Here is a 72089-nt window from a genome sequence, read left to right on the forward strand (position 1 = left end):
CTTCTAGGGCTCATAGTTAAAACCAAATAGTCTATAGCCCTTAGTATCGGATGTAGAAAAAAATTCATTTTATTGAAATAAAGTCATATCTGAACCTTTTAGCAGTTTACATGTTTGTTACATTACAAAATTGATGCCACTTAGTATTAATAATTAGATAAGGCAGCATGAAGTTCCTCTTGTAACATCCTCCTCCTGCTACTTCCTGTCACCCTGATGGACTTCAAAGGGTCCTCCTCAAGTCTGGCAAAGAGGGACAGAATGGCATTGAGGTGCTGGTCACTCCAAAGAACACTTTAATACCCGGGAATATTAGGAGTTCAAGGGTTCTACAAGGGTGTAGAACCCTATTTTACCTCCACACTCCTGTTAGTCTTAGGGGGTTATTGGTTGTTGTGCAGGACATACATGTGATGGAGGACACCTAGACAAATTTGTAAAAGCACTGGTTGACTCATGAATTCCTTGAAATTCCTTTTTTTTTTAAACATAGCTAGTGTAGCTACCTTGGTTTTAGTTTTGGATAGCACTGGGAAGAGTAAATATTTGTTATTGCTGTCTTGGACCCTATTGGAAAGATTTGAACTCAATTTTCTGTCCTTGTGACAATAGGACAAGAAATGAGGGTAATGGTTGTCAGCAGGACATAAACACACAAGTAATAATAACCTGACATAAGTTCTAACCCAGGATTTCTCAACCAGGGTTCCTCCAGAGGTTGCTAGGTGTTCCTTGAGCAATGAGCAATATCCGCCTCTCAGATAAGTTCCCACTGACACCATTGATATTGTTAGCTATGTATAAGGGGGTAATTCTTCCCAATGAAGTGTATGGAACATTCTTCCCGTGGATCATCACACAAATGTATCATGAGCTGTAGATACAGTAATTTTTAACAGGGATTCCCCGAGACTAAAAAGTCATTTCAAGGGTTCCTCTATGTTGAAAAGGTTGAGAAAGGCCGTTCTAACCTTTTCCGATTTTACAGAGAAGCCGTTGCTCTTAACCCAAGGAGTTGAAAGTTTCTTGTTCTTTGTACTGACTAACTGGAGAGTGTGTTGCAGAACGTTTGTGTTGCTCTGTATATTGCACTGCCCACATGCACCTATCATCTTTTTACTAGTTTTACCTTGACCTGGACCATTGCCATTGTTGCTTTACTAGATTTGGTACTGAAGCACACTGGGCACTTCAGATGCATTAAGTTATGTTGAGTTTCTGGTGTACCTTTTTAGGAAGGAAGCGGCTACCTCCTGGTAGCCTGTTCTCTGGTTATGCACTGCTCTGTGTCTGATATATATGGTAGTTATCCACTCCAGAGAAGGCAAAGTGTATGCCTTCTCTTGGAAAAATTGTAGCAATATTTTTCTGTTATGTCTTGGGTGGTATCAATGTGTTATCTTGTAAGGGGCCAAATCATCACCAACACATGCTTTGCTTTAAACCCAGGGAAATTTCAAGGATTTGCAGGAAAAATTAACCAAAGGGATGTTTAACCAAGAAAGTGCTCAAAACACCTACATCAGCAGTTACAATGACTGATCCAATAATGTGGGTTCGAGGTACTTGAGCACCCGTTCTTCTCTTACCAACATCCCAATGCAAGCAAAGAAGGCAACTGCTGCAAGAGAACAACATTCAAGAAATAATGCAACCTGTTTATAAAAAAAGAAAAAAAAAACTGATCCACTCCAGCTGTCCTTCTAAAATGCTTGAAAGCAAAGAGGGAACAGTGGTTGTCTGGTGTCACCACCCCGCCCCTCCAATCAGAAAATGCTTTGCATTTACTAAAAAAATGAAAAGCATTTTTTGAATGGCACTCGGGCTGAGCAGCCAGTCTCCTGTGTTCACAATGCAGCAGGCCAACCGCTCAGCATGGGACCTGGAAGCAAGTGGAGATCATTGGTGTAGCGGTGTCTACGTTAGTGATTTCCATCTTCCAAGGACATTGGCCATGTATGGTATATGCATAGTTACATCCAAGCTGTAACTATGTAGATAAAACCCATACCTGGAATTTTTCTTTAAAATGTATCTTAATACATGAAAAAAAATTATATTTTACAAGTTCTTAGATGCAGTGACTTCATTTGTTTTCCATTTTCAGGTCCCAGAGTGACCAACACTCCTTCACTGCGCTGTATCTATGGAGAAGCAGCATTGTTGACCCTAGAACAAGACTACAGAAATCCATCCCCTTTTCTCCTCTCTTTCAGTCTACAACACACAATAAACATCTTTATTGAATTTCATTTTTGTACCTTAAAATGAATATTCACTCTGAATACTGTATGTTTTATAGAATAGTTTATTCCATGTAGAGACTTATTGACTGAGAACACTGTTACTGAGTATACAGAGATTGGCTTTTCGTAGTTTATTGGAAATGTTTGTGATGATGTGATGATCTGTTAATACAAATAATAAAACAGACATGTGGAGATCAGTGTGGCCAAGATGGTGGCTGTTACAGGCTCTTGTCGCTCTCCTCTGTTGCCCTTTGATTCTGTAAATGAAAAGGAGACAGAAAGTGAATTGTCAGTCATTCGACATATGCTATGTTCCTTAAGGGCTATGTTCACCTTTTTTTATCTTTTCTAAATTCCAGCTCCCCTATGTACCAGTATTCCAGTAACCTCCCTTGCGGTATTCCCGAGTGTAGCTCGGGGTAAAGTTTCAGCACCACAAGCGGTGACCCCGAGCTACACTCGGGAATACACTGCAGCGTTGCTCCGGGATCTGTTCTTCACTTACCTTGTCCTGCGCTCCCGCGATGTCCCTCCTGCAGTGTCCCCGGCAATGTAATCCGGCCAAAGCCGGCATCTGTCTTCTGGATTCCGTTCCCTGCGACATCGGGACATACAGGGACGGAACGGCGTGAAATTTAAAAAATATCAAAAAGTGACATTCACTAAATACACTAAAATCACATAGTAAAACATTCCTGTATCAAACCATTTCACATACATTTTGTCCGAGTGCGGTTACTCTACCTCGGTTGCAGAAAAATAAAAGCTTTGTCTGATTTTGAGAACTAGGCCTTACCTTCACCCTTGCTGTATTTCTTAGAAAGCTTCATCACTTGCTGGTATGTAGATTTAGGACAGAAAAAACAGTAAAGCCAGCCATACATGGGTTGAATTCCGAAAGAATTTTCTATTGAAAATCGTAACTGTTTTCAATCAAATGTTGCACCATTAGTGAGCTGCAGCATTGGCTGACTTTTGTGCAGCCATTGAATTTGAGTGATCGAGCATGTTGGAAATTTTTTTTAAAAGCAAACGAATTTTTAATCAATGATGGGAGAATCATGTGGGAAATATAATTGAAAAAGATATGAGCATGAGCTGTGACCTGAAAATAAAGATTCCCGTCCACAAAAAATGAGGTGAAATTGAAGGCTTGGTTGGTCGAATTTCAAAATCAATGGTGACACCATGGGATTAAAAAATGCACAAAATATTTCTAAAGAAAATTTGTTCAGAATTCGACCCATGTATGGCCTGCCTTAGGCTGGCCATAAATTATACAATTTTCTTGTATAATTTTCCTATATATATATATATATATATATATATATATATATATATACCAAAAACCATATAATAGGAGGTGAACCCTAAACAACACTTTCAGTTGTATCTAATTAGGCAGGCCCTTGTACTACATAGTTGAAGGTAAATCTAAAGGAAATGATACAAAAATTGTACAGAAAATTTTAAGAAAATGGTATGACGTATGGCCAGCCTTAAGCCAGCCATAGACGGGTTGAATTCTGAAAGAATTTGCTTTCAAAAATCTTTTCTAAGAATTTTCATTCAAATTTCGCACCATTAGTGGGCCACAGCAATGGCCGCAGCAATGGCCTCCAATCAAATTGGAGTGATTGGGCATGTAGTACATTTTTTGACAAACACATTTCTAATCAATGATGGAGGAACCGTGTGAGAAATGTAATAAAAAAAAAATGAGCATGGGCTGTGACCTGGGAAGAAAAGAAAATTCTTGGCCACAAAAATTCTGTAGCAACATGACGTGAAATTAAAGGCTTGGTTGGTCGAATTTCAAAATCAATGGTGGCATCATTGGATTACAAAATGCACACAATTTACGATTTTCTAGTTCGGAATTCAACCCATGTATGGCCTGCATAAGACACAGGAAAGAATTCATCAGCTGACCTCATTAGCACACACCCGTGGCTGCCTTCACCACCCCCCAGCAGATCACTAGCACCCACTTCTGCAGGTGCACGGTTTTCCAATACAATTAATCACTTGATCAATCAAATGATCACTGTTCTCACTAAATATACAGGCATCATTTTTATTTTCTATCCTAATTTCATCTTCTATAGATCGTTCGTTTAGCAGAGTGTGCAGGAGATGAGCGATCACACAACAGCCTATGTTTATAGAGCTGTAATACTGATAACAGGAGAAGTGTGTCCTGGGTTCTGTAAAGCTCATCATACACTATACCATATGATTGTACAATCTCCTTTACCATAGGTTCACACCTAAGCGTTTTCTGCAGCATTTTGCAGAAACGCAGTACAGTCCATTTAACATGATTTCCTATGGGACAGGTTCACATCAATGCGTTTTCACCCGGTACGTTTTTTGCAAAGGCTAAGTGACTTTTTTGAACATAAAATGTTGCATTTTTGGTTCTATATACTTCAATGGGAATGCTTCAAAAAAGCATGTATCGTGTTTTTGCTGCGTTTTTGCTGCATTTCTGAGCCCTGGTTCACACTGATGCGGTGCAGAATTTGTAGCGTTTTCTATGCTGTTACACAGTTAATATTCATGTTAATGTACATGAGAATTCATATAGTTTATTCTTTGTACCATTTCCTATGGACATTTCTATAGTTAGTAATGCTGCCATCCAGTGGTCTTATTTGGTAATGCATTTGTTTTATATTGCCTCCCTGAGATCTATGACACAATTCCTTTGCATATGAAGCTCCTCCCTTCTTCTTGAGTACATCACTTCCTGTGTCATGGATGCAGCTAACAGACCACATGTAACAGGGACACATGTACTCTGCATGGTACGCTACAGAAATTATCATCTTTTGACCGCATAATACTGGAAACCATTCATTCTGCTGTATCCTGTTGTCACATGTACAGAATAAAGCAACTTCTGGATGAACACAGTATTGGTGAGTTCAAGCTATCTGATAAGGATTGTCCACAGTGATTATATCTGCTTATACAGGCTAGGCAGAGAGGTCTCACAAGGGATAAATCGCTATCACAACAATCTGAGTCAGAATATTTTCAGTGCGAATTCAACACCACATCAGAATCGCACCCCGTTCATGTAAATCGCTGCGGGTGTGTAAAGTTAACAAAACCCGAAAGCGGTCCGCAAAACGCGACGTACAGAATCAGATTGCATAGGTGCGAATACCCATGTGATCCAACTCTAGTATGGACCAAAAAAGGGTCCTACACAAAATGTATGGCTCCAATTGCACCGCACACAAATCGCATGTGATTCGCACAGGAATGCGATGTGGTTCCTGTGTGAATCACATGCGATATACCGCACCGCATATATGTGAACCCAGGCTGATGCTTTTTGCATTTTGTGTTTAAAATCTGCCTAGCAACAACAAAAAATGAAAAAAAAATGCTGCAAAAACTCAAGAGCAAAAAACGCAATGCAGAAACGCATCCAACGCAACCTGCATATGTGCGAACCTAGAATTATAGATCTACCATCAACTATGTAGTGCAAGGATCTGCCTAATTGGGTACAGAGTGATTGGATAGATGGTGTGTCCTCCTATGATTATCTATCTATCTATCTATCTATCTATCTATCTATCTATCTATCTATCTATCATCTATCTGTCTATTTCTCTCTCTCTCTCTATCTATCGTCTATCTATCTATCTATCTATCTATCTATCTATCTATCTATCTATCTATCCAGTTGGCGATTGCATGGACCGTCACTCGTAAGCGACTTTTTCCATGAATTCTCTTAGCAATAATTTCTCCTATGATATAGTTTTGGTAAATCTAAAAGAGATTGTACAATCAGATTGTATAGTGTATGGCCACCTTTATAAACCTAACGCTGACTAGTTGCACTTTCAGTGCCATTGTTAGTGGCACACCAAACACAGAAACAAGCAGCAAAACGTGCAGTAAAAAACGTACAACCCACATCACGCCAAAATGTCTCGTGAGCCACGTGGAGCTCAGCTCACTGCAATCAACAGGCTGCTCTATGTGTGTCACTGGAAAAACGCACAGTCCCTCTACTCTAGGTGTGAATGGGGCCTGAAAGTGAAATAGGTTTGTTTACACAAGAACAATGAGGCTCCATTTGCACAAAAAATGCGTGCTTTGCCATGCGTATCAGAAACACGCTGAAAATGTGGCACCCCAAGTGTGGCGAACGCATCAAAAACTGCGGTAACCAACCGTAACCCAAAGTTCTGGAGCTTCTCTTGAATGGCCTTCCCTATGCGAAATGAGTGAACCCAGCCCAAAACAAAAACACATGTGGGAATGTGAGTTTTCTCTACGTGGAGATGTGAGCGGGGTCTGATGACTGAATGTCTCCGTCTCTGTAGAATGAGGAGTTGCCGTAGATGAAGATATAATCAGGGCTTGCACTGTACTCATCAGACTAGTGATCTTCTCACTGATGGCAACAGAACCAATAAACAGAACATTATCTTGCTTGTACTTCTCTTTGCCTCTAGTCAAAACATGGTGGAATCTCCCTCTCCAATGAGGAAGTGACACCATAGATGCACTTCAGTGGTTTCTTTCCTGTCCCATGATCCAGTCTCTGGCGAACTTCCACCAGCAACAGGATCTCCAATGTGATATTGGCCTAAGACAGTGATCTCCAAACTGCAGCCCGGGGGCTGAAAGTGGTCCTTTGCTTGTCTTTATCCGGCACTTGGGGCACTATTCTAGCCACTGACACCAACAATGGGGCATCATTTCTGTCACTGACACCAATAGTGGGTCAGTATTCCTTCAATTGACACCATTGAAAGGACACAATTCCTCCCATTGACACGAACAATGGGGCATAATTCCTTCCAGTGATACCAATGATGGGCCAATATTTCTCTCACTGACACCAACAATGAGGCACTATTCCTCCCACTGACACCAAAGGAAGGGCACAATTCCTCCCACTGACATCAATGATGGGGCACTATTTCTTCCACTGACACCAATGATAGGGCATTATTCCTCCCACTGACACCAATGATGGGGAACTATTGCTCCCACTGACACGAACAATGGTGCATAACTCCTTTCAGTGATACCAATGATGGGCCAATATTTCTCCCACTGACACCAACAATGAGGCACTATTCCTCCTACTGAGGCCAAAAGAAGGGCACAATTCCTCCCACTGACACCAATTATGGGGCACTATTCCTCCCACTGACACCAATGATGGTGCACTATTCCTCCCACTGACACCAACAATGGGGCACTATTCCTCCCACTGACACCAATGATGGGGCACTATTCCTCTCACTGACACCAACAATGGGGCATAATTCCTCTCACTGACACCAACAATGGGCAGAATTCCTTCCAGTGATACCAATGATGGGCCAATATTTCTCCCACTGACACCAACAATGAGGCACTATTCCTCCCACTGACACCAAAGGAAGGGCACAATTCCTCCCACTGACACCAATGATGGGGCACTATTCCTCCCACTGGCACCAATGATGGGGCACTATTCCTCCCACTGACACCAATGATGGGGCACTATTCCTCTCACTGACACCAACAATGGGGCATAATTCCTCTCACTGACACCAACAATGGGCAGAATTCCTTCCATTGACACCAATAATGGGGCACTATTTCTACTACTGACACCAATGATGGGGCACTATTCCCCCCCAGAGGCACCAATGATGGGGCAGAATTCCTCTCACCGACACCAGCAATGGGGCAGAATTCCTTTCATCGACACCAATGATGGGGCACTGTTCCTCCCACTGTGAACAACAATGGGGCACTAGTCCTCCCACTGACAAAGATAGGGCATTGTTTACACCCACTGGATGCCAGGACATTTTCTATTACCATTGTCCCTAGTCCGGCCCCCTTAAATTCTCAAGGACAGTAATCTGTCCCTTTGTATAGAAAGTTTGGAGACCCCTAGTCTAAGCCATTAATGCTCTCTAGAACAAAAATATAGAAAATCCCTCCATCTCTGCTGTCGCTATCTTCATTAGTTGGCAGACTGAAGTCTGGCTGTTCCATTACAATGGTTTTGTTATCAGTGGAGTAAATGTGTCACATATTTCGGCACTTCAGTCTGGGCATATGAGAAAGAATGCATTAGCAGAGGTTATCTCCAGTGAAAGCTGGATATCAGAACACTCCACATGCAGATATAGACCCTGGAACAATGCAGCTGAAGTCATCTGAGTTCATTAAGGCTAAGCTTAGGACTCCCCGCTTCTGCCTGCTGAGCCTCCCTATTGACCAATAAAGCTGCCCATCACATTAATGAACGAATAGGAAGGTCAGGAGGAGAGAAGGGTGGGTCCAAGCAGGGGCAGACTGACCATTTGGAAACTCGGGCACTGCCTGAGGGCCTGGGGTCAGTAGGGGGCCCCATGAGATGCCCCTGGTACCTTTTTCATAGGCTTTTTTGAGTTTGGGCAAGGACACAGGGGCCCCATGATCCCCTATTGCCCAGGGGCCCCATGAGTTGTCAGTCCGCCCCTGGGTCCAAGTGAAACATTTCACAGGATAACTCAAGATTTGCATATGACTTCAGCTGTTAATTTGCCTCTATTGTTCTGTCTTCAGATCTTTTTGACATACAGATTTCACTGAAAGCGAACGTTTCTTAGGCTTTATAAGGTTTTATTTTTCATTAAATGCTCAGTCTAAACTGCCCCAGGTTCACAAAACTGCAGCAGTGGATGAAATCTAACATGGAACTATGGAAGTGTATATGCTACATAGAGTGTTCAAAAGTCAAGAATGAACTATACTTAAAACTGAAAATTCTTAAACTTTACAATTTGATTCTACAACCTGCTTGGCTGTCGACAGCCATGTGGTCCAAGGCCTGGCTGACAGGTTCCAAATCTGCTGGGCAGAGGAGGCAAGTCCTAAAATATGTCATTTTTGTTATATCTAAAGGAGATTGTACAATCAGATTGCAAAATGTGTTGGCAGTTTCAAAGGATCTTTCTCTTTATGGGGATATGGTAAGTAGCTTGATGCTCAGGACGTACACTATGGTGTCCGTTTATAAACCAGCAGTAATAGATCGCTGCTCAGTTCTCCGGCATTCTCGGAGAACACAGTTCTCCTGTGAATGCCGTTTATGAAGCATATGCAGATCAGTTCTCCAAACGAAGGGAGAACGGTCTACAAACGCTGGAAAACGGCTCATTTTACTATAATCTCGCGAGATTACAGTAAGAGATCAGTTTACTAAACAGAGGTAAATTATCGCTGCTTAGTTTTCGGTCCCTCCGATTCTCCAGCTCTGGGCTGGAGAATCTGGAGGGAGAACACAGATCTCCAGAGAAGGGCTGAACATATTCTCCTGGGTGTCATAAACTGTGAATGACCAGAGAATAGCTGTGATCCTCTGAATCTCAGCTATTCTGTGTGTCATAAACGGACACCTATAATGCCAAAACTATTGTCCCCGCCCTCCAAATCATGTGATTCAGGTGTTCCAATCACCTCCATGGCCACAGGTGTATACAATAATCACCTAGGCATGCAGATTGTTTCTACAAACATTTGTGAAAGAATGGGTCGCTCTCAGGAGTTTAGTGACTCCAAACGTGGTCCCGTGATAGGTTGTCACCTGTGCAATAAGTCCATCCATGACATTTCCTTACTACTTAAGGCTACTTTCACACTGATCCGCCGCAAAAACACATAACAATTGAAAAGGCGTTTTAACTGCGTTTTCTGGGTGTTTTTTGAAGGACATTTGATTTAAGTTCTTCACTTCCAGTTGTTTTTAAGGTGTTTTTCGGGCGTTTTCCATTGATTTCAATGGGAAAAGGCATTTTGGGGTGTTTTTTTAAACTCCCCAAACATGCCCCAAAGATGCTGCAAGCAGGAGTTTTTACACCGCACCGCTAGTGCAAAGCCTCAGTGTGAAAACATACATAGATATACATTCACATACACAGAGAAGTTTTCTTGAGCTTTTTGTAACAAAAAAACACTTGAAAAACTCCTCAGTGTGAAAGCAGCCTAAATATTCCACGGTCCACTGTTAGTGGGATGATAACAAAGTGGAAGCAACTGGGAACAACAGCAACTCAGCCACCAAGTGGTAGACCACATAAAATGACAGAGCGGGGTCAGCGCATGCTGAAGCGCTGGCTTTTTACGGAGCGGGAGTTTTAAATTACAAATCGATCTGTTGGTGCTTCTATCATGTGAGTGATACTCTGGAACTATTTTATGTGGAATTAACCTCCCTAGCGGTCTGATTATTTCAGATTTTTGGTGCTGAAAGCGGTACCATTATTTTGCATGGAAATATGTAGTTTTTTTATTGTAGGTCTGTAATTTTTAGGAATAACTCACTGAAATCTGTCCGAACAAGAGTCTATTAACCTCCCTGGCGGTATTCCCGAGTGTAGCTCGGGGTAACATTTCAGTACCAAAAGCGGTAACCCCGAGCTACACTCGGGAATACCATGCGACACTGCTCCGGCATGTGTTCTTCACTTACCTTACCCTGCGCTCCCGCGATGTGTCCCCTGCAGCGTCCCCGGCCATCTCCTCCGGCCGATGCCGGCATCCGGCTTCTGTGTCCTGTCCCTGTGACGTCGGGACGTACGGGCGCCGCCGCCGGTGGCGGGAAATTTAAAAATTTTAAAAAATGTCATTTTTTTTTTTTTACATTTTACATAGTAAAACATTGCTGTCTCAACCAATTTCACATACATTTTGTCCCTAGTGCTTTGTCCTGCGCCCTGCCTGCATTTTGTCTGTTCTTTCTGCCTGGAAACTGAGAAATGTCCATGGCGTCCAAAAAGTGTCCCTTTAGGTCAAAAGCGGTTTAGATCAGCTAGAGAACAGCGATAGTAAATCAGAACCACTTGCAGAATTGAGTGATAATGATTGGGGGAGAAATTCGTCATCAGACACTGAAAACGATTTTGCGACTGAGCTCAGCGATGTGCGAACTTGGCGCTATATTTCAAATTTCAGTGTTTTTGGTTTGATTATATTATTGAATTAATTTTTTTATTATTTTTATATTATTTTTATGATTATTTATTAAATTATAATTTATGATTTTGTGTTTCAAATTTTATCATACCCGGGATGTTTACTAGACTCTTGTTCGGACAGATTTCAGTGAGTTTTTCCTAAAAATTACAGCCTACAATAAAAAAAATACATATTTCCATGCAAAAAAATGGTACCGCTTTCAGCACCAAAAATCTGAAATAATCATACCGCCAGGGAGGTTAAACATCCCGGGTATGATAAAATTTGAAACACGAAATCATAAATTATAATTTAATAAATAATCATAAAAAATAATAATATAATAATAATACATTTAATTCAATAATATAATCAAACCAAAAACACTGAAATGTGAAATATAGCGCCAAGTTCGCACATCGCTGAGCAAAGTCGCAAAATCGTTTTCAGTGTCTGATGACGAATTTCCCCACTAATTATTATCACTCAATTCTGCAAGTGGTTCTGATTTACTATCGCTTTTCTCTAGCCGGTCTAAAACCGATTTTGGCATAAAGGGACGCTTTTTGGACGCCATGGGCGTTTCTCAGTTTCCAGGCAGAAAGAACAGACAAATTGCAGGCAGGGCACAGGACACAGCACTAGGGACAATATGTATGTGAAATGGGTTGAAACAGCAATGTTTTACTATGAAAAATTTGTTTTGAAAAAAATGACATTTTTTAAAATTTTCAAATTTCCCGCCGCCGACGGCGCCCGTACGTCCCGATGTCACAGGGACTGGAACACAGAAGCCGGATGCCGGCATCGGCCGGAGGAGATGGCCGGGGACGCTGCAGGGGACACATCGCGGGAGCGAAGGACAAGGTAAGCTCTGCAGGGACTCCCTATGCAGCGCCGCATGGTAAGCCCGAGTGTAGCTCGGGGTTACCGCTTTTGGTACTGAAACTTTACCCCGAGCTACACTCGGGAATATCTCCAGGGAGGTTAAAACAGTACTACCCTATGGGAGATGTCCTCTTTTCTGTCTATATGTGGAGTTAAGCTGAGAAGAGTCCCGTTTATACTGTCATTGAAGGGGTGCCTGTCATCAGCTCTCTGCTGTCATCTAGAGCATCTTTTGGAATTACCATGCTTGGTTGACCTGTATACATTTATGGGTCCACGGTAGGAGGTGAGCGGCCATCCATATATATTCGTAGGTGGAGGAACACTAAGTCAAGGTGGAGCACTGTGTGTTTAAATAGACTTTATTTATCCGGAGCACATCGTAGTGATTTTTCACCATTCAAGCACTTTATGTATTTATATTTCATATTTCACCGTGATCTTGTGCCCGCTGTGTCTGGAGGAACACCGATCGCTGTACAGGACCTCTGTGTGAGGTCCCGCTTCATGTGATCACTGATTGACCAATCTGTGATCACATGAACAGTAGTAAACAAGATGTCACTTCCTGACATCATTGCTTACTATGTGTGAAATCTGTGAATGATCACAGAGGTCACATGGTACAAAGCTATTCACAATAGCCTTGTACCATGTGACAAGCTGTGATGAATCACAGCTCTCACAGTATTTCTCAATGGCTGCAAGAATGCAGCCAGAGAGAAGGAGAAATGATTGCTTTTACAACCCTTTATGGGTGTAAAAGCAATCAATGTAGAAAAAAATAAAAAATCTTCATCCCCACCCCACAAGTAGTACAGTGTTACTATGGTGACACACACAAGTAGTAAAGTGTCACTATAACTTTGCTGCAGCCATATTAGTAAAAAGAAGATTCTCATTGGCTGTTAAGGTTTACGAAGCCCTCAATGACCTCTGAATTAACAGCCAAGCTTTACTTTAAATTGAGAGCCATTGTATATTTATTAACAATTATAATGAATTTCAATTTACCTGCTAGAGAGAGTTGTCTACTTTGTGTGTCACTGCCATGCTCGTTCTGACACGTACAGGTGTATGATCCCACGTGTCTCTTAGTAAGCCCCCATATTTTGATAGTTCGCTTGTCCTGAGACATCTGCACATCAGATCCTGGTTTGCTCCAACTTAGGACAGGAGGGGGGGATCCACTAGCTTCACAGGTCAATGTTACATTCGTGCCTTCAAGCAGTTCTATGGATGGCTCAATGTCAAAACGTGAAATCTTAGGTTTCACTGGGGAAAAAAAAAAACATTTTATATAAATCATACATTCGGTTTCTCATTCATTTGGGCTCGGTTCACACTATTGCAACCTGAAAGTCACATGACTTACAGTGCGACTATGCCAGGCAACTTGCTGGCGATTTGCTGGCAACCTGAATACTAGTTTGATGCAACTTTGAATTGACTTTCATGCCATACAACTTTGGCTGTGGCCAATGAGAATGTAATGTCCTGTAATGTCGGATCCAAATCACATCAATATAGAGGAGGATCTGACTTGGAGGTGACTTCCACCAAAGTCTATGGGCACATGTTGGGTAGAAGTCCCCTTGAAGTAGTACAGGAAACTTTTCTAAAGTCGGAGCGAGTAGTAGTGCTAATTAAGACGGCTCTCATTGACTGACATGGGATTTCACATGTCATGTGACTTGGGGGTCTCACAAGTTGGATCCCAAGTCGTGGCAGTGTGAACCGAGCCCTAAAAAAAAAAAAAAACAACATATAGAGCAAGACAGTAAAACCAACGTTTGCCAATAATGTAATCTGTTTTGCATCGGTATACCTGCATGGAGTTTAGGTGTATCCTTTGAGAACAGTAATAAGTATTCAAATATTAGTTGTTGCCATTGGGGGAAATTTACTAAAATTGGAGCATGCAAAATCTGGTGTGGTTCTGCATTGTCACCAATCAGTTTCCAGGTTCTATTGTCAAAGCCTAACTGAACAAGCTGAAGATAGAAGCTGATTGGTTACCATACACAGCTACACCAGATTCTAAATGCTTCTATTTTAGTAAATCTCCAACATGATGTCTCCATAAAGAGTACCTGTCACCTGCTCAAAGCCATCACATAGGGGCTTCTTAGCTCCTTTATGATAACCATAAAGTTGCATGAAAAAAAAATACTTTTCTTAAAATAAGCAAAAATATTAATAATAATTGTAAAATAATAAAAAAAAAATTAAAAGCACCCTGTCACACAATTTCTAATGCATACATAGGTCCTGCATTGGTATATAAACAGCGATTGCACCACACATGCTAGGTATCATCAGAGAGCAATCAGTACAGTAACAAATTCATGATCATTCATGATTATCTCTACAAGGAGAACCTGTAAAGTGTCACCTATGAAAAAATTTAGCTACTGAAGTTTGTAGCCACTTCACAGACGCAGGGGCGGATTGAGAACTCATGGGGCCCCCGGGCAATTGGGGATCATGGGGCCCCTGTGTCCTTGTCCACACTCAAAGCACAGCCAAAAAAGCCTATGGGGCATTTCATGGGGCCCCCTACTGACCCCAGGCCCTCGGACATTGCCCTAGTGCTTGAATGGTCAGTCCGCCCCTGCACAGGCACAAGCAATTTTGAGTCTTGACATGTCTGGTATCTTTTTTACTTGACGCAACATCATCTTTATATTTCACAAAAAAAAAATTGAATATTATGTTGTGTTTGTGTGCGCTAAAATTATTCTTAGTGTATCTTTCCCTGAAACTGTGCCTGTGATATAAAACGGCTGCACAAATACTGTGTGACATAAAAAATTGCAACACCCACCATTTTATTCTCCAGGGCCTCTGCTTTCAGAAAATATATAAAGTGATTTTCTAGACAAAAATGCTGATTTTAAATAAAAATTGCTCTGGACAGCAAGGTTTTCATTATCTATTAGGTTAAAGAATCCAGATCCAGAACCGCTCCCTGCACTTTACACAAAGATGTTTACTCGTAACCCTTATAAGTAAGCACCGTTGTGCGAAATTCATCAAGAGTATTTTGAAAAATGTCAACCTTTTTTTTTTGCCAATTTTTGATCTGGCTCTAACAGACCATAAATTGTGTTTCCAAGGTGGCTTGACAGTCAGGCAAGGACTCAGATCTGTAATCGGTGTTGGTGAAAGGAGGTGTCGGACTTCTCCATGCAATGGCAAAGTTTTGTATTATGTAAGGAAAGTTTACCTGCAAGATTCAGTATTTGGTTCCCATTGTTTGTCCCATGCTTGTTTTCTACTATACACTGGTAATTTCCTAGATGATTCTTTTGTAGACTCTTGATGGTAACAGTTTGGTTATCAGCCGAGAACTGTAGGTCAGAGGAAGGAGTATTCCAGCTGTAACTTGGATGAGGAACACCGTCAGCTTTACAAGTTATCTCCACCTTATCTCCTTCTCCATGTAAAGGTGGACTCACTTTTATGCTTGATACTTTAGGTTTATCTGAAATAAATTTGTTGTATAATGTAAGTGTAGAAATGTATGTATGTGGAAAGACAAAAGAGCAGACATTTGGTTGTCAGTACAATAAATCTCCGCAATACACCAGCTAAAACCAACTGCTGATTAACCCAGGATCAAGATTGGTTTAAATGGTTAGTTCACCTTTAGTTTCTTTTGCCAAAAGCATCCCTTTGTATTACAGATTTATATCAGTACTTGGTTTTGTAAAAGAATGTTTACAGATTAAGCAACTTGTCCCACTTGCTGTCCCCACTCCATCCTATAGATCAGGGGTCTCCAAACTTTCAAAAAAAAAGGGCTGGTTTACTGTCCTTCAGACTTTAGAAGGGCTGGAGGGCCCAGTGAGAGTAGAAAATGTCCCACCGTCAGTAGGAGTAAAAAAAAAATTACATAGTGCTTGTAGTCAGTAGAAGAAGGATCAGTGTCCAATCACTGGTATTAGTTTGAGGAACAGTTCCCCATCATTGGTATTAGTGGGAGGAATAGTGCCCCATCATTAGCATCAGTGGGATGAATAGTGCCCCATCATTGGTGTCAGTGGGAGGAATAGTGCCCCATCATTAGTATCAGTGGGAGGAATAGTGCCCCATCATTGGTGTCAGTGGGAGGAATAGCGCCTCATCATTGGTATCAGTGGGAGGAATAGTGCCCCATCATTGGTATCAGTGGGAGAAATAGTGCCCCATCATTGGTATCAGTGGGAGGAATAGTGCCTCATCATTGGTATCAGTGGGAGGAATAGTGCCCCATCATTGGTATTAGCTGGAGGAACAGTGCCCCATCATTGGTATTACTAGTAGGAATAGTGCCCCATCATTGGTATTAGTGGGAGGAATAGTGCCCCATCATTGGTGTCAGTGGGATGAATATTACCCCATCATTAGTATCAGTGGGATGAATAGTGCCCCATCATTGGTGTCAGTGGGATGAATATTACCCCATCATTAGTATCAGTGGGATGAATAGTGCCCTATCATTGGTGTCATTGGGATGAATATTACCCCATCATTAGTATCAGTGGGAGGAATAGTGCCCCATCGTTGGTATCAGTGGGAGGAATAGTGCCCCATCATTAGTATTGCCAGGAGGAATAGTGCCCCATCATTGGTATCAGTGGGAGGAATAGTGCCCCATCATAGGTGACAATGGAAGGAATTGTGCCGCATCATTGGTGTCAGTGGGAGGAATAGTACCCCATCATTGGTGTTAGTAGGAGAAATAGTGCCCCATCATTGGTATCAGTGGGAGGAATAGTGCCCCATCATTGGTGTTAGTGGAAGGAGTACTTCCCAATCATTGGTATCAGAGGAAGGAATAGTGCCCCATCATTGGTATCAGAGGAAGGAATAGTGCCCCATCACTGGTATCAGAGGAAGGAATAGTGCCCCATCATTGGTATCAGAGGAAGGAATAGTGCCCCATCCTTGGTATTAGTTGAAGGAATAGTACGTAATTGTTTAGATCAGTGGGAGGAATTGTGCCCCATCATTGATGTCAGTGGAAGGAAAAATGCCCTATAGTTTGTACCAGTGGAAGAAATGGTGCCTCCTTGTTTGTGTCAGTGGGAGGAATAGTACCCCGTGGACTGGATAGAGGCAAGCAAAGGGCCGGAGTTTGGAGACCACTGCTATAGATGGCAGAACAACAAGTGTAGGATATGCTGCCCCAGAAACCTGAGAATGAGCACTCATCTGCATTCAAGAGTGTTAGAGATCAGTATGTTGTACCATATGCAGGACAGAGAAGGAAGGGCAATAAAATAAGCTGAATAAAATGTAAGCATTCTTTTGCAAAAATGGAGCATTGCATATTAATGTACCAAGGAAGCTGTAATGCAAGGGACCCAAACTTTCTAAACAAAGGGCTGTTTTTCTGTCCTTCAGACTTTATAGTTGCCATACTGTGGCCAGTGACTATAAGAAATGCTCCAACGTCAGTGAAAGTAAACAACGTTTTAGGCTTGTGGTCAGTGAGAGTTATTAAAAATTGCATAAGGGCTGTGGTCTGTGGGAAGAGGAATAGTGTTCCATCATTGGTGTCATTCAGAGGAATAGTGCCCCATCGTTGCTGACAGTGGGTGGAATAGCGATCAATCATTGGTGTCAATGGTAGGGATTTTGCCCCATCATTGATGTCATGGGAAGGAATAGTGCCCCATCATTGGTGTCAGTGGGAAGAATAGAAAACCATCATTGGTGTTTTTGGGAGGAATAGTGCCCCATCATTGGTGTCTATAAGAGGAATAGTGCCCCATGATTGGTGTCTATAAGAGCAATAGTGCCCCATGATTGGTGTCTATAAGAGGAATTGTGCCCCATGATTGGTGTCTATAAGAGGAATTGTGCCCCATAATTGGTGTCTATAAGAGGAATAGTGCCCCATTGTGCCTTCATATTGAAGAATCTATACTCCTTAATAGATACTTACGCTCTACAGACACATTTACCGTCTTTTTTACCATGTCAAAGTTTTTAGCAATACAGGTGTACACCCCCATCATATCTCTCATTGCTGTGAATTTCTCTTCAACTTTATAGCTGTTGTTTTTTCTGTCACAGGTCACGGTGGGTGGGGGGTATCCTTTGGCACTGCAGTGGAAGCTGTTCTCCTGTCCCTCAATCCATACCACATTGTCAGGGCAATATGTGAACACAGGCTCAGCTAGAAGACCATGTCAAGAGATGAGAATAGTCATTGATAATGGCAAAACACAGGAAAATGCAGAGCAATTTTTAGGTATAACATAGTCCTAGGCCATCCTGAACAGTAATGTCACTTCATTAAAGTATAACTAAACCCACAAACAAAAATTATTATTATTATTACTATTATTCAGGATTCATATTGCTTCAACAGTTCATGCAGCTATAATATATGCATTTTTTGTTATATAGCGCTGCACAACTTTAACTGACAATTGTGCGGTCATGCAACACTGTACACAAATTAAATTCATATCATTTTTTTTACACCAGTAGAGCTTTATTTTGGTGGTGTTTGATCATTACTGGGTTTTTTATTTTTTGGGCTATAAATTAATAAAAATGAAAAAAAAACAATATTTTTTACTGTTTGCTATAAAACATAAAAAAAATCATAAATTTAGGCGAAAATGTATTCTGCTACATGTTTTTGGTAAAAAAAAATCCCAATAAGTGTATATTAATTGGTTTGCGTGAAAGTTATAGCATATACAAATGGCAGTATATATACTGGAATTTTTTTATATACTAGTAATGGCCTCGATCAGTGACTTATAGCGGGACTGTGATAGTATGGCGGGCATTCTGACACTAATGCAGGCCATAGACGGGGAGAAAAACGGCCGATTTTTCTTTTAAAAAATGAAAAATCGGTCGTTCAAGCGGCCGACGTTACCACCAATGGTAAAAAAAATCGGCCGATTTTCATCCCGTCTACAGCCAGCAAAAAGTGTCCCTGCAGAGAGCTCCGCTATTTCTTTGACAGTTCCTTGACATTTACAGCGGTTGCAACAATGTATCTATTTGTATCCATTTAGGATACAGATGGTTTTTATTCGGAAACAAATAGATACAATGTTGCAACCGCTATAAATGTCAAGGAACTGTCAAAGAAATAGCGGAGCTCTCTGCAGGGACACTTTTTGCCGGACTGGAATTCCTCTTATTTTTCATCCTTCTTCTTCTTCTCCTTCTTCATCATCATCCTCTTCTTCTTCTTCTTCTTCATCATCATCCTCTTCTTCTTCTTTTTCTTCATCATCATCCTCTACTTCATCATCATCATCATCTTCTTCATCATCATCCTCCTCTTCATCTTCTTCTTTTTCTTCATCATCATCCTCTTCTTCTTCATCCTCTTCTTCTTCTTCTACTTCTTCATCATCATCCTCTTCTTCTACTTCTTCATCGTCATCCTCTTCTTCTTCTACTTCTTCATCATCATCATCCTCTTCTTCTACTTCTTCTTCATCATCCTCCTCTTCTTCATCATCATCATCCTCTTCTTCTTTTTCTTCATCATCATCCTCATCTTCTTCTTCTTCATCATCCTCCTCCTCTTTTTCTTCTTCATCATCATCATCCTCTTCTTCTTCTTCTTCTTCTACTTCTTCATCATCATCCTCTTCTTCTTCTTCTTCTACTTCTTCTTCTTCATCATCCTCTTCTTCTTCTTCTACTTCTTCATCATCATCATCCTCTTCTTCTTCTTCATCCTCCTCCTCTTATTCTTCATCATCATCATCCTCTTCTTCATCATCATCATCATCATCCTCTTCTTTTTCTTTTTCATCATCATCATCCTCTTCTTCTTCTTCATCATCATCCTCTTCTTCTTCATCATCATCCTCTTCTTCTTCATCCTCTTCTTCTTCTTCTTTTTCTTCATCATCATCATCATCATCATCATCATCCTCTTCTTCTTCCTCTTCTTCTTTTTCTTCTTTTTGTCTTCCTCTTGCAGGTCATTGCTCATGCGCAGATTTTTTTATCGGTAAAAAATCGGCCGATTTGCCCATTATTGCCGCAAAAATCGGCCGATCGGCAAAATCGGCCGATTTTTTTTCCAACTTTAAAAAAAAACGGCCAAAATACCGAAAAACGGCCGAACAAATAGCCCACTAACGATCCGAAAATCGGCCGATTTTATTTTCGGCCAAAAAATCAGCCGATTTTCGACCCATCTATGGCCTGCATAAGGGGTTTATTTACTAAACCTGGTTGACTCAGAATCTTGTCCACTTCTGCATAAAAACCAATCAGCTTCCAGGTTTTATTGCTGAAGCTTAACTGAACATGCTGAGGTTAGAAGCTGATTGACTACCATGCACAGGTGCCCAAGATTCTGAGTCATCCAGTTTTAGTAAATCTCCTATTAACTGACCCTGGGTGGGAACTGGCCCTCTTTAACCATTAGCCGCCCGGCCAATGGCCGTTTGGCGGCTTCAGATGTGCCTCTTCATTCCGGGTGCACGCCATTTGGCGCGCTCCCGCACATGCGCCGTTTGCGGTAATGCAGAGCGGCGCAGCAGCGGGATCTGTCACGGGCCGTGCACCTCGGACACGGCCGATGACAGATCCGAGTACCGGCTCCCGTTGCTGGTACCATGTGACCTGCTGTGACCAATCACAGCAGGTCACATGACAATTGTATACAATGGATGGCTTCATTCATGATGCCATCCATTGTATACTAGTGCCTAGCTGTGAATGGTCACAGCTAATCACATGCACATGTCATGTGATTAGCTGTGACCAAATCACAGCTAAGCACAAAAAAAAAAAAAAAAAAAAAAGCTGAATGAATCGATTTCATTCAGGTAAATGCTTGCTTATAGCAAAGTAATTCTTTGCTATAAGCAAATTGTGTAAAGAAAAAAAAAAAAAATACTGATCACTTCCCCAAAGTAGTACAGTGTTACTATGGTAACATTGTACTACTTTGGTCATAGTAAAATATGAAAAAAAATCTTAAAAAAAATAAAAAAAAAATGTAATAAAAAATTAAATATAATAAAAAAATTAAAAAAATATATATATTTTTTTTTTTCATACTGTCACCAGTCAGTGTCCCTGTTAACCGCCATGCCAGTTATATGATGACGCTGTACTGCACTGGTGACAGTATGTAAAAAAAAAAATAGTGAAAATAATTTTTAATTTTCCGAAAAATTATGACATAAAAATACAACTTCAAAAAACTCGCCATGCCTCTTATGAAGTACGTCGGACTGTCTACTCTGCAAAAAGGGGTCATTTGGGGGATATCTGTACTGTTCTGACATTCTTGGACCTCAAGAAATTAGATTGGCTGTCAGTACTTCAGGACTGATCAATAATCAGATCTATACCATAGTTTGTGAACTCTATAACTTTCCTACAAACTAAAAAATACATCCTAATTTGGGTTATTTTCACCAAAGACATGTAGCAGAATACATCTCGGCCTAAATTTATGAAGAACAATTATTTATTTGTAAACTTTTATAACAGAAACAAAGAAAAATGTGTTTTTTTTTCAAAATTTTTGGTCTTTTTTTGTTAATTTAGCAAAAAATAAAAACCCCAGCGGTGATTAAATACCACCAAAAGAAAGCTCTAGTTGTGTGAAGAAAATGATAAAATGTTAGTTTGGGTACAGTGTTGTATGACCGCGCAATTGTCATTCAAAGTGTGAGAGCGCTGAAACCTGAAAAATGGCCTGGGCAGGAAGGTGTAAAATTGCACGGTATTGAAACGGTTAATATTGATTGGACCCTGGGCAAACATTTTCTTGGGCCCCCCCATGCAATTTCTCTCTCCACTCCATCATCCCAAAAAACAAACAAACACACACATAGACTTATGTAAAAAAAACTTTAATAATGTAAACATAAAGAACTGGTCCACAAACAAGTCCTTAGCTTGATATGAACAACAATTAACGACAAATGATTTGGTTTGCGCAATGGTTTTGCACAGAGCAGTCCCAATCCTCCTTTTCTGGGGTCCTTGCCTGGCACTCCTGCCCCCCCCCCCACTGAGTGCCCATTGTAGCAAGCAGCTTGCTATGGGGGCACTCATGCATGCTTGCTCCCAAGCTGGCTGTGTGTTCCTAAAACACACAGAGTGTCTCAGCCCCACCCCCACTCATACAAGGTACAAGCAGACAGCTGACACTGACAGTCTGAAAGTACAACTGTACACAATGGATGGCTCAAATTAATAGTAATTAATTATAACTTAAAAAAACTCGCCATGCCTCTTACTAAATAACTTGAACTGTCTACTTTTTAAAACGGGTCATTTGGGGGATATTTGTACTGTCCTGGCATTTTTGGGCCTCAAGAAATGAGATCAGCCATCAATACATCAGGATTGATCGATTTTCAGATATGTATACCGTAGTTTGTAGACTCTATAACTTCCCTACAGACTAAATAATATACACTGATTTGGGTTATTTTCACCAAACAAATGTAGCAGAAATCAGTTTGGCCTAAATTTATGAAGAAAGATTATTTACTTGCAAAGTTTTATAACAGAAACAAAAAAAAATTGTTTTCAACATTTTTTTGTTTATTTAGCATTGAATCAAAAACCCAGTGGTGATTAAGTACCACCAAAACAAAGCTCAATTTCTGTGAAAAAACATGATTGTTATTGGGTACAGTGTTGCATGACCGCACAATTGTCTCTCAAAGTGTGACAGCTGAAAATTGGCCTAGGCAGGAAGGGGGTGAAAGTGGCCTTTACTGAAGTGGCTATAACAGAAGAGACCCTAGTAGTCTCTTCTATTTTAAATGTCCCCCCTGCCTGTCAGCGATAATGTGAATCGAGTCGCGCATGTGCAGCTCACATTTACGGCCCCCTCTGTGTGCCGCGTAGATGTGACTCCTGTGTGCATGCACAGGAGTGACGTCACCACAGTCTGGTCATCCCAATGGCCAAAAATGGAGAACCCGGAAAGAAGACCGGGAGAAGAGGGATACACTGAGGGCCAACAGGAGCCGTGACAGTGCAGTGCTGGAGGGCTTGGTTTGCAGGTATATCTGTCATATTGTGCTCGTGTGCTTTACATACTACTACACTATGAGATAAACCTGCAGGAGGACCTGATTTTTTATTTTAAAAAAATCACTTTACTACCGCTTTAGGCCTGGATCACATCTATCCAGGTTTGCGACCCGCATTTGCACAATCATGGCAGCCCATTCATTTGAATGGGCTGCCATGTCTGCGTTTCCTACAGAAATATGCAGTGACTTTTGCACAAAGCGATTTCCCTGCAAACATGTTGCATTTTTAGATGTGTGGGGGTGCCATTAAGAATGAATGCTACAGGGCGGCAGGGCTACGCAAAATCATGTATATATACGTGATTTACATTTCTGTGTAGGGGGTGTGCACTGTCCTACCCGTGCCGCCATTGGCGGCTACAGATGTCAATCTGTAGCTGAAGATTCTCCACCCGGCAATCACCGAGAAACACTGACAGAGGAGAGACCTGTGTGTCTCTCCTGCCAGTAATTACATGCTGCTGTGTATTTCTCTGCACAGCATGCCTCCCTAGTAAAACACACACAACACACACAGTAAAACAGCACACAGTTAACCCTTTGATCGCCCCGCATGTTAACCTCTTCCAGCCCAGTGTCATCAGTACAGTGTCAGTACTTTTTATTAGCACTGATCACTGTATTAGTGTCACTGGGGATGTCAGTGACAGTTAATCAGTTCCAACCCCCCAGTGTCAGAATACCCGCCGCAGTCCTGCAGTCCTGCAATAAGTTGCTGATCGTCGCCATTACCAGTATAAAAAAAAATAAAAAATTCCAGTATATGTACCGCCATTTGTAGACGCTATAACTTTCATGTAAACCAATTAATTTACACGTATTGGGATTTTTTTTAGCAAAGACATGGAGCAGAATACATTTTGGCCTAAATTTATGATTTTTTTAATGTTTTATAGCAAACAGTAAAAAATATTGGTTTTTTTTTTCATTTTTATTAATTTATAGCCCAAAAATTTTTTTTACTGGACATGTTTTATAGCAAAAAGTCAAAAATATTTTTTTCAAAATTGTTGGTCTTTTTTTGTTTATAGCACAAAAAATAAAAAACGCAGAGGTGATCAAATACCACCGAAAAAAGCTCTATTTGTGTGTAAAAGGACATAAACAGCGTTGCATGACCACACAATTGTCAGTTAAATTAATGCTGCAGCGTATCACAAAAAACGGCCTGGTTAGGAAGGGGGTAAATCTGGAGAGCAAGTACTGTCATTAAACCCACATCATAAAAAACTATCAATAAATGCTGAGTTAAAGTGATACTAAAGTCTTGGGTTTTTTTTAAATAACATTTTATACTTAGGGCTCTTTCACAAGGGAGGGACCCGTTCAGTGGATCCAGTTGCTCAGGGAATCTCTCCGTTGATCCCCGCTGAGTAAGCGGATGACAGCTCTGTGTCCACTCTGCTGCTGCAGAGCAGACACATAGCTGCTCACTCTCCTCAATGGGCGGTTGGATGAAAACAGACCGCCTGTCCATTTTCATCTGATCCGATCTGACGGACGGAAGGGGAATTGGATCCCCATCTGTCCCTTTTTGGCGGACCGGATTGGTTGTCAGCATGTGTTTAAAAGGACACATGTCCATTTACGCTGCTCCATAGAGGAGAGTGGAGGTTCCGATTGGGTCCGGCTGAAAAACGGGCAGGCGGACCCGATTGGAATGTTTGTGTGAAAGAGCCCTATCTCTTAGATTGTAAGCTCGAAAGAGCAGTGCCCTTGAACCCTTCGTGTTTTGTTTTGTTACTGTATTGTCTCATATTCTGTCCCCCACTACAATGTACAGCGCTGAGCAAACCTTTTAGCGCTATATAAATACTGTATAATAATAATAATAATCTTGCTCTCTGCAGTGGTTTTGTACAGAGCAGCCCAGAGCCTCCTTTTTTTGGGTCCCTCATTGGCACTCCTGGCCCCTCCCTCTTGTCTGGTGTGTCAGGTGCCCCCACAGCAAGCGTTTTGCTATGGGGGCACCCAATCAAGTGTGCTCCCAAGCCACAGCTCTGCTTTTCCATTCACAGACAGAGCTGTGGCTCAGCCCCACCCCGCCACCATTCTTCCCTGAACGGCTAACTGTGATTGACAGGCTCTTGTGGACATTGCTGGATCGAGAGGGGGCTCAGGGGGGTGATAGGAGGGGGCTAGGGGGCTGCTACACACAGAAGGTTTTTTTATCTTCACGCATAGAATGCATGAAGGTAAAAAAGCTGTGAGGCTTTAGAACCATTTTAAATGTAGTTCATAGTCACTCAGTCACTATGGGATTTGTTTTCTCTATTCTGCAAAAAACCTGGTTGATCCTGCTGTTCTCTATCTCCCCGTTCTGTCCCCAATGCAGTTGAGGATTTTGCAAAGCAGTGTTGGCAGCTCTGCTCATTCTCAGTTTTCAATGTATTTCTATGCTGAGCATTTCCTCCCTATCACATCTGAGCAGCCCATGTGACTATAGAGTCTTACATGTGGGTGTATACACAGTGGTAAGTGACTCCCTCCCTCCTACTATATGACCACTAACCAACTAAACACAATAGGAACAGGGTACTACATCTTGATTGATGGAGGCTTCACCTCCATGCTATTCTGACTAAGCCTGTGACTTACAGAAATCCGCCAACACCATGTTATTAAAAAAAAAAAATAAAAGATTTGATTTCAAATATATATTTGTATGATGATTTAAAACCGTTTATTGATATTAATTATTTTTATATTTTTACTCTGTATCCTGAAGGCTTCTTTTTTTCATTTTGAACATGTGACCAGAAGCATTGGACTAGAAGGTCCTCCTGCATATGTTTCCCTGCAGACTGGCTGGGTAGGCTGGGTCATGCAAAAGCTGTATGTTGATTAGGAAAAGGTACTTAGATGTTTTTTTCTATTAAAATAATTAGAGTGCCATCTTTTTTATACAGAAAGGGAAGGGATCATGTCAATCACTTTAAGTACACCCATATGAACAAGGCCTTACAGGTGAATGCTCCCACATTACTACCTACAGCTCTCCTAATACTTGGAGCCACTTTTGACATTTCCCTCAACAGGCTTCAATAAAAAGGCAAAATTAATACAAAATAGGGAATGGACAGTACAAAGAAAGTAAACAAGTCTGAAATAAATAAGACAAACCATTTACCAAGAAGAATCCAATCTAATGAATATTTTTCCTATCCTGGCCCTGAATGGCCCCTTAGGTAAGGAAAATGCTGGCTCTTGCCTGCTGAGACCCTCGAAGCTTGGACAGTCAGTACCAAAGGGCTGCATGTGGGCTGTAGATTGGACATCAAGGATGCATAAAGTATAAAGCTGCAACTGCATGGGAATGAAGCCCTTACTTACTTTGGATGTTCATCTTTTTAGGCAGGCTTAGGGTTTTAAACTCAGCCTCACAGGTGAACTCCATCTCATGCAACTCTCGGGTGACCTCCACAGTACAGGTGACATTCGGGTAGTTTCCTCTTTTAGGGATGCAATCTTTGATTGTCGTGTTACCCTTGATGACAAGTTTAACATCTGGGTAGTCATTGTAGGGTAAAGTGCATGTAATTGACGTGTCTTCATCTTCAATGATATTCTTTTCAAAATGCAAAACAGGAATTGGCAGATTACCTGCAGGGAGAAAATGTTCCATTATAAGAATGTATCAATGGTTCCATTCATTCAACATGGTGTAAAGACTAGTTGTTCAAGGCTTGCATCATTTCTGGGATACAAATAACATATTTGCAGTGGACCTCTGACATGGTGCTTTAATAGTTCCTTAATTCATGCTAAACAAATCACTAAAATCTTATAGAAGCTTAAAACAGTATTAAAGCTGTTCTCCATGCTTAATGTCCCTTTAAATCGTTTGTTTGGGCCAAGCTGGCCAAAAATGAACTATTTACTGTACTAACAGGTGTGCTTACTGGGCTCACTGTATTAACTCCAGGTAGCCTCAGCTACATACAGCGCTGTGTAGCTGAGACTACATAGAGTATCTATGGATCATATGTGTATCATATGTATCTATATGTATTTATGTGTCATATGTATCTATATACAAACACGTGTAACAAAATTAAAAAATGCACTTTTTTCTACAATGACCGGTGTTCATTTTAAAACCAGCAATCCTGTAGATTTAAAGGGCACATTTTATTCTGTAATTTCTCCTGTGTAATTGACACTAAAATGAATAAAGATTTTTTTTTCGTATTTGTGGTTTTTTGGATTATGTACCAAAAAAATTAAGAAACAAACAAAGCAAAAAAAAATAAAATTAACAATAATAAAAAATGTAAATAATAATGACAAATCAGCAGCAAAACAACAGCTAAGGAGAGAAGGAGAGGAAGGAATTAATAAGGGATAACTATCATTAACTAGGGATTGTGGAGAGATTACAAAGGAACATTTTAAATTATTTCTTTTTTTTTTTTTTTTTTTTTGCTTACTTAGAAAAAAAGAAAAAATACATAAAATCAGCACACCACCATAATTTTTCATTGTGGCGGGGATTAATAGAAATGAGGGACCTGTCATATGAATACATCAAGTGCCTACCCTCATTTCAAAACTGTGCTAAAGCCTCCTTCAATTATAGTACGCTTTTCATTCATAGAAGCTATAGTACAACTTCTAAGAATGGAGGAGGGGGCAGAAAGGGCAGGCATAGTTTGCACTCTTGATGATTGCATATGGCAGCTCCCTTGGGTCTACTAACCCTCCCATTGCGCTGGAGGATTGCAGTGCCGGGGGTAGGAGGAGGATTTCAAGCAGCAACCAGCAGCACAAGGGATACATTGCATTGATAGTAAGTAAAGCCCCTTGTACTGATTTTCTATTTTTCACTAAACGTAGGCTTTAACTGACAACATATGCAGATCAAAGGACAATTTGATCTGCTAAAAATGAACCAGAAAAGTTACATTGAAGTAATAATTAGAGATGTGCATGACGGAAAAATTTGTTTTAGTTTGTTTTGGATTCGTTAGTTAAGTTAATGTTTGGAAGGCGACTAAATTTGTTCTATTCTATTCCATTTTTTACTATTCTATTCTACCCTATTATTTTCTTTTCTATTCTATTTTATTTTTTTCAATTCCTATCTATTCTTTTGTACTCTATTCTATTCCGTTTTATTCTATTAATTTATTTTCTATTCTATTTTTATTCTATGCTAATCTATTCCTTTATATTCTGTTCTATTTTGTTTCATTCTATTCTGCTCGTTTCTATTCCTTTATTTTCTATTCTATTTTGTTTTATTCTATTCAGCAGCTTTAATAGGGATCATATTTCAATTTATACCTTACTGTATTTATTGCAATATGTTTACATTTTGAATTAATTTTCAAACTCAAATTCATTTTCAAATTTGAATTTGGATCATTTGCTTTGATATATTTTTTTGGATCTGTTGAAATTTGTTACCATTGTAATTTGGAAATTCGGATAAATCCAAATCTCCAAATAATGAAAATTTTGTCCAAAGTTTGATCAGTAACGAAACGGATCACACATGTCTAGCAATAATACCATTGCTTCATTGTAACACCTGTTGACAGTGTAGTTGATGTTCTTTGAATGGCATAAAGATCTACTTTTGTGGAAATAAAGTAGGTCAATTGCTGGCAAATGCTGCAGGAGAGGAGGAGGGGCTGGGTATATAACATACATTTTTGGGGGGCATGAGTAGGATGCCCAACTGTCCATGACTGGTATATACTGGAACTACCAAAGAGGTAAGTATACATTGTGTCAGGGCAGCTGATAAGGCAGTACACCTCTAACAGCAGCCCTGCACTTCTTTTCCAGGGTGGTCTTAGTTTAATTTGGAACACTTGCTGACAATCATTTACATTTTTTCAGTTCAGTTACCTTTCCAACCATATCCTCCATTTTCTTTATCCTTATAGCTCTCTTAGGCTGCAATCACACCTGGGAGTTACAGGTAGAATCGTGACGATTCTGCCTGCAATTGCTCTGCTAAAATGACAAATCACATGATGCGAATTTCAGATGCCATTCATTTTAATGGCACCTAAAAACATCTGTGCGGTTCTGCCGTGATTGTTGCACGATGAATCACACTGCGATCGCAAGTAAACCGCATCACGTGAAGCTTGTTGCCCAAAAAGGAGCAGGAGCTTTTTTTGGTGACAATGTTTGCAGCGAGTGCACCGCGATTTATTATTATACAGTATTTATAAAGCGCCAATAGTTCGCTCAGCGCTGTACATTACAAAGGGGGACAGAACATGTGACAGAACAATACCAATACAATGCAAAACATGAGGGGATCGAGGGCCCTGCTCTTTCGAGCTTACAATCTAGGATTTATAGTGCAACATTTGCGGCAGATCAGCTCCATGTTTTTTGGTGCCATTAAAATTAATGGCATCTGAAATTTGCACTGTGTAATTGCCATCTTAGCAGAGCTCTTTAAAATCGTGGCCAGAATCACGGCGATTCTGCCTGTGATTCCAAATGCTCAGGTGTGAATGCAGCCATACTATTTTAAATTTGGATCTGACTCCATGACTATAGAAAGAAACAATGCATGCTTGTCAATTTGAAAGCCATCCCAATCATACAAAATCCTTTCTGTAGTAAAATAAAGGACAAATCGGTTTCATAAGTCTAAGAAAACTTGGAAGATCTATCCATCCATCCATCCATCCATCCATCCAATGATCAATTTATCTATCTATCTATCTATCTATCTATCTATCTATCTATCTATCTATCTATCTAGCTATCGTCTATCTATCTATCTGTCTATCTATCTATCTATTGATCTATCGTCTATCTATCTATCTATCTATCTATCTATCTATCTATCTATCTATCGTCTATCTATCTATCTGTCTATCTATCTATCTGTCTATCTATCTATCTATCGATCTATCTATCTTATAACACGTGATGGGAGATGTCATGATTTATGAGTTTCACTTTAACAAACCAAGCTTTCAATGGTGGAGGGAAAGTTTTCTTCAGTGAAAGGCGGTGTAAGTGTGGAATGTGTTTGCCAGGAAGTCTGTGCTGATAGATATAATATAAATTGCTTACAATATTTAGCTAAGACAACCATGCAGCAATACATAATCAAGTGTGGATGTTTTTCCAGGTTCACAATTAAATACCATTGTCATTTTTATTTTCAGCAAAGAGCTTATTTATGCATCTGGTTTAGAGATTTGGCATGTTCCCCATGTGCGGTTTAATTTGCCTTCCTTGGAATGATCATAAATTAGTTATGGCATTTTGTTATTGCTATAAATAAACAGAACCACTGTGCATTTTCCCATGCAAAATCTGGACATGTGTAAAGCTCTACAAACAACTATGTAGTGTGAGGGCCTGCCTGATTGGACAGAGATTGCTTGGATAGTTTGGGTAGGTCCTCATATAACATTATTTTGGTAAATCTAAAGTTGATTGTACAAAGATTGTAACTTCTATGTTGACCTTAAAAAAGGGAACAGAACTTGGAATGCTGAGCCCAAAAAAATGCAGGCAGAGAGCAAAGGACTGGTCACCAGTATTGCCTGTGGTCTCCCTGCAACTGATCTTTGCCCGTAACTGACGTGCCATGCTATGTTTTGTGTTGTGTCTCCTTATGGAGGCAGCCATCTTGGTAGAGTCAAGATCCCACCATGAAGGTCCTTGTTCAGGCACTTCCTATAGCAGCCATAGTGATTAGCTTGAAAATTCTGTATGGTGACACTAACTCCCTGACGGAACTCCGCAAGAGTTTCTTTTACATGAGACCAGCAAGAGGGGCAGAATATTCTTCAATATGCAAAAGCTATGCAAGAGTTATGGAATCACCTGAAAGATAAAGATGGGCCTGGCTACATCATGCTCAATCTCGATGAGGAGATCCATGATCATTTTAATTCTGAGGTCCACTCCAGCTGGCGGAAATACACCTTGAAAGACTGAGGTGATTGAGGACCAAAAATGTAGTGCAATTCCCCACCTTGCTCAACTTTGCAATAGAATGTGTAGTACTACCCCCTTAGGAGCCGCTGGAGATTTGGGTCCCCATATAGTCCTGCAAAGTCAGACAACAAGAATCTTCCACAGATCTGCACTCCAGAGACAGTAAACAGTTCTTGAACTTGATTTTTTGGATTTAATTAAAGGGTTTTGAACTTGGGTGGGGTTGAGGGATATATGGGATGCTCAAGGAACTGTAAACAAAGGGTTTAGAAGGGTTTTCTCTTCTCAGAGAGCTCTTCAGCCTCTACTGGTGTACCACCCCAAACCCCCACAGATAGTCCTCTTCTATCCAGCTGTCTGGAGGAATCCTTGAACAAGGGGGCCTAGAATCTGCCACCTTAACAGCACAGTCCAGCTAGGGACTAGTCAAGCTTCCCACCCAAATGACCTCTCCCTTACTCCGTTCCAGGGGGTGTAGAAGTACTCATTGTTCCTCTCCTGCAAGCTGTAGTTTGACAGCTGCCTTCAGGCCTTTTGCTGGGCTAGCTTGTTCCTTAGCTTCACAGGTGGTCCTCTCTCAGGAGCCTGGTGAGGTTCAGCTTTCCCTCTGTCCTGTTCCCACCTGGAGGGCCCCTTCTCCCAGGCTCCACACTTTCCTCCTGCTCTCACATCTTCCACCCAAACTCTCCTCGCTACTGAGCAGGCTCACCTATGCTTAAAGGTTGTCCCAACCCCTTGCCAAGCCACCTGCTCAAGGATTGGTTGGGGTCCCTTAAGCATAAAAATCAGTCACTCCTCAGCCCCATCCACTACTTCTCCTCCAAGTATCTAGATCAGGGGGAGATATCAGAGAGCTGATCTGCAGAGTCTCTCAGTCTTGATCCAAATTTGACCCCCTCTGACTATTTCCTTGGGTGCTACTCAGCCTCCTATCTAAAAAAATAATTAACCTGGCTCCCCCTAGCTACCTAGGAGGGAGCTATAAATGGGATCAAAAGGATGAAGAAGCTTAGCTAAGGGCTCCCTAAAGAAATATCTATGAAATCTGTTATGAGACAGCTCCCTCTCCCTTGTCTGTGATAGAGGAGACTATTAAAAAGCTGAAAGAGTCCACAACTGCCATTAGGCAGGAGGTGATGGCTGTTAAACAGGAAGTTATCCAGTTGCTACATGGGAATATTTATTTTTGGAGAAGCCATAGCACAGATCAAAGCTGTTGGCATTGTGGTCGCCCTGGTCAATTCACTAGGTATTGTAGACAAGGAAGGCCTGTGCCTCAAAAATGTTCACTCTTCAAAATGAAATAATTTTGGGATAGGGGGACAAGCTCAGGAAGTACTCCATCTCGGAAGAAATGTAGATCTTGTTCAGTAATGACAGCAGTGATGAAAGATAGGCCAGTGTGCAACAGATATTGGATCTGGAGTCACTACTATGGATTATGCTTTTTATCAACAACATTATTAACAGTACCAGGATTTGGACTTTCCCCAGATAGTGTTTGAGGCTGCCGATAAGTTACCCATCCCTGTGATAGGTTTCATCTAGATAAGAACTCAAGTGTTCAATTAAATATTTGATCAAATCAGAGTGGTGGGGACCTGTAGTTCTGTCCCTCCAAGTACAGGTCCCGGGCCTATTCCTTTTGCAGCTAATGCCCATATATGTAATGTAGCCTAGAAGGAGAAAGGTATGCAGAGGCAGCTGGTGTAACCCAATTTAATGGCCATGACATCTAAACAGTGCAAAGCAGTTGCAGCATCACAAAAGAACCATTTTCAATCCCTTACTCTAATTCTTTGTTCAGACTGTGTTTCTAGAGAATCAACAAGGCTCACCCTGCACCACACTGGGAAACAGCAGGGGGTTTCCCCAGGTTCAAAAGACTAGCACCCTGCCAGAACCCTATGGGATCCAAACTGAAAGCCAATTGGTAATTAAGCCCATATCAGAATGGACAGAAGCCTTCCCTAGTGATCCCCCAAAGTCCTTGCAAATATCCAGCTGCCAGTGCAAGACTATTCCATTAGGATGGACACCCTGTAAGGGAAAGCTTACTCTTTCCCACCTCTTCAGTTAGCTCTCCCAAGTGCTGCTTCTTTCTACTTTCACCCTAAACACTGGGGCTTTGTCCCTAACTTACTCCCTCACTGTGGCAGCCCCAAATTATGCAGAATCTCCTATTTAAGGATTTCTGTGTCAAGATAGCCACCCAAATCTCACCACAGTTTGGAATGCAATAAAATATGTCACCGTCCCCAAGATTGCTGCCCAGAGCCCATAGCAGAGGACAAATTAGTCCTCAATGGTCTCCTGCTAGCCTGAATAAATGGCATAGTGCCACCTTCAGTTCAGTTTATATACTGCAGTGCAAAATCTGCCTTAGGTCTTGTTTATACTTGCAGTTGGGGGGCATTTTTACCCCCCCATCTGCTCCTCCTAAAGCTGCAAAAGCAGCAGACAGGAATGTACACATGCTGCAAAAAAAAATTATTCTTTCGTCCCTTTTCCTGGCTGAATGTGACCCATGCGAATGAATAAGATGTGGGCACATACACCGTAGTAAATGGCACTCCCCTCCCTCCCTCCTGCTCCATGTCCTCCTATTGTTAAACACTCTGGTGTTGGGATATACAGCAGGTAAAATAAGTACTGAACATGTCACCATTTTTCTCAGTAAATATATTTCTAAAAGTGGTATTGACATGAAATTTTCATCACATATCGGTAACAACCCATGCAATCCACACAGACAAAGAAACCAAAACAAATATGTTCAGAATTTAAGTTATGTGTAATAAAATGGAATGAAACAGGGAAAAAGTATTGAACACGCTAACTGAAATTTATTTAATACTTAGTACAAAATCCTTTGTTGGTAATGACAGTTTCAAGACACCTCCTGAATGGAGAAACTAGTCACATGCATTGCTCAGGTGTGATTTTGGCCCATTCTTCCACACAAACTGTCTTATAATCTTGAAGGTTCCACAGGCCTCTTCTATGAACTCTGATCTTTAGTACTTTCCAAAGATTTAATTGGATTCAAGTCAAGTAATTTTCTTGGCCATTCTAGCAGCTTTATTTTCTTTCTTTGAATCCAATTGAGTTTCCTTGGCTTTGTGTTTGGGATCATTGTCTTGATGAAATGCCCACCCGCGTTTCATCTTCATCATCCTGGTAGATGGCAGCAGATTTTTATCAAGAATGTCTTGGTCCATTTTTCCATTCATCCTTCCTTCAATGACATGAAGTTTGCCAGTACCATATGCTGAAAAACAGCCCCACGCCATTATGTCCCCACCTCCAGTCTTCACTGTTGGTATTGGGGTGTTTTTGGGGTGAGGTGCAGTGCCATTTGACCTCCAAACATGATGTGTATTATGGCATCCAAAGAGTTCAATTTTGGTCTCATCTGACCTGACAATATTCTCCCAGTATTTTACAAGCTTGTATAAATTGTTGTGCAGCAAACTTTAAAGTTCAACATGCTCTTTCTTCAGCAATGGAGTCTTGACTGATGAGCGTGCATACAGGCCATGGTGGTTGAGTGCATTACTTATTGTTTTCTTTGAAAAAATTGTACCTGCTAATTCCAGGTCTTTCTGAAGCTCTCCACAAGTGGTCCTTACTTCTTGGACAACTCTTCTGATAATTCGTTTCACTCCTCTGTCAAAAATCATGCAAAGAGCACCTGGTCGTGGCCAATTTATGGTGAAATGATGTTCTTTCCACTTCTCACTGCAACATTCAGAAGTTTAGAAATCCTTCTATAACCAATACCATCAGTATGTTTTGCAACAATAAGGTTGTAAAGGTCTTGAGATAGCTCTTTGCTTTTACCCATCATGAGATGACACCTTGGTAACAAGACACCTTTTTATAGCCATCAGTTGAGACTAAACCAGCTGATATTAATTGGCACTGACAAGGGGTGGGATTGCTTTCTAATTACTGGTAGATTTTAGCTGGTGTCTTGGCTTTCCATGCCTTTTTTTACCTCACTTGCACCTCACTTTCGTCATGTGTTCAATACTTTTTCCCTGTGTCATTCCATTTTATTACACCTAACTTAATTTCTGAACTGATTTGTTTTGGTTTCTTTGTATGTATGGATTGCATGGGTTGTTACCGACATGTGGTGAAAATTGCATGTCAATAGCACCTTTAGAAATATATTTACCATGAAAAATGGTGACATGTAAAATACATATTTTACTGTAGTTTGCTGACTGATTATATTCACTAAGAAACTTTCAAAAAAGCTTAGTTTTAATATAAATCAGTATTAAATGTATCAAATGTAATTGCTAATACCTGTAAAGTAAAAAAGAGCTTTGGATGCAGATGCCCTCTTAACAAAATGAAAGCTAGAGTCAATCATCCTTGACTCTGCTTACACTATATTAACCACTTTCCAACCGCACTATAGCCGAATGACGGCTACGGAGAGGTTGTACAGTTCTAGGAGGGCGTCATATGACGTACTCCCAGAACGCATCCTCCCGTGCGCCCCCCGGCGATCTCCATGATCGATGTGTCCTACGGACACAGCTGATCACGTGATATGGTAAAAGGCCAATCACAGCAACCTTTTACCACGTGATCAGCTGTGTCCAATGATACAGCAGATCATCAGTAAATGCAGTTGCTGGTTATCGGCTGCACTTGCCGGCAATTTTCAGAGGATGGATCGGCACCGATCATCAGGGCACTGATGATCAGTGCCCTGATGATTAGTGCCAAGCAGTGCCACCCACCAGTGCTGCCCACCTGTGCCCAGCAGTGCCACCCACCTGTGCCCATCAGTGCACTGATAGGCAGCACTGATGGGCACTGCTGGGTGTCACTGACCGACGGCACTGACTGGCGGCAATGCTGGGCAATGACTGGTGGCACTGCTGGGTAGCATTGATGGGTGGCACTGATGAGGGGCATTGGTGGGTGGCACTGCTGTGCCAACCCACCTGTGCCCATCAGTGCCACCCACCAGTGCCCAGCAGTGCCCACCATCAGTACCACTCATCAGTGCCACCCAGCAGTGCTGCCATTCAGTGCCCAGCAATGCCACCAGTCAGTCCCGTCAGTCAGTGACATCCAGTAGTGCCCATCAGTGCTGCCTATCAGTGCCGCCTAACAGTGCCCATCATTGTTGCATATCAGTGCAGCATCATCAGTGCTACCTCATCAGTGCCAGCTTATCAGTGCTGTCTATCAATGCCCATCAGTGCTGCCATTTTTTGTTCATAGCGCAAAAAATAAAGTACCCAGTGGTGAGTAAACACCACCAAAAGAAAGCTCTATTTTTGTGAAAAAAAATGGTAAAAATGTCATATGGGTATAGTGTTGCATGACTGCGCAATTGTCATTCGAAGTGCAACAGCGCTGACAGCTGAAAATTGGCCTGTGCATGAAGGGGGTATAAGTGCCCTGTAGGCAAGAGGTTAAAGCACAAAAAATACACATCTGATGTTCAATAAACTGGGTACTATAAAACAGGTTTTTGATATTTAGAATTGAATTTGATTTGCTCTTGAGTCTTGGAATCAGGGCTGGCCAGACACAGACTCACTTTCGTAATAGAAGCCCCTCCCAAGGATTTTTTCCTGCAGATGCCAAAGAACAGGGAAAAATCATCTGACCACACAACAGTGATGCAAGAATAATGTACATAGAGCAGTGGCTCGGGGACGAGAATGCAGCGGTGCCCCCAGGGAGAGCGGTTTTCCCTAGGGGCACTGCTCAGGGGGAGGAGCCAGGAGCGCCAGTGGGGACCCGAAAAGAAGAGGATTCGGACTGCTCTGTGTAAAACCAATGCACAGAGCAGGTAGGTATAGACATGTGTTATTTTCTTTTAAAAGAATGCAGCTATAGTGTCACTTTAATGAGCTGTACAATCACATTAATATCACGACTTGGTAGTTTTCCATCTGTCTGCTTCTCAGCTCTAGATATTTCATGTCTCTATTTCCTGTCTGATAACAGAATCAGCCACACTAATAAAGCAGGAAATCAAAAAAAATAACTGATGTAGAGCTCAGGAAACCGCACCTGTCCTAGGCAGTAGGCATTGTGGGTGGAGGAGACTGGTGTGTGGTAAATGCATACACTTCACTTGAAATAGATGGCATTTAGACATTTGTGACTTTGTGCTATGATGCAGTATATATAAGTTTATAATACATTTCGCAGCTAAAAAAAAAAATATAAAAATATTTTTATTGCTTGTTAATTATATTGCATGCTTACACAGATGCACCCTTTAGGAAAAAGTTTATTTTGTAAAATACAGGGTTTTTCTTTTACAAGTCACTTAAAGGACTATTTATAAAAAAAATTGCTGTGTTAATCCCTCAAGCATTCACATAACTGTGACGATTGTGTGCACTAGAGGCATGGACGCTGTACATGACAGCCATCTTGTTAGGTCTCAGCCATGTTCTCTCCTGTCCTCCCTCCTCCCTTTTCAATGGAATGCATAGCTATAAGTTGAATAGAGGTCAAGAGGATCTCTTATCCTAAATAAAACACAGATAGATAAACTCCAGGGCTGTAAACCACTAATTAGTCTGGTTCCAGGGGGTCTGCTTGAAAACCACTTTCCTCTGCCCCATCATAAACCAATAACTCAGTCATGACCTGTTAGGCCATTAGGGCTAGAGCGTGCCATAAAATGTACATTCCACATGAGTCATTTTTCATACAATTCATAAACTTCAGCAGGAACTGGGCACATTAATATGAGGTATATATTCGGAGAGATCATTTTAATATGAGTCACACAAGACCTTATAAGAGAGAAGAAGTAGTCTCTTTTATCCTGGGTGACAAGGATATGCTATGTTTGGTATCTTTGCGTTTGGAATATAAACCTAAATATTAATCTGCCAGTTTCTAGAATGCTACCTGTACCTATTGAAGGTTATTGACCTTAGTATGAAATTGTAAGGGATTTAGTTATAACTTTGGTTACTGCCTAACACCCATCCCCAAACTGGATGATTGGTCATTTGTTCTCAGGAGACACACCTTTAACCTCCCTGGCGGTATTCCCGAGTGTAGCTCGGGGTAAAGTTTCAGTACCACAAGCAGTAACCCCGAGCTACACTCGGGCTTATCATGCGGCGCTGCTCCGCGATCCCTCGATCACTTAACTTGTCCTGCGCTCCCGCGATGTCCCTCCTGCAGTGTCCCCGGCAATGTAATCCGGCAGATGCCGGCATCTGTCATCTGGGTTCCATCCCCTGCGAGCGTCGGGACGTACGGGGGACGGAACGGCGGGAAATTTGAAAATGACAAAAAGTGACATTCACTAAAATCACTAAAATCACATAGTAAAACATTACTGTATCAAAGTATTTCACATACATTTTGTCCCGAGTGCTTTGTCCTGTGCCCTGCCTACATGTTTACTGTTCTTTCTGCCTGGAAACTGAAAAAGGTCCATGGCGTCCAAAAAGCGTCCCTTTAGGTCAAAAGCGGTTTTAGACCAGCTAGAGAACAGCGATAGTAAATCAGAACCACTTGCAGAATTGAGTGATAATGATTCGTGGGGGAAATTCGTCATCAGACACTGAAAATGATTTTGCTCAGTGATGTGTGAACTTGGGGTTATATTTCAAATGTCAGTGTTTTTGGTTTGATTATAATATTTAATTAAATTTATTATTATATTGTTATTTTTTATGATTATTTATTAAATTATAATTTATGATTTCTTGTTTCAAGTTTTATCATACCCGGGATGTTTACTAGACTCTTGGTCGGACAGATTTCAGTGAGTTATTCCTAAAAATTACAGGCCTACAATAAAAAAAATACATATTTCCGTGCAAAAAATGTACCGCTTTAAGCACAGAAATATGGACATAATCAGACCGCTAGGGAGGTTAATATCATAGAAAAAGACTGACAGCCTGGAGAAAGACAGCTCTCATTTAACATCAATCAGGAACCATCTAAGAGACTTGAGAGCAAAGGCAATCTTTTTGTTCGGACAATTGGACTCTGCTCAAACCAAGGACTTTTGCAAGTATTCTACCTTCTGAACTCCTTTCTTTTATTTCTCTATTGTTTTATTGTTCTCTTTATATCTTTGTTACATCTTTTTCTGTAAATATTTTAATTGCACCATTTTGACCTTTTTAGTAATAAATCCTATTTTGAAAGTGTTGAACTGTCTCTAAAGCTTTTAATGGAAACTAAAGAATCCCTGTCTCTGAAGAGTGCTGCTGTATGTAATAATCCTCTGAATATGTCTGTCTGTGGTGACAGTGTGTATTACAGACACTTAAACCAATATCATAGTGTTACTGCTAAGATTTGTGAGTTTCCTTCTCTGTAAAAAGGTGGTGCTGGCAGTGTGAATGGTTAATTGCGTAATTAACCTGACCCAGTAACAATCGCTCTCAGGCTGCTGGCACATAGACTGTAATCCCGCGAGCTGGAAAATCTTTGTGCAGGGCGCAGCTGAGAGTGGCGGTGCAAGATCGGCTGGTCCTTCGGTCACGAGTTGGTGAGAAGGGTGGGGGTCAGATGCCGCATTCCGTCACAATAACCAGCAGGAATAATCACCTTAATGTTTGTAATATGTATATTTCCTATGATTATCAGCTCCATCTAGTGGCCATAATGCAGCATTTTCTTCATTGAAGTATTTCAGGAAAATACTGTATTATGGCCACTAGATGGAGCTGATGATCATAGGAAATATACATATGACACACATTATGAGAATATTTGTGATGGCTGTTTGAATGCTTCAGGCATTTTTTTCAAATAGACGCCTTAAAGTGCACCTTAGCCTAAAATCTGGCATCATGCCTCGCTATATACATTTTCCTAAACAAACCATCCTACTTTCAGGTAGTTGGGCTGCCTATCACATCTGTTACAAAAAACAAACTTGTGAGTAAAGGACCCACAAAAAAGAAGTCCCCAAGAAAACAAATCTGGGGCTTGAAGAAAGATTGTATTTTATTGAAAAATATAAAGTAGCAATAATAAAATAACCCCTCCACCCTACACAATAAAACAAAATGACAATGTTACCATATCATAAAAACACCCGCCCGGGCACGCAGGCATACTCTCCACTCACACAGGATACAATAGTATGGGGGTGAATCAATGAGAATTGGGAAGCCCAGTAGTTGGATAATACGTTGGGTCAATGATTGATTGATACTCTCTGCAACAGTTGGGGAATGTGGTGATATGAGGGTAGTAGTCCCTCACAAATAGCCGGAGATGTCACATATCAGCATATCTAATCATGAAGGCGGTCCATGAGTCCTCAAAAGATCTGTTCACTCAATGCTGACAGGTTTGATCCTATGATGGATAATCCCCATATGCAATCAGATCATGCTGAATGTCAAAATGATATCAGTGGAGATAACAGACATAACACAGAAGGTGAAACAGCAATAATGGTCACATAAGAATGACAGTCTAGAACAGCCTTTCTCAACTAGGGTGCCCAGGCACCCTGGGGTGCCGTGAGGTTTCTTCAGGGGTGCCTTGGCAAAATGTCTACAAATTGCCCAAAACTTGCATACAAGCCAGTGGGTGGAACAAGCCTGACTTTTAGTTACACAAAGCCACGGGTTTTCATTGTGCACCATTACGACCTTCTATCCACCGGCATGCTGACAACCAATGACATCATCAGTTGATAAGGAGGATGTCAGAATGAATGAACATCACAGCACTTCACAGCACAGTAGTAGTTCATTGAGGACTAAAGCTGACAGCCACTAAGGCTCTCGGGACTTGTAGTCTCTCATCCACAGATGACTGTGTGAGGCCACGTTTTCTTAAAATTTGACAGCGAGGGGGGAGAAGATCCCCCGCTAGCTGTCAAAGTGAAGAGCAGGGGGGTGGTCTGCACATAACATGTTACACCCTGAATATGGGTGTAAAATGTAACATGTTACGAAAGGTGAACTTATCCTTTAGCCTAGGTTCACACCTAAGCGTTTTCCGCTGCGTTTTGCAGAAACGCAGTATAGTCCATTTAACATGACTTCCTATGGGACAGGATCACGTCTCCGTGTTTTCACCCGGTGCGTTTTTTGGAAAGGGTCAGGGACTTTTTTAAACGCAAAATGTTGCGTTTTTGGTTCTATAGACTTCAATGCAGACACTGCAGAAAAACGTAGTGCATTTTTAATTATTATTATACAGGATTGCTCAGCGCTTTACAATATAATGGGAGACAATACAGCAACAATACAGTTCAATACAAGAGGGATTTGAGGGCCTGATCCTTGGAGCTTACAATCTAAGAGGGAGTGTTTTGATGCATTTTTGATGCAGTTTTGATGCGTTTTAATCTGCCTAGCAACAAGAAAAAAAAACACAAAACACGGCAAAAACGCATCTGCAAAAATCCAAAATGCACTGCAGAAATGGATCAAATGCAAACTGCATAGGTGTGAACCTAACCTAAGGGCCAGTTCACACTACAGGACTGCACTCAGGATATGTTTTTGCTTACAGTTCACACCACACTGGGTGCAGACCTGTGATGTCATCACATACAATGTTGGCCTAACAGTCCATCATTGTATAGGAGGATGAAAAGGGCTCTCCCACATTCCAAAGGGATCAGACAGTGCAGGAGAGGAATATGATAAGTATTTGTACTTATTTCTTTTCCCCCTAGCCAAATGGGCATTTAAACCCATGCAGTGAGGGCAGTCCCCACTGTGTGAGTAATTTTAACCGCAGCCCAAAGTTGGTTTTATATGCAGCTGGAAAATTCTTTGAAGCACAGACATAAATACATCACAACGTTGTTAGGATGTGTTTACGAATGAGGCCAATTTATATAGTAGCTGTTCTTGTTGCTTCTGATACACAGAACAGGATCCAGCCGTCAAACTGGCAGCTATGTCCCGAAGTAATCACTAGGAATGGTGAGTCCACAGCACCACCTGCGTTCCTTCCCCAACCTCATTGCAAAATCCAAGTGCCTTCCCTTCATCTGCATCAGCCTGGCCCTGACACTAACTAAAAAGGTAATATTATTGTAGGGTGAAGTGTTCCTTCAAAGTGGTTCTAAAAGCAAAATAAATAAAAAATACTGTATATGATGGAATCTTTACGTAGCATTAACATAATACTGTTTTTTGGTCTTAGAAGTTATAGTCTCCCAGGCATTGTTCCATTAGTCTTTGGAAGGTGCTGCTCAGCCCAAAAGGCATGAGATTGAAATTGTACAGTCCCAGTGGGGTTATGAAGACTGTCTTTTCCAGGTTGTTCTCGTACTGGTATCTGGCTAAGTCCAAGGTAGAAAAGTAACAGGCTTGGCCCAATGGCACGAGTGACACCTTCACCCGAGGCAGTGGGTAGGCTTTCTGATGGGTGCAGGCATTAAGCCTGCCATAATCGCAACAAAAATCGTAAACTACTATCCTTTTTACAGACCAAGACAAGGGGAGCAGCTCACAGGCTATGACTCTCTTTGATTATCACACTTTGCAGCATATTTTGCGGATGAAGTCCTTGACTTCTTGACACAGGGCCGGTGGCATATGTCGATACCTCCCGAAAGCCCCAACCCCATTTAGGCTCACTCAGCTGATTGACCTTCTCCAGCAAGCAGGACAGATCTAATCTCTTCAGGACGTTCATTCCCAGTACTATGGGTACTGAAGATACCACTGGACTTTGGGTGACTACAACCCTTATTCACTTCACTGAAGTGACTCCTTCCATCATGATGGAAAAGTTGTTGGTTGCTTTCAAGGAGCACCACAATGGGTCTAGCTGGTCTTGCGTCCCAAAATGCTGTAATAAAAGTCATATTCCATGATAGTGACTTCAGATCCGGTGTCGATCAAGCAAGGGACCAACTGCCCATTTACTAATGCAGTCACTACGGGGCAGGGGCCAACCATAGCCCCTTGTCTTGTGGGACCTTGTTGCGCAGTTCCTTGTTGGTCATCCCTCTGCCCCAGGAACCTCTAGTTTAACTGTTGGTGAGGGCCACTCTTATTCTGAGATTGACCACAGCTACTGGCCAGGTGTCCAAAACACCCATACTGCCAAAACCTCCGGTCTTCATCAGGATCTCTCCACAACAGATTCTCACCCTTGGAGAGGTGGGTCAGCTGCTGTTTGACTACAGTCCTTTCTTGCTGCTTGGATGCCAGGTTTTGGGTTAGTTCTTGGATAGCTGTTTGCAGGGCCAACAATGGAGGAGGGGCCAAAGCCTCCTATTAAATATAAAGAGGTTTGTTTTCCTTTGTCATGGCCACAATGGCTTTCACATTCTCCTGCTCCCGGGCTACCGCATCCACCACTATATTATTAAAAGTGAGAGAGGGTTGGGACCTCATTCAAGCATTTTTGTTTAAATTTGCGTCAATAAGTTTAGGTGGATAAAAAAAATCAAAATTGTTTCTGGGCTGTACAAAGGGTACAAACCCAACCTGTTTTGGGTTGTTATTTGGTAATAGGTTATAGTAATATACAACTAAATTTACTATTTTGGGTCAGTTTTCCTTTGAAAATAAAAAAAGAAAATTAAGAGGTATCCATTGTCATTTACCACCAAAAGAAAGTCCAATTTGTCCTGAAAAAACGCGGTATAATCCACCAGGAGGCACATAGTAGTTGCGGTGATATGTACAGTTTTGCTAACACATGTCAAAGGTGCAAAAATGTTTTCAGTCGTTAAAATTTGTTTTACCCTCAGTCTCCAAGAGGTTAAACGTGGGCAAAAATTTGTGTTCTTCAAAATAGCAAAAATGGCAGTGAAAAAGTTAACTAAGTGTACATTTAGCTTAAACCTGAGTTATAATATTTGTGTTGAACATAACCCAGATAGATTATTCATTTCCTAAGTTACACTAAGCAGATGAAAGCTACTTTAATTGTACGTGGTACGTGGAGGTGTTTAAGCACTATTTTGCCATATTTTAGTTGTGAGTGCCCATATACTACTTTAATGGGGCATCTTTCATGACAAAAAGTCTATATAGCTGCACATTCTTCACAGTTTTATAAAAAAAAAAAAGATGAACTGTAGCCATCTAGAAAATGCCATGTGACGCATTTAAGGGATTGTACTTTTTTATTTTGTAAATGTCATCCCAATTTTATTTAATTGCTTTTTACTGGCTTCAGTCTGCATTCAAGTACTGGCTCCTGCCAAGCCGTCTGGCTGCAGAATAGTATTTCCGGAACTGGTCTGGTAGAGGGATTCATGAAGACTTTACTTGTGGTGACAAACGTCCAATTGTGCGGAGAGAATGAGAAAGAAGTGCTGGACACCCTGCCACCCTAATTTCATAAAACTAACAAAGTGGTCACATAAAGTGGATCTTCACCCTCCTCTCCACCTCTCCTCCAGTCCTCTGTACGAATAGGGCTCTGTGTTTTTTTTTCTTTGTTTAATTTTTTACTAAATTGTCCAGCCCCGCCCACGCTTGCATGTCATTTCCCTAGTGTCCTCCCTTTGCTTCTTTGGATATGTACGTCACATATCCCAGCAGGCAAAGCCTTTCATTCTGTAAAGGAGGAGGGGGCAGGCATAGTGGTGCATCATCTAGAGGCATGCTAGATATATGGAGTTGAGGAACTTTGCCATATGGCGGAAAAGAAAATGGAGGTCTTTCATACAAGATGGGAAAAGTGGGTACAATTTAAAAAGTCAGATGCATACCCAGAATATGTGAAATAGGGAAAAGAAGTGAAAGGGGATAAATATAGTATAGTATAATATCAGTATTAATCAAGGAACAGGATTTTTAGAATGAAGTTAAAAGTGCATAATCAAAGGGTAGTACGGAGGGGGGGGAATAGGAAAGGGGTGGGGTAAAAGGTCACCAAGATTAAGGACATTTGCGGGGAGTGTTATGATAGATAGGTGGAATGTAATTGTCTGTTTTACTGGCTTTTGTATATTTAAAATGGTGATGTGAAAAATTAATAAAACATTTAAATAAAAAAAAAGAAAGAGGCATGCCAGCTGAAACCAGAACAGCAGCCTCTCGATGATGTCACACCAATACATTGTGGTGCGGGACCAAGCCCTGCAAGAAGAGAAGAGCTGGACAACGCTGGATCTGCTTAGTGGGCGGGTATGTGAATTGTGCAGGGGTTTAAAAAAATTAGTGGGGGGGGGGGTGGGGTGAAAATCCGCTTTAACATTGCCTGTCTGTGTTTAACCACTTCCCATCAAGCCCATGTACATAAACGCAGGAGCGGGTGGCCATTTATAAACGTCCTCCCCAGGGGCAGCCTGACCATTTGGAAACTGCCCGAGGGCCCAGGGTCAGTAGGGGGCCCCATGAGATGCCCCTGGTACCTTTTTCATAGGCTTTTTTGAGTTTGGGCAAGGACACAGGGGCCCCATGATCCCCTATTGCCCGGGGGCCCCATGAGTTGTCAGTCCGCCCCTGGTCCTCCCGTATCCATTGCCTGTGAGCGCTCCCTGGGAATCAGTGGTCACATGAATAGTAGTAAGCAAGATGTCACTTCCTGACATCATTGCTTACTACTTGTGAAATCTGTGAATGATCACAGAGGTCACATGGTACAAGACTATTCACAACAGCCTTGTACCATGTGACAAGCTGTGACCAATCACAGCTCTCACAGTATTTCTCAATGGCTGCAAGAATGCAGTCAGAGAGAAGGAGAAATGATTGCTTTTACAGCCTTTATGGGTGTAAAAGCAATCAGTGTAAAAAAAAAAATCTTCATCACCCCCCACAAGTAGTACAGTGTCATTATGGTGGCAATGTACTGCTAGGGTGACAGTATGTTAAAAAAAAAAACATTAATAATAATATAAAAAAAATGAAATAAAAATGTAAAAAAAATTCTGAAAAATAATAATTTTTGGTTGTAAACTAATTTGAGTTATTTTTTTACAATAAAGATAGCTAAATACATTTTGGCCAAGATTTATGAATTAAGATTATTTATTTGCAAAATGTTATGACAAACACTTTTTTTCAAAATATTTGGACTTTTTCATTTATATAGCAAAAAAATAAAAATCCCAGTGGTGAATAAATATCACCAAAATAAAGTTTTATCTGTCTCAAAAAATGCTAAAAAATTCATATGGGTACAGTGTTGATGACCGCACAATTGTCATTCAAAGTGTGATAGGACTGAAAGCTAAAAATTGGCCTGGGCAGGAAGGGGGTAAAAGTGTCCGGACTGGAAGTGGTTAAGCACAACTATGAGCAAAAAATGTAGTCATGGAATTTGTGTGGACATGTAGAAGAGAGACTGAGTATCATAAAAACAACTTTATTATGTACCACTAAAAATCTATTACGCATCATTAAAAAATACTCTCCACCTAGGGGTTCACAACGTGCAAAGATTTCGATTACAATTCACATGTGGACTCGACGCGTTTCGGGAATCCTTCTTCAGGAGCTCATGTGACAGAATCAGTACACTGGAACCCACTGCTAATCTTTGTAAGAGTAATATCATTCAGTAGGGTAGACGGGAATTCATAGCATGGGCATGTTGTCCATAGAGGTGCAAATGAGTAGACCAAGGTGAAGCCACTGCCTCTCGGGTGGGAAATTCAGCTGCATTCACTACACAGCCAATGGTGTATACATAATCGTAAAATAGGGGGACCAGCTTCACAATAGGGAACCATCCAGACACAATAAATTAGGGCACCATGAAGACAGCATGGTAGTCAAGGTGATCATGGCACATATATTCCAAAGAGGGGGCTCTTGATAAGTATCTTAGAAACAAACTCAGTTCACATCAATCCAGACTGAGTTTGAAAATGAAATATTACAGCATAAAAAATTGTGACACAAACCATATTGAAAGTTATTTAAAAAACACCTTTTCTTTTCAATTTACAGAGCTGTAATTTACATGGAAATTCAATGTAATATGGCAACAATGTACAGAAGCCCCTGGAAATGTCTTTTCCTGCTTGTGTCATTGGCTCACTGATTTTCCCAGAAGTCTGCACTAAGATGCAAGTCAGATTTTAGGCATCTTCTGCAGCAAAAATTAAAATTTTGGTGAGATGCTCCTAAAGGGTTAATTACTTCTAAATGGATGCAGCCCTTGCAGCTTTCCTCATTAGAACACTGCAATAGCATCAGCTGATCAATAATGAAACAGTCACTCCCATTCAGAAACAGTATCCAAAAGACATAGAAGAACAAACAGCTTTTTCTTCACAGCACAAACAAGTAGGAATCTGCAACAAATTTTATTAAAATCCATGCAATGCACATTGATCACCCAGATGCAGTTTCTTTTGTCAACAAAAGCGAAGTCACCCTTTAAGTTTCATACACATTCCATAAAATTATACTGTAATAAAGTGACCTTCCGAAAAAGTGTTTAACGTAGGAAAAGATACCATTTTGTAAAGCGCTGCGCAAACTGTTGGCGCTATATAAATCCTATATAATAATAATAATTAAGACACCAAACATGACTATTTATACGGTCCAGAAGGCTAATAAGACACAATAGACCTTCAGGTGAAATATACATCAAATACATATTACATTTGATCTCTAACAATTCCTAATTTCATATTGGTAACATTAGCTGGTTCTTGGAGTTAGTCCTGTGCTATAGAACTACAGATTTACCCATGATAGTTGGCATTACGGGTGTTTCTCCTCCAGCAGACCTGCAACACCCTTTTGATCAGCTGGAGCAGCTCTGCACCACACACTGCCATATTATTTTAATAAAAATAAAAGAAAAAGTACAAATATTATAAAAATGGTATTACAAAATAGCAAGCAACGGTACAATAAAAAAGGTTTAAAGGGGAAAAGTACGTAAGTAGAGTCCGCATGGCCTTTGGTACAATGCAGAGTTTTTATCACTTGCAAATAAAGTCCAATGTGATGTTGCAATAGTCATTGGCCCTCCTAGACAGTGGTGTATTTAGGTTTTGTGCTTCCCTAGGTCCCCCCCTGCAGAGAGAGCCCGACATTGACCAAGAACATCCTTGCCCCCACCTGAGACAGCCTTCCACTACCACTACCACTGCCACTCATACACCAGCCACCATCCCCCATGGCGAGAGAGAGAAAGACACTCACTCTCACAGCTCCGGACATCCCCAGGAATGAGAGTCGGGCTGTGCGTTCAACGTCATGAAACCCGCAGCCTCTTTTGGAACCCACCAGGTCCCCGTGCAGCGTGTGTCATTTCTTTCATCCCTTCTTCTGAGGGGCAGTGCTGCCCCCCTGAAAAATGCCACCCTAGGCGAATGCCTTGTTTGCCTTGTGGTAAATACACCCCTGCTCCTAGAGTTACTCTAAATAATCTTGCCAGGTGCTCCTGCAGCTACATGTTCTTACCTTCCCAACAGGATGTTTAAAACTGAATTCCAGGAATTTAGCTGCTTTAAGCAGTTAACTGCTTTAACTACTTTGTAAGCAGTTAGAGCAACAGCTTTTTTTTCTTTCTGGACAGCTTGGTCTGTTAAAGGAAGTTAAGAAATAACAGACTTACTAACCAGATCAACAGGTAAAAAAATACAGGAAAAAAGAAAAAAAAAAAATCAGAAACAAATACAACCAACACATCTATGAATTGGTAAGCTGCAACGTAACATCTTTTGTTTTTGGGTTTAATACCTCTTTAAAGCAACACACTTCTGCTTCTTTGCCCTGGTGGCCTATAGACAAAGGGCTAATGTGCCTAATAGAAAATTCATCCCTGCTACTGACCATGCTGTAAATGTTTGTCTTTAAAGCAGAGTTCCACCCAAAAGGATAAGTTCCGCTTTAAAGATTGGAAATTGACAGATACCCGCTCCCACTTCCTCTGCGATTGCCTAGGCAATCAGAAGTTGTCCTTCTACCCTCCCTCCCCATAGTCTTGTGGGACACATGACAGGTCCCAGAAGATGACAGGGCTATTCAAGAAGCGCAGCGCTACTCGCGCATGCACAGTGGGCACCCAGCTACTGAGTTTAGGGCTTAGGGTTAAGTAACGTGCAGAGTTTAGGGGTCAGAATTAAGTATCGTGCAGAGTTTAAGGGTCAGGATTAAGTAACATGCAGAGTTTAGGGGTCAGGATTAAGTAACGTACAGAGCTCAGGGGTCTGGATTAAGTAATGTACAGAATTCAGGAGTCAGGATTAAGTAACGTACAGAGTTCAGGTGTCTGGATTAAGTAATGTACAGAATTCAGGGGTCAGGATTAAGTAACATGCAGAGTTTAGGGGTCAGGATTAAGTAACGTGCAGAGTTTAGGGGTCAGGATTAAGTAACATGCAGAGTTTAGGGGTCAGGATTAAGTAACGTGCAGAGTTTAGGGGTCAGGATTAAGTAACGTGCAGAGTTTAGGGGTCAGGATTAAGTAACGTGCAGAGTTTAGGGGTCAGGATTAAGTACGTGCAGAGTTTAGGGGTCAGGATTAAGTAACGTGCAGAGTTTAGGGGTCAGGATTAAGTAACGTGCAGAGTTTAGGGGTCAGGATTAAGTAACGTGCAGAGTTTAGGGGTCAGGATTAGGTAACGTGCAGAGTTTAGGGGTCAGGATTAAGTAACGTGCAGAGTTTAGGGGTCAGAATTAAGTAACGTGCAGAGTTTAGGGGTCAGGATTAGGTAACGTGCAGAGTTTAGGGGTCAGGATTAAGTAACGTGCAGAGTTTAGGGGTCAGGATTAAGTAACGTGCAGAGTTTAGGGGTCAGAATTAAGTAATGCATGAGTTCTGAGGTAACATTATATTATGTAAATTATATGCCATTGCAGAGAGGAAAAGCCAGGGGTAGAAGGGAGAAAAAAAAATCCACGTCACCTAAATCTACCACCATGTTTCACTGAATCCCAGGATTCGATGAAACATGGTAGTGGATTTAGATGGTGTGGATTTTTTTAATATTAATTTATATATTCTCCCTTTCTACCCCGGCTTTTTCTCTCTGCAATGTTTTATAATTTATGTAATATAATGTTAAATATATTGCATATATATATAAATAGCACACAGAGGTCAGGAATAAGAAACACACAGAGTTCAGGGGTCAGGAATAAGTAACGCACAGAGTTCAGGGGTTAGGTGTACATAACACACAGAGGTCAGGGGTCAGGAATAAGTAATGCACAGAGTTCAGGGGTTAGGTGTACATAACACACAGAGGTCAGGGGTCAGGAATAAGTAATGCACAGAGTTCAGGGGTTAGGTGTACATAACACACAGAGGTCAGGGGCCAGGAATAAGTAATGCACAGAGTTCAGGGGTTAGGTGTACATAACACACAGAGTTCAGGGGTTAGGTGTACATAACACACAGAGGTCAGGGGTTAGGAGTAACACACAGAAGTCAAGGGTAAGAATAAGTAACGCACAGAGTTCAGGGGTTAGGTGTACATAACACACAGAGGTCAGGGATTAGGAGCAATGCACAGAGTTCAGGGGTCAGGAATAAGTAACGCACAGAGTTCAGGGGTTAGGTGTACATAACACAGAGTTCAGGGGTTAGGTGTACAGAACACAGAGGTCAGGGGTTAGGTGTACATAACACACAGAGGTAAAGGGTTAGGAGTAACACACAGAGTTCAGGGGTCATAATAAGTAACGCACAGAGTTCAGGGGTTAGGTGTACATAACACACAGGGGTCAGGAATAAGTAACGCACAGAGTGTAGGGGTCAGGAATAATTAACGCACAGAGTTCAGTGGTTAAGTGTACATAACACACAGAGGTCAGGGGTCAGGAATAAGTAACGCAGAGAGTTTAGGGGTCAGGAATAAGTAACGCACAGTGTTTAGGGGTCAGGAATACGTAACGCACAGAGTTCAGGCGTTAGGAGTACATAACACACAGAGGTCAGGGGTCAGGAATAAGTAATGCACAGAGTTCAGAGGTTAGGTGTACATAACACACAGAGGTCAGGGGTTAGGGGTAACGAACAGCGTTCAGGGGTCAGGAATAAATAACGCACAGAGTTCAGGGGTTAGGTGTACATAACACACAGAGTTCAAGGGTTAGGTGTACATAACACACAGAGGTGAGGGGTTAGGTGAACATAACACACAGAGGTCAGGGGTTAGGAGTAACACACAGAAGTCAGGGGTCAGAATAAGTAACTCACAGAGTTCTGGGGGTTAGGTGTACATAACACACAGAGGTCAAGGATTAGGAGCAATGCACAGAGTTCAGGGGTCAGGAATAAGTAACGCACAGAGTTCAGGGGTTAGGTGTACAGAACACAGAGTTCAGGGGTTAGGTGTACATAACACACAGAGGTCTAGGATTAGGAGTAACACACAGAGTTCAGGGGTCATAATAAGTAACGCACAGAGTTCAGGGGTTAGGTGTACATAACACACAGAGGTCAGGGGTCAGGAATAAGTAACGCACAGAGTGCAGGGGTCAGGAATAATTAACGCACAGAGTTCAGTGGTTAAGTGTACATAACACATAGAGGTCAGGAGTCAGGAATAAATAACGCACAGAGTTTAGGGGTCAGGAATAAGTAACGCACAGAGTTCAGGCATTAGGTGTACATAACACACAGAGGTCAGGGGTCAGGAATAAGTAACGCACAGAGTTTAGGGGTCAGAAATAAGTAACGCACAGAGTTTCGGGGGCAGGAATAAGTAACGCAGAGTTCAGGGGTTAGGTGTACATAACACACAGAGGTCAGGGGTCAGGATTAAGGACTCTAGGCAATTTGCTTTGGACTGAAATGGGCAGGGTTGCCCACTGCATCCTAATGCATATGATGTGAATGGGCCCTCAATGGGTACAGCATAATTTATATATATTACTGGGACCTGAAAGTAGATTACATCAAAATAAGTACTTTGAGATTTCATGAACTTTTGTCTATAATTGTTTAAAAATGTTGTTTTCTTTTTTACAGTTCCCTTTTCTGGTAGTCATGTGCATTTGTTGCTGATTTATTCCTACATTGTGTGCACATTTAAACATTCTAACTGAGGTTAGATATACCCCAGGATATTAGAGAAAATCTATTTTTTTATTTAGACAGATACATTTTGGTTGCTGGATCATATATTCCACAGCAAACCACACTTCATATTCAGAGCATAAGTAGTAGTCTGTGCATGCAGGTGAACCATGGATGGGTGGTACATTCATGAGTAAAAAGCTGGCTATATGCTGATTGAATTTTGCACAATTCCTGCTGCATCAGTTTAAATTTGTTCTATAGGTGGTCATGTTGTCTCCATCCAGATTATTCAATTGACTTTTGTCAAAGGAGCTGGGTGGAAAATTCTTGGTGAAACGGTGTCTGCAGTAACTGGGCACTTCAGATTAGCACAACAACAGTGCACAGAGAGTTTCATGGAATGGGTTTCCATGGCCGAGCAGCTGCATCCAAGCCTTACATCACCAAATGAAATGCAAAGCGTTGGATGCAGTGGTGTAAAGCACGCTGCCACTAGACTCTAGAGCAATGGAGATGCGTTCTCTGGAGTGATGAATCATGCTTCTATGTCTGTCTATGTCTGGGTTTGGCGGTTGCCAGGAGAACAGTACTTGCCTGACTGCATTGTGACAAATGTAAAGTTTGGTGGAGGGGGGATTATAATGTGGGGTTGGTTTTCAGGGGTTGGGCTTGGTCCCCTAGATCCAGTGAAGGGAACTCTTAAGGTGTCAGCATACCAACACATTTTGGACAATTTCATGCTCTCAACTTTGTGGGAAGAGTTTGGGAATGGCCCCTTCCTGTTCCAACATGACTGCACACCAGTGCACAAAGCAAGGTCCATAAAGACATGGAGAAGCGAGTTTGGGGTGGAGGAACTTAACTGGCCTGCACAGAGTCCTGACCTCAACCTGATAGAACACCTTTGGGATGAATTAGAGTGGAGACTGTGATCCAGGCCTCCTCCCCCGACATCAGTGCCTGACCTGACAAATGTGCTTCTGGAAGAATAGTCAAACCTTCCCATAGACACCCTCCTAAACCTTGTGGACGGCCTTCCCAGAAGAGCTGAAGCTGTTATAGCTACTAAGGGTGGGCCAACTCAATATTGGACCCTACGAACTAAGACTGGAATGCCATTAAAGTATATATATATATATATATTTTATACATTTATATTTATACACTGATAAGCCATAACATTATGACCACTGACAGTTAAAGTAAATAACAATGATTATCTAATTGCAATGGCACGTGAAAGTGGGTGGGATATATTAGGCAGCAAGTGAACATGTTGTCAATGAAGTTCATGTGTTGAATACAGCAACTATGGGCACACATAAAGATTTGAGTGACTTTGACAAGGGCCAAATTGTAATGGTTAGATGACTGGGTCAGAGCAACTCCAAAACTGCAGCTCTTGTGGGATATTCCTAGTCTGCAGTGGTCAGGACTTACCAAAAGTAGTCCAAGGAAGGAAAACTGGTGAACACCTACAGGGTCTTGGGTGGCCAAGGTTCACTTGTGCTTGTGGGGAACGAATGCTGGTCTGTGTAAACTGATCCAATAGTAGAGCTACTGTAGCTCAAATTGCTGAAAAAGTTAGCGTTGGCTGCAATAGAAAGGTGCCAGAACACACAGCACAGCCCAGTTTGTTGTGTATGTGGCTGCATAGCTGCAAACTGGTCAGGGTACCCATGCTGACTGGTTTACACAGCCAAAAATGCCTACAATGGGCACATGGGCATCAGAGCTGGACCATGAAGCAATGGAAAAAGGTGGCCTGATCTGATGACTTAAATAATGGTTTGAGGAACACAAAAACGAGTTTGAGGTGTTGACTTGGTCTGCAAATCCTCCAGATTTAAATCCAGTCGAGCATCTGTGGGATGTGCTGATCCATGGAGGCCCCACCTACCAATTTACAGAGTTTAAAGAATCTGCTACTGATGACCTGTTGACAAATACCACAGCAGACCTTCAAAGGTCTAGTGGTGTCCATGCCTTGATAGGTTTTAGTGGGTGGTCATAATGTCAAGGCTGATCAGTGTGTATACACAGTATATGTTTTTATATATATATAAATATATATATATATATATATATATATATATATAATTATTATGTCTTGTTTTTTTCCATGCATCAAGAATGCAGATTACACAAGAAATAGACTTGGATGTGACCATGGAAGTACTGCATTTCTGCCTGTGTGAATGTCTGTAGAAGATGAACTCCTTCTTGAATAAATTCCTATAGAAGCAGATGAGCTCGTGGTGGTCGCAATGCTGCAACCACACTGTATGGAGCCATGTTTTGTGTCCATGAGTACATACTCTCACATTCATTCACTATGTATCCATGTCAGCTAAAAACATAAAGCAAAAAACAACACTAAAATATTCTCACTCATAGCAAGCTGTCTACATTAAACACATTTAGTTTAAATATGAGACTTACCGTATACTTGTGGAACGCTGAAAACAAATATGTTGGCCAAGGTCCAGAGAACGCAGAGCTCCATCGGGCAGCAGTGTAAATCTCAGTGCAGCAAGAGAGTGATTTTTAAGACAAGTTTGTAAAGCTCTCTCACTTATCGCAAACTTTGTGGAAACAATAGAGGGAAGGAAGTTGATTGGTAATAAGGTGGATGGGGGAATTTTTTACCCTGAGTGAGATGAGAATGTTTTAGTTCTGGACAGAATGGGTGAGAGATAGAGTGAAGATGGGCAAAGTGTTCTAATAAGACAAACAGAGGTTATGATAGTGTGGGAGGGATAAGAGTGGTACGGGAACTAGAGAATCATGTTATAGAAAGGAAAAGGAGACCTGTACTGAGTGGAGTAAGGAGGCTGTCAGTGCTCAGTTGTCTGGCTGTCTCCAGCTTCACTGAACAAATCATATTACCTGATCTGCACACTTGTTTAAAGTCAGTGGGGTTGATTTACTAAAGGCAAATAGACTGTGCACTTTGCAAAAGCAGTTGCTCCAGAGCTTAGTAAACGTGGGGACATTCTACTGACTTCCCTCATCCAATCACGTGCAAGCAAAAATGCTGTTTTTCATTTTCCTTGCACATGTTTGGGTATTCTTTGCAAAGTGAAGCTTCACCACATTTACTAAGCTCTGGAGCAAATTTCCTTGCAGTGAAACTGCACTTGTAAAGTGCACAGTCCATTTGCTTTTAGTAAATCAATTGAACCATTGCATCAACATGATAGCCAGGGAACTAGTATTTTCAGAAGAGAGGTTGGCACTGGCAGCCTCTGTGCTCCCTTAGCACAAGTTTAATACAGAGTTTATGCAAACCCAAAACTTTTTTGAAATTCTGTATAGAGTATCAAATGCTTATGACCCCTTTCATTTTTTGGGGGGTTTTCTGTCTATCGCCCATCAGAAAGATTTACTTTCATATCCTATCCCAGAGACATATAAGGAAGTAAGAGGAAGTATCTCCAAATTGAGTAAATTTTCCTTCTCAGACAAATGCCACCAGAACAAATAGTATGGGCTCTTTCAAACAGGCGGCAGGGGAATGTTAAAAACAGGCTGCTGAAACCACCAGCCACCAACCCGAATTGTAACAATACAACTAAACAGTGCTGTGCACATGCTGTACAGAGAAACAAGGAATTGCTTCCGCTGCATTTTTAACTGTGCAGGGTTTGACACAGTAGCGTCACTAGGGTCGGTGTCACCTGGTGCAGTAATATATGGTGTCACCCTGCCTTCCTCCCGGCGATAGGCCTTTGGAGGAACCCAGGTTGTTCCTCTCCACTTCCACACGTTCTTTCTCATTGGTGAGGAGGTCCACCTGCCTGCAAAGGTCCCTCCTCTCCTCTTCATACAGATCCCCCACCCTGGAGATACCCTTGCCCTTCAGCTGCTCCAATTTGGCCAACAAGATTTTATTCTGCAGCTCCAAGAAGCAGACCTTGTCTATGAAGTTGGAGAACCTGTCATTGAGCTCCTGCATCTCAGTCTTCGTGTTGGTCCTGTTGGCTTTGCACTCAAGGTTGATGGCATCTGCCAGTGTGAAGTCCATGGTGTCCTGGAGCTGGGCTGGGGGGAAACTGCTCCTCAGCTTGACTGAGGAGGACTTGTAGACTGGCAGGAGATGGTGCAAACCACCCTGCTGTCTGACGGACCACCGCTGCCACTACCGCCACCGCTGAAGCACAAAGTACTGCCCAGGGAGTACTTGCTGCTAGAGGTGAAATAGTGACTGCTGGAGGAGCTGGACCTGGGGTTTCCCCCCGAAGATCCTCTTGTAGGATGAAGACTTGGAGGCATCCAGGGTGGCCTATATACCTGGGGAGATAAAAGGACTGAGCAATGCTTCAGGCAACCAATCCTGGCATAGAGAGCAGATAACTAGCACTAATTCACAGCTGAGTATGGCCTGGCAGCGGCAGGTGCAGTCTGCACCCCCTGCACCCCCATAGCGATGCCACTGGTTTGATAGGCAACACCACCTACCAAAATTGCCCATTGGGTTCAATAGGCTTGCACCACAACTGTGAACCGAAGACTCATCTCACAGTTGCAGCATTTTCCCACAATGTATAACTGCCGTTCTGCAATTTAAATTAAAAAAAAAGGCTTTCAGGAGGTAGTTGTAGTACCTCCGGAACACCTGTCAGCTGCTGCCCTTCTGCCCTCTGATAAGCGATCCACCAGATATCTCTTTTTAGAGGGTGGTAGGCAGTACCACCTTTCAGAAAGAAGCCCAACTGAGAATATCGCCAGCAGGAACATACGCAGCAATAAAAACCCTTTCGCAGTTTACCTAAAACTGAAAAAGGCTTGGCTTTGCAGGAAAGTAGATGTAAACCCTAACTGGATGATAGGTAGTTGTCTAAAGCATTGCATCTTATTAGCTATTGCATATCCCGTGAACATGCCTGGAAATTTTTTTAATGCAGGTTTCTTGATGCTAACAGTGGAACATGTCTGTGCAATATGAGTTATAAAGGCTACTTGTAGGTTCCATCAGAAGCCCATATGACAAGGTGATAATGTAGGAGGACAATTGGGAAAAGGAACAGAGCATTGTCATGCTTTAAAAGGAAGTGCCTGAAGAATGATCTTCATGGCAGGATCACAACGCATTATTTATTTTAATTAAAGCTGCTAACTTAATATCAAATGGACATACTTTATGTCTGCATGGGCTCGTACCCCACTCCTAGTACCAAAAAAAAGGGGAAGCCCAGGAAAAACCTAACTAAGGCCAAACGTACTCCCACCCCCATTCTAAACCTAATCTCTCTAACCCTGTAAAGAAACGTTCTGTATACCTACCTATTTTAAAGACACTCCAGTCTGGTTCCATGGACAGTTGCTGCTTCTGTGTAGATGAGGGGCAACCAACAATGGATGCGTCATAGTAAGTCTAGGGATGATGTCATCTCCCAGACATTTCCAGACATTGTCAGCTATGTCTCCTCTGCACAGAAACTGCTGCTTGAGAGACCATGTGGCCGGACTGGTGTGGCTTCAGAATAGGTAAGTATACAGGTGATTTCTTTACAGCAGGGGTCTCCAAACTTTGTAAACAAAGGGCTTACTGTCCTTCAAACTTTAGAGGGACTGGACTGTTGCCAGTGGGAGAAGAAAATGTCCTGGCATCAGTGGGAGTAAACAATGCCCCATCATTGGTATTAGGAGGAGGAATAGTGCCCCATCATTGGTATTAAGAGGAGGAATAGTGCCCCATCTTTGGTTTCAATAGGAGAAATAGTGCCCCATCATTGTTGTCAATAGGAGGAATAGTGCCCCATCATTGGTGTCAATGGAAGAAATAGTGCCCCATCGTTAGTATCAATGGGAGGAAAAGTGCCTAATCATTAGTATCAATGGAAAAAATAGTGCCCCATCATTGGTATCACTGGGAGAAATAGTGCCCCGTTGTTAGTATCAATGGAAAAAATAGTGCCCTATCATTGGTGTCAATGGGAGAAATAGTAGCCCATCATTGGTATCAATGGGAGAAATAGTGCTCCATTGTTGGTGTCAGTGGGAGAAATACTGCCCCATTGTTAGTATCAATGGGAGGAAATAGTGCTCCATAGTTAATATCAATGGGGGAAATAGTGCCCCATAATTGTTGTCAATAGGAGGAATAGTGCCCCATAATTGTTGTCAATAGGAGGAATAGTGCCCCATTGTCAATATCAGCGGGAGAAACTATGCCACACTGTTGCTTGCAGTAGGAGGAATAATACCTCGAGGGACAGATAAAAGCAAGCATAGTGCTGCATCTGGGCCCCAGGCCGCAATTTGGAGACCACTGCTTTACAGGGTTAAATAGATTAGGCTTAGAATGAGGGTGGGATTGGGTTAAGCCCTAGTTAGGTTTTGCCTGAACTTCCATACTCAAAAGACTGACATTTACACCAACTTGCTAAAGCTTATATGGTATTTTAGGTTTTAAGGTAAGTTTATGGTCCATAGCAGTTCTTAGAGAGTGACTCAATAATCTACTAATGAATGGCTTAATATGTATATTTACATAGGTTTAAAAAAATACATACTCAACCAAAAGGCAAAAATAAATCAATAAAATAAAATGAAACAGAATACTTTGTAGTCTCAAACCCGTAAACCCTCAGTTGATACAGAAGAAAATAAGAAATGTTTTAAATCTTGATCAAATTTGCTCTAAAACAGGTAAAAAAAATCTTTCTCACAATCAGAAGTAATCAGATAATCCCTGGGTCACTATTTTACAATGTTTCTCTTATAAATATCAATAGCCAGTTATATTGTCTGAATTTGGTAACAAAAATTGCAACAATCTACAGAGTTGGGTAGAACCAACTCCTGAAGAAGGTGTTCTAAATTTCCACATTTTACTGTAAAGAAGACTTCCTATATGCAAAGGTTAATCCTCATCTCCTCCAGGTGCATAGTCTTTTTCGATAATCTTTAAATGAACACCTACTCTATATGTACCCTTTAAATATTTATAAAAGAATTTTTTTTCCCCTCTTTTGTGAATTGATGCCTAAAATTGTACTGAATATCCATGATGATTTCTTACTAATTGTTTTAACAATGTAAAGATTATGTAATCAATGTATAGAGTGCTTGGGTCAGGATTGTGCAATGCAGAGGTCAGGAGTATGCAATGTGTAGATTGCAGAGTTCAGGACTATGTAAAGCACCGATTGCAGAGGTCAGGTCTATGTAAAGCACCGTAATACAGAGGTTAGGAATGCATAACGCAAAGAATGCAGGAGTCTGCAGTGCATAATTATTATTATTATTATTATACAGGATTTATTTAACACCAACAGTTTGCGCAGCGCTTTACAATATAAGGGAGACAGTACAATTACAATACATTTCCGTACAGAAGGAATAGGAGGGCCCTGCTCGTGGAGCTTACAATCTAAAGGGAGGGGGGGCATAATGCAAAGAGTGCAGGGGGAGGGTAACATAAAGAAAGCAGAGAAGAGGAGTATATAACATAAAGAATGCAGGGGTGAGGAGTATGTAACAGAAAGAATGCAGAGGTGAGGAGTATGTAACAGAAAGAATGCAGAGGTGAGGAGTATGTAACAGAAAGAATGCAGGGGTGAGGAGTATGTAACAGAAAGAATGCAGAGGTGAGGAGTATGTAACAGAAAGAATGCAGAGGTGAGGAGTATGTAACAGAAAGAATGCAGGGGTGAGGAGTATGTAACAGAAAGAATGCCAGTGTGAGGAGTATGTAATGTATAGAATGCAAGGTTCAGGAGTACGCATTGCAAGGGGCAGGATTATGTAAAGTACAGATTGCAGGGGTCAGGAGTGTATATTAGAAACATTGAAGGAGTCATGAATGCATAAACTAAAAAGGGAATGGCAGGTATCAGGGTTACTTATAAGAGGGTAGAGCCATCCCTCCTGTATGGGGCCTGGGCCTCACTAATTTATTAGGGGGCCCAGGGGCAGAGAGGGGCTCCTTAATTCGGAGCACTGTGGTATCGTTAAAAACAACTACACTTCCCCAGTCCCCATTTGTTCAGCAGGTGCTGGAGGCAGAAACAGGACTATGAATGATCTGGAGCACCAGTGGAGTAATCCTGCTACTGCGGTTCTCAACAATTAAATTAAAGTTCTGCCCTCCTCGTCCATATCAGATTACTTTGTCTGCATCAAAAATCATGAAATAGTCCCTATTTTATCTCTGGCCCCCTGCTGAACAATGCTGCAGAGTGTGGCATTACTACACTGGTGCCCAGAAGATGGGAGTCCTCTCTATGTCTCCAGGCCACCCTGCTGAATTAGGGGCCAGGTCTGACACAAGAGGGCTGGCACTACTTCTTTGCGGTGGCCCTGAAAGTTAATACTTTGAGAGGGTTTCTTCAATTAGAAATGCTCTGTAAATCTCTCAGTCAGTTGATGTGGCTATGGTCAGCAGAATTTAAAAGGGATACTCTGGGACAACAGTAGGGTCCCGTGGAAAATCACAAGGGACTTGGTTTTGCCTCTTTTCCTACAGTAAGTCAAGAGCAGTGATGACCTCAGGTGTGTCAGATCCTAGTCTGAACCCATGTGAGCAAGCCCACATGCAAGCTGTCACCTGTACTGGGCATGTATAAGTATGACTTTGGGACTAGAAATGCTTATGATTGGGCCAGTACAGTGACAACTTCTTGAAGGACTTGCTCAGGGGGGTTTAGACTAGGATCTGAACGTGCCTGAGCTCATCCCTGATCAAGGTGGCAGAGTCTGTCTGACTTAAGACAATAGACTCTTTGCAGTCCTTGATGATGCAACACCCACAATGCTCCCAGCAACTGTAACTGTAAATACACTAATTAAGTAGTGAATAATAATTTTTGTAACATATACAAATTCACTTAAAGTGAGAGCCCGGATAGCTCAGTCGGTAGAGCATCAGACTTTTAATCTGAGGGTCCAGGGTTCAAGTCCCTGTTCGGGCGGTAGCTTTTATAACATGAATTTAATAGCACAGATTTATACGATGATTAATAAAAAACACACTTTCAACAGAGGAATTCTAAGTAGAAGCAGCACGTGACATGATTACTGCATTGTGTTCAGTTGCTTCAGGATACCATGCTTTTTTTTTTAACAGGGGCACATAACAAACCTAGATGTGTTTAGGCTATTTTTTTATGTGTTTGTGTGTGCTAATTGTGTTAATTTTTTCACTGAAAATATAGTTTTATTAAACATATGGGCAAATATCTTTGGACAAACCAAATTGTCTGTATTTATGATGTATGTGGCTCATCTGCTCTCAGATAATCAGTCCATAGAGTCTGTTTTAGTTCATGAGTTTGAAAAATGGTAAAATTGGCCTGGTTGTGAGAGGTCTGATAAAGGAGAACGGCCTAACTGATACGGAGAGAGGGGTTTAATTGGCACAACATTTGGGGCTTAACAACCATTTTTCATTATATCAATTATAGTCTTCATGGTCCTTTGATGGTCCTTGGATACTGCAACAAAATAAAATTATAAAAGGAGCAGAGAAGGCGTGCAAAAAAAAATTAACACCAAGCTTAAAGAATTAAAAGAGAAGTTTGGGATTCAGAAAAAAAACATTTATACTCATCTAGGTGGATGCAGCATTGATCGAACTCTGCATTTGTCCCCTTCTAAGAATGAGAACTCAGCAATCAAAGACCGCTGATCACTCAGTTCTCGGTCTTCGGGCACCAGAGAAATGGTGACTGACAGTCACTGCTCACCGGAGCACAAGGCTGTGTAGGGAGCTGGAAAGGCTGGTTCAGGTTCTCAGTGGCTTGCTGAGAGGCTGAGCCAGCTGCTGGTCCAAGCATCTGGGTGAATCCTGGCAATAAAATTGGGATCTCTCCAGAGTCTGGACCATCTCTGTGACGTCAGCTGACAGCTGGCTTTAGCCCACTGTCAGCTGAAAACGGGTCAAAGAACTGCAGAACTAACTGCACTTCTGCGACCCATAGGAGAAGTAGGGCCAAAAGAGCATTGGCCTTACTTCTCCTTGAAGAATTAAGTTTATAACCACTCAAGGTTTTGATGCATTATGCCAACACCCTCTTAAGGGTTCATCCATAAATCTGTTATCTTAATAATGGAGTTACCACCCTTTGATATGTGAGAGGACAGCACTAACCTCTCTAATTCAAAATACTGGGTTTGTTAATACTCCAACTCTTTTAAAAAACTCATTGGTATCTGAAGGGGGGGGGGGGGATATGTGCTTGCTCCATAAAAGTGGACCTGAACCAAAGAGTGAAAATTTTCTATGTTATAGGGAACATTTAGAAATGTTAATTGTGTCTTAGGGGTACCCTGAAAATGCAACCTTTTGTCTTGAATTCCTCCTGGAAAATAAAATAAAGGGTGGTGTGACCTACAGATTCATAGCTATATATCTACATTGTGAGATCTAAGGCACTCTTGCCTCTGACTGCTAGTGTCAGAGGATTTGTTGTTGCCACTGCTGTGCTGCTTACTGTTCTCTATGCTGGAGGCTCTGTTTGAGGAAGCAAAGCCCTGACTCTAGCAAGATGTCTGCCTCCACACAGAGACAAAAGATCACCTGCAGGGAGACCACAGGCAATATTGAAGACTAGTCCTTTACCCTCTGCCTTACTTTTTTGGGCACAGCTTCCAGAGTTCAGTTCCTCTTAAAGGAGAGATTGTCACTTTACCCCAGGGGTGCTTAACCTTTTGAAGAACGAGGGCCACTGAAGTGATGTGGTAACTAGTCGCGTGCCACAATGACATGGTTCAGAATTTTGACATTTTTTATATTGAATAGCATAATGAACATTCTCCTCCTGGAGCCGCTGAATGCCGGGTGGAGGGAGAGGAGGAGAAGCTGGCTTTCAGCGGTTGGAGGAGGAAAATGGAGAAGATTGGTTACTGTATACGCTGCTCTCCCTGCTTCTCCTGTCCAATTATAAAACAGAATGTGACAGGGAGACCGCACTGGCCCCCTGGAGCATGGGGAGGGGTCACCATTGTGACCCCTGATGCTACACCAGTGGTTATTGGGTGTGGCAAAAACATGTCTCAACTGGGTTTTACTGCACCCAAACTGCAAATGTAAATGAGCCCTTACTGTCCTGAGACCCCAAAAGGCTGCTTTCACACTGATTTGCTGCAGATTACCAGCACCACAGGTGCAGCACGTGCACCTTCGGCTTTCCTGCTGGTTACATGCACTTTGCCATAGACTTCTATTATATCTTACAGGTGTGGTGTACTTTCTGAATGCATTTAGGAGTTTTGGTGCTCTTTTAGAAAGCGCTCCAAACTTTCAGGATATACTAGAAGTGTGCATCCCTGGTTTGATTTCGAGGGTCACATCAAAAGGCTCCAAGGGCTACAGGTTGAGCACCCCTGCTTTACCCATTCAGTGTCCAGTGAGAGCATCCTCAATAGCCACCTCCCCTTAGAATGTATGCTTATCTAACCACACCCTGCTGGTTATGTCCCCACTGCAGCATCCCCATAAGTTTTGGCTGGTGTTGGAGCTTAAAGAGGGAGGAAGACCTCATGGCAACCCCCCCATATGACAGTTCTCAGGCCTGGATATTGGCCATTGAGGCCCCAGTGGTTTCACATAGTCTTGTGCACCCCATACTTGGAAGCCCAGCTCCATTAGCAAGGACTCCAGCAGTACAGAGAGGCAGTAAGGGAGTATGCATTCCTTGGGGGCGGGCTATGTGCAGACACTGTCACTTTGCCCTGAATGGACTCTTTAACCCTTTGAGGACCGTAAGATTTTGGAATCAATTTTTTTGTTTTTAAAGTTCGCACACTTCAGTTGCTGTAACTAAGCCATTTCATGAAATAATTGGCAAAAAGTTAGATCCATTTGTTGTTTGTTGATAAGAACTAATATTTTGACTCAAACCAAAAAAAAAAAAAGAGTTTTACGTTCTTAATCAGATGATACACGCAATTAAAAACATGGGACAAATACGTCCCTTGGTCCTCAAAGGGTTAACCACCATGTGGTAGAAGGAATAGAAGTGGTTTTCCACTCTTTACTCTCCTCCCTCCTCACCACATTTGCCCCATGGCGCTACCGATTTTCCCACTTTCAGAATACACTAAAACCTTTATAAACGATACTGCCTGACTTCAGCAGCCACATCTATTACAACATGTATAAAGTTCTACTTTAGTCATAGGGAAATGCTGAAGGTTGAGTTCAGCTGTGTTCTTTACAGCATGCTGTTTTCACCAACCAATTAAGAATACATTATACAAAGCCATTAGCAGTGTCATGGCGGGAGGTAGTATTACGCATCATGCAGTCATGGCAGAGGATGGAGCACGCGGTATGCAGGCCAGGAATGTTATACCTTTCAGCAGGAACATACAGTTGTTTCCCTTTATAAATCTTGAGAGATTCCAAAAAGGGCAGGCATGTAATACTTGGCAGAGGTTTCTGTTATTTCGCAGCGTCCTTTGCTAGGTTCCCAGCACGGTTTGCTTTTGTTGCCTAACATCTCCCCCTCATAACTCTCCAATCTCATTATTTCTTAAGGGCCATGTTCTTCTGCTTCTCAAAGCATTTACAGTAGATCTAAACTCAATCAATATAATCTCATACAAGCATTGTGTGTTAAAAATTAACTCCAGGCAGATGTAAAAGACACAAATTAATGCAGCTCTGTATTCATTAATACATTTGTAAATGTATTTTTTGTTTTTTAAATGAAACTAGTGTAAGTAACAAATTCTAACTTGGCATAAGCGTTCCACCCAGCTGTCCTTGATTTAAAGGGACTGGCCCTATGTTGGAACTAAATCCCTCTGTTATTTGTTACTTCTATTTCCCTCTTCCTAGTCTAGACCTGGTATAGAACTCTACTAAAATTATATATTTATATAAAAAAATTTGTAGAGCTATTCATTCTGTGAAGTTGCAAGTACATTCATATTGTGAGAAAACGGGGCCAAATCAAATGTTACTAAGCTATTTTCTCTCACCGCTTAATGTTATTCATTAAAAAAAAATAGAGTGAATCAGGAAAATACCACACTTTGGCCACCAAATGGGGCTGGCGATCTTAGTAGATACCGTATTTTTCGCTCCATAAGACGCACTTTTTTCCCCCCAAAAAAAGGGGGGAAAATGTCAGTGCGTCTTATGGAGCGAATGTAAAGTGGCCGGTCCGATATTTCCACCGCCGCCATGTCAGAATACCGGGCCGGCTGCTCAGCTCTTCTCTCCTGCAGGACCTTACCTGTTCCTCGCTCCAGCACTGTACAGCCTTCCTGCGGCGGCTTCTGTGACTGCTGGGTGCCCACTGCGCATGCAGGAGAAGCGCTGCGCTTTGTGAATGGTCCGGTGCCTTCTGGGACACATGACAGGTCCCAGAAGGCTCCGGGCCATTCACAAAGCGCAGCGCTTCTCGCGCATGCGCCGTGGGCACCCGGCTGTCACAGAAGCCGCCGCGGGAAGAAGAAGGAAGGACAACTCCGCGGAAGTGGGAGCAGGTACCTGTCAAATTCAGGTACCCGCTCCCCCTCCCTCCCCAAAGGTCTGCAGTCTCTGGTAATCTCCTTTACTGTCTGCAGTCTCTGGTCATCTCCTGCACTGTCTGCAGTCTCTGGTCATCTGTACTATGTCCAGAGTCTCTGGTCATCTGTACTATGTCCAGAGTCTCTGGTCATTCCCTGTACTATGTCCACAGTCTCTGGTTATCTCCTGTACTATGTCCGCAGTCTCCGGTCATCTCCTGTACTGTGTCCGCAGTCTCCGGTCATCCCCTGTACTGTGTCCGCAGTCTCCGGTCATCTCCTGTACTGTGTCCGCAGTCTCCGGTCATCTCCTGTACTGTGTCCGCAGTCTCCGGTCATCTCCTGTACTATGTCCGCAGTCTCCGGTCATCTCCTGTACTGTGTCCGCAGTCTCCGGTCATCTCCTGTACTATGTCCGCAGTCTCCAGTCATCTCCTGTACTATGTCCGCAGTCTCCGGTCATCTCCTGTACTATGTCCGCAGTCTCCGGTCATCTCCTGTACTATGTCCGCAGTCTCCGGTCATCTCCTGTACTGTGTCCGCAGTTTCTGGTCATCTCCTGTACTATGTCCGCAGTCTCTGGTCATCTCCTGTACTATGTCCACAGTCTCTGGTTATTCCCTGTACTATGTCCGCAGTCTCTGGCCATCTCCTGTACTGTGTCCGCAGTCTCTGGTCATCCCCTGTACTGTGTCCACAGTCTCTGGTCATCCCCTGTACTATGTCTGCAGTCTCTGGCCATCTCCTGTACTATGTCCGCAGTCTCTGGTCATCCCCTGTACTATGTCCACAGTCTCTGGTCCTCTCCTGTACTGTGTCCGCAGTCTCTGGTCATCTCCTGTACTGTGTCCGCAGTCTCTGGTCATCTCCTGTACTGTGTCCGCAGTCTCTGGTCATCCCCTGTACTGTGTCCACAGTCTCTGGTCATCCCCTGTACTGTGTCTGCAGTCCATTGGTTCAGAATATTTTTTTTCTTGTTTTTTTCCTCTAAAACTTAGGCGCGTCTTATGGTCAGGTGCGTCTTATGGAGCAAAAAATACGGTAACTGTTTGTTTCCTACTATCATCAGCTGTATCTAATGGCCATAAATGTAGTGTAGCGCAGGGCCTGAAATTTACGCTCGCCCTCTTGCCAAATGCGAGGGGAAATCCCTCTGTGGCGAGCACAGATGGAGCGGGTGGCTTGCAGTGGAGCGGGTGATTTTGCAATGCGATCCCCAGGGATCAATTTACGTTCCACTTGCGCTCCAAGCCTCGTTGTGAAGCTGACTTCCGGTTTATTCTTCGCTGCCACGGGGGACACGAGGAGAGGCCCGCTCAATTGCAGGAGGATGGGCTGGGGGTGCGGTTGAAGGCAGGCCTGGGCAAGGTTGGGTGGGGCAACTGGTGGAGAGTAAGGTTTGTGCCTGGCTAGTAGGTCTAGACTCAAAAATTTTAAGCCCTGGTGTAGCGCATCCCCTAAGGAGCCGCTAGTTTCTTTTGAAACTGGTTTTAACTGTGCTGCAGCCTCTGCCACTCTGATACGCCCAATGTCAAGAAGATGGCTAAACACAAGGTTAGATTAATACCATATAGAAAAATAACTACCGAGCAATCCCTAAGAACTCCCTTAAGCTACTTACCTATATGTTGTTAGCGGCGAGAATTACTATAGCTAAACATTGGCAGATTTCTCTTATCCCTCTAGAATATGTTAAAACTAAATTGAACTGGATCATGATCAACCACAAACTTACTTGTATTTTACACAATACTACTAAATTCGACAAAACGTGGGACCCACGAATTCAATAAATCTCTGTACCTCGATCCTTCTCGCAGTGACCCTCTTTTTGTTTTTCTCCTTTTGTTTCTTCTTTCTCTTTTCTTATTTCTTTCTTTTCTTACTTTACTATGTCTTGTTTTCACTCCTCCGTGTTGCGCAGTTGGGTGAAACCATTTGTATTGGTTCTACAACAATTTTGTCATGTATTTCTTAAATGTTTATTTCAGGCGCTTCATGTGGCTACAAGTATTGAGTTTTATTTTTGTATTATATCATGGCATTTGTTTTGATGTTATTTGTATTCTGAAAATGTTTCAATAAAAACCATTGGAAAAAGAACTACCTAGATCAGCTTAAACTGTAACAGGGTCTCCTAGGGTGCAACAAGGGCAGCTTAACATTGGATAAGTCTAAACCCCTGAGCTACACTGCTGCAAATGCACTGGGGTGACCCTACTAGGTCCAAGTCTGCCTGCAGGACTTTCTTACAAAGCAAAGCAATCCCAAATAGGGTATAAATGGTGGAGATCATATCGATTGTGGTGAGAAAGAAAGGGGCAGTCTCTGGATGATTACTTCTGCCAGCTATTGTTGGGGCCCTTTAATGGTGGTGCAGTTCTGGTGAAGATTGTCTGTCTTAGCCTGCATTCAGTTTAAACTATCGTAGGTGTGATTGATAGAGTTAGTTTGTAGAACATGAAACATATTGGGAAGTGGGACAGACTCCAAAATCAGTCAGTTCTGGAATAATGGAACAATCCTTAGCAGATGCTGTGACAGAAGATTATGGTAGACTAAACCCGTAGGGCAGTAATCCAGAGGGTGGGAGGATAAAGCTGTAATGAGGGATTAGAAGATTTAGTTCATTCCATACAGTATGTGCAATAGGTTAAGAACCTTCTGACCAATCATGCGCTTCAGCCTTGGATATTGATGGTGGAGGGCCCCTCATGGATCGATGCTGGAGATGCAGATGACAACCAGCAAACCCACACTGAAACTCTGTAGATGCAGCTGATGACCAGTGAACCTGCACTGGAATGCTGGTGATGCAGCTGACTAGACCGAACTCATGCACAAGTTCCTGGTCGGCCAACACCCTGGCCTTGGCACCAAAGTGCCCCAAGCCTTCCCAGGCAGGTCACTAATAATTTCTCTACCCATCTCTCATCTGCATAGCTCCCTGGGAACTGTAGTTTCCTTTCAACTCTGAAGCAAAGCCTCATGCATACAGTGGAACTACACCTCCCACTATTCTTTTCAATGGCATCTTCTCTACAGTCCCATGTTGTCCACGTCAGTCGAGGGCACTGAAGCCAACAGGGACATAGTGAATAGGTGTACCAAGACCTATTGTTCCACAGTAGTACTCTAAGGAGTTAATCTTCTCTCTTAACCACTTGCCCTCCGGAAGTTTTACCCCTTCATGACCAAAGCATTTTTTGCCATACAGAGCTGCGTTAATTTAACTGACAATTGCACAGTCATGCAACGCTGTGCATGGATAAAATTGATGTAATTTTTTTCCCACAAATAGAGCTTTCTTTTGGTGGTATTTGATCGCCTGTGTTTTTTTAAAAAAAATTTTTGCTTTACAAACAAACAAAAGCTGAAAATTTTGAAAAAGAACATTTTGAAAAACCAATATTTTTAACTTTCTGCTATAAAACATCCAATAAAAACATTTTAAAAATATATAATTTCTTCGTAAATTTAGGCCAATATGTATTTTGCTACGTACTTTTGGTAAAAAAATCCTAATAAGACATATAGTGATTGGTTTGCACAAAAGTTAGAGTGTCTCCAAACTATGGGATATGTACTGGAATCATTTTTTATGTATTTTTTATACTAGTAATGGCAGTGATCAGCGACTTATAGCGGGACTGCAATATTGCGGAGGACAGTCTGACAATAACTAACAATTTGTGGGAACCAGTGACATTAATACAGTGATCAGTGCTAAAAGTATATGCTGTGACTGTACTAATGACACTGGCTTGGAAGGGGTTAAACATCTAGGGTGATCAAAGGGTTAATTGTGTGCCTAACCAGTGTTTTTGTGTGTACTATGTGCTGTTTTTACCACCAGGAGCTGGATTTTATTCTCTGCTTTGCACAGAAAGAAAATCCAGCAGATCACCACTGACAGGACACAGCTCTGCCTTGTTGACATGTCCTGTCACTCTCCTCGTTGATCAGTGTGTGTGCCGGTGCTCATCCATTGGCCAGCACATGCTAATCGGCTTCTGCTCTGACGAATCACAGCAGAAGTGGCGTGCTGACAGCACGTGTCTCCAAAACCAGGAAGTGCAAAAGCATGTATATATCTATATATATATATATATATATATATATATATATATATATATATATACATGTGATTTTGTACAGAACGGCCGCCCTGTAGCAGTACATCTGCTACAGAGCGGTCTTAAAGGGGGCCATTTGCCAGCACCTGGATACATTAGAATTTCCTAAATTTGCCCTTGCACAGAAGGAATGTGCATGTGTTACTGTGGCAGCACCCAGATATTGCAGCATTCCCCTTTAAACTTTAACATTTCTAACAGTATCTGCTTGTAAAGCAAGGTTTTCAGCTCACTTTCCCCCTTCCTTATTTCCTGTAAAGTAATGTGTACCAGCCTGTAGCTAGCACCTTTATCTGTAGCTGGAATTCAAGGCTATATTCTGCAGATTTTAGAAAGTCTTTTGAATGTATAGAAAGTGAAAGAGGAAAAATATGCATTGTGACGTAATCATTGGTATAGACACTTGTAAGAATAGAATAAAACTCACTTGGCTTTGCAGGCATGAGCCCAGCTGGGTCAAACAGTACTGTTTTAATAAATCACATGTTTTCCTCAAGGTCCGTGTCCGGAGTTTCCTGGTTTTCCAAAATTGCTACTACATTACAGAATTATCTGTGATCTGAGTGTGAGGTATGACAAAGATGTAGCTCACTTGCATTATGAGTTTAATGTGTTAGTCACCAGTCACACCACTGCGATTTAAAATCATGCGATTTGTGTGCGATTTCAGGTGTGATATCTGAAGACTTTTATGCTACTTGTGAAGATTTTCAACAATTTCTTGCAATTTGCAATGTGATTTCCATTATATTCTATGTATGCGAAATTGCAATGAAACTGCAGAAAAAGTAATGCAAGAACTACTTTAGAAATCGCGCTGCAGCAAATGGAAAATGTTAAGATGCTCACATTCATTAGATGCGATTTCACGTGCGATTTCAATTCCCAAATCGCACCTGAAATCGCACCGGTAGGACCACTTAAACAGAAATGGATCACATTCGACAGATAATGCAGCAAAATATGCTGCACAACCCACAAACCTTCACTATAAAATGATTAAGTCCAAAGTAAGATCTTCTACAAATTCGTGTCAGCCAGAAAGGGCTGTGCGGTGTGACAGCCAGGTGTAACTATCAGGACTGGATGCAATAATAGTAATGGAGTCATGTAATACCGATACTGTTATTTTTAAACCTTTCTAAACCTTTAGCTTCCATTAAAATAATATCTGCTGATCCTACCATGAAGGTCATAGTTCAGGCATTTCCTGCTATGGGGTGACAACCAGGGGCGGACTGACAACTCATGGGGCCCCCAGGCAATAGGGGATCATGGGGCCCTTGTGTCCTTGCCCAAACTCAAAAAAGCCTATTAAAAAGGTACCAGGGGCATCTCATGGGGCCCCCTACTGACCCCGGGCCCTCGGGCAGTGCCAGAGTTTCCAAATGGTCAGTCCGCCACTGGTGACAACTGTGTCTGCCATGTTGACATGCTGTCAGTATCAGTAAGCTGGTTCACAGCAGTGATGTATACAATAGCTGAAGATGGAAACAAAACACATAAGCACAAAACTGCAATAAAAGTTTGGATGAGATAAGAAGCTCTGATATACCAAAACAGAAGAAAAAAATAATTAAAACACTTTTTAAAAATAAAACCAGGATATCGAACAACAGTAAACCTCATCTAGTTTATGGCTTCAACTGGTAGTGTTTTTCTATCCATCTAGATTTCAGCACTATAGCACTTGTCTACAAGAATTCTCTGGGAGTCCTGTGCATTGTTATGAAGAACAATTAGCACAAAGCAATACAGAATAACAGGAAATCATTTTCTAATGACTTTACTATTTTTCTTACCGCAGTCGTTATTCAAATATCCCATAAACAGAGCTGTGCTTGTCTATGCTTGACTGTGCCACAAGATTTGATGCTGTCTTCCAGAGACACTAACAACCACAAGTCACAGGACATGCAAATCTGTAAAACAAACATTTTGAATTCATTTTTTTAAAAACTTATTTATGGCTGCAGCACAGTGGCTAAATGGTTAGCACTTCCACCTGGCCAGTGCTAGGGTTGTTGGTTTAAATCCCAACCACGGCACCACCTGCGTGGGTTTCCTCCAGGTACTTTGGTTTCCTCCCACACTCCAAAGACCTGCTGGTAGGTTAATTGTCTCCTGTATAAATTTACCCTAGTATGTGTATGTATGAATGTGAGTTAGGGAGCTTAGATTGTACGCCCCTTTCGGGTTAGAGACTGATATGAATGTACAATATATATGCAAAAGTGCTGGATAAATTGATGGCGCTATATAAGTACCTGCAATAAATAAATCACAAGATAGTTAATTTAGTTAACCACATGCCGCCCAGCCACTGTATAAATACGGCGGCAGGGCGGCACGGCTGGGCAAAAGCACGTTTTAAAATATGCGTTTTGTAAACAGGTGGGGGGCGCACGCGAGGCGCTCCGCCGCCCTACCTGTCCCGCCGATCACAGCCGCGGATGTCAGTCGCCGGGTCACAGCCGGTCGTTACCGGCTATGTC

General features: G+C 41.8%; 1 protein-coding gene and 1 non-coding gene across 2 annotated transcripts; one reads left to right on the forward strand and one right to left on the reverse strand.

Moving 5' to 3' along the window:
• Positions 1–2292: 2292 nt before the first annotated feature.
• Positions 2293–54759, reverse strand: LOC149441195 (neural cell adhesion molecule 1-like). The gene is made up of 6 exons (XM_089657635.1): positions 54434–54759; positions 26495–26764; positions 18049–18282; positions 15343–15600; positions 13128–13388; positions 2293–2506 (listed from the first exon to the last, which is right to left on the reverse strand). Exons 1-6 carry the CDS (start codon positions 54495–54497, stop codon positions 2412–2414), a joined length of 1182 nt encoding a protein of 393 aa, XP_089513761.1. The 5' UTR covers positions 54498–54759; the 3' UTR covers positions 2293–2411.
• A 6077-nt stretch (positions 54760–60836) lies between these two features.
• On the forward strand, positions 60837–60909 carry TRNAK-UUU (transfer RNA lysine (anticodon UUU)). Its single transcript has one exon. It is a non-coding gene; the product is annotated as a tRNA-Lys (tRNA).
• Positions 60910–72089: the final 11180 nt, after the last annotated feature.

The sequence above is a fragment of the Staurois parvus genome, unplaced genomic scaffold (genome assembly GCF_062004578.1).
Source record: "Staurois parvus isolate SC_StPar_1 unplaced genomic scaffold, SC_StPar_1.0 ptg001014l, whole genome shotgun sequence".
NCBI lineage: Eukaryota > Metazoa > Chordata > Amphibia > Anura > Ranidae > Staurois > Staurois parvus.

Coding starts and splice junctions, on each gene's coding strand:
- LOC149441195 (XM_089657635.1), bottom strand. CDS start 54,497: ATGGAGCTCTGCGTTCTCTGGACCTTGGCCAACATATTTGTTTTCAGC. Junction 26,765..54,433: donor CAGCGTTCCACAAGTATACG/GTAAGTCTCATA, acceptor TTCTCCCTGCAG/GTAATCTGCCAATTCCTGTT. Junction 15,601..18,048: donor GGTAAATGTGTCTGTAGAGC/GTAAGTATCTAT, acceptor AATTTATTTCAG/ATAAACCTAAAGTATCAAGC.